General features: G+C 44.6%; 2 protein-coding genes across 2 annotated transcripts; one reads left to right on the forward strand and one right to left on the reverse strand.

Moving 5' to 3' along the window:
• Window positions 1-274: 274 nt before the first annotated feature.
• LOC141557699 (uncharacterized) lies at window positions 275-3,463 on the forward strand. The gene is made up of 4 exons (XM_074293749.1): window positions 275-905; window positions 1,578-1,681; window positions 2,593-2,802; window positions 2,900-3,463. The coding sequence occupies exons 1-4, from the start codon at window positions 544-546 to the stop codon at window positions 3,049-3,051; spliced, it is 828 nt and encodes a 275-aa protein (XP_074149850.1). The 5' UTR covers window positions 275-543; the 3' UTR covers window positions 3,052-3,463.
• Window positions 3,464-4,636: 1,173 nt separating this feature from the next.
• EEIG1 (estrogen-induced osteoclastogenesis regulator 1) lies at window positions 4,637-46,298 on the reverse strand. Its single transcript, XM_074293747.1, has 11 exons — window positions 45,097-46,298; window positions 19,322-19,442; window positions 18,980-19,009; window positions 16,274-16,390; window positions 14,406-14,452; window positions 13,731-13,891; window positions 11,158-11,262; window positions 10,653-10,842; window positions 10,023-10,144; window positions 9,679-9,748; window positions 4,637-8,382 (listed from the first exon to the last, which is right to left on the reverse strand). Exons 1-11 carry the CDS (start codon window positions 45,240-45,242, stop codon window positions 8,337-8,339), a joined length of 1,155 nt encoding a protein of 384 aa, XP_074149848.1. The 5' UTR covers window positions 45,243-46,298; the 3' UTR covers window positions 4,637-8,336.
• Window positions 46,299-63,054: the final 16,756 nt, after the last annotated feature.

Below are 63,054 nucleotides of genomic sequence, written 5' to 3' on the forward strand. Positions count from 1 at the left end.
CAATATCTGTGTGACCCTGGACAAGTCGGGTGACGCTGTTTGCTTCGGTTGCCTCATCTATAAAATGAGCTGGAGAAGGAAATGGGACAATTCCAACATCTTTGCCAAGAAAACCCCAATGGGTTCATGACTGAGCAACTGTTGCATGATTAACACACTTTCTAACAATGTGATCGCAGTCACTTTCACGTGACTATACAAGGACAATAAACGACACTCTAATTGTAGCATTCCCTGGTTTCCAAGGGGTGAAAGCTCAAACTGAGATTTTAACTATTAGAAGTCCGTGGGAGCTAGCTCCCGCATGAATGAGGCTGGGGAGGCTGTTTCGGCAGGGAAGGGACAAGAACTGATCCATGGACCTAGAACTGATGAAGGCCATTCCCCAAACCAGAGCTTGTTTAATGGGTGCTCAGGGAAGAGCTCTGGAGGACTTGGGGGCGGGGAGGTGACTGAGGACCACCTTGAGTGGGTCCGGTTTGCCGAGCTAGGAAAAGGCCCCACCCTCTGAGAGCTCCTGCTGCTTTGGTCTCCTCCCTGGGGATGGGCTCACCCTCACCTACTATTTCTCTCACCCTGGTGGCAGGAGTCAGTTTCCACAGCTCCCTGCTCAGGATGAAGTCCTGGGGAGCCCTGCTGCCGCAGCTTCTGCTGAGCTTCCTGTCCCAGGGCCCGGGGGCTCAGGCCCAGCCCGGGGACTGCTTCCAGGTGCGCCCTTGCACGTGCCTCCTGCGGGGGAGTCGCCAGGCGATCAATCTGGCCGCCGTGGGGGCCCTGACGGTGCCCTTGGCCCCCCACAACGAGTCTGGGGGATACGTTCAGTTCAGCCCTTGCCAGCCTTTCAGCGAACCCGCTGACCTCCCCTCCACTGACTGTGTCCAGGTGGCTGCTTGTGTGAGCCTCAGGTAAGGAATCCCTCACCCTGCCCACCTCCCTGCTGAGGGGGGAGCCACAGGAGTGAAGAAGATTGGCTTATGAATTTAAAAGTTCTGGGTTCGAGTTTCTCTTCTGCCGAGTTCTCCCTTAAACCTCATTAGACCTGAGGGCCTTATCTTTATTATCTCAACAAATGAAGGGAGGTGGGTATGCATGTGAAGGGGTGGGAGTGGGGGATGTGTTTGGAGACGGGAAAACTCTGCCTCGGACCCCGACTCTTTCCTCCCCAGTGAGATGGGAGCACCGAGAGAAATCTCCCAACTTTTACCCTCTACAGCTAGAGTCCCCAAGGTGGGATAGGAGGCACTGAGCAAGGGGGCACGGGGAAACAAACACGTCGATGTGATTTTCAATAGTTTTTCTCCAACAGTCTTCAAAGTGTATCTCATTGTTTTCTTTAAGAAAAAATCCCTTCCATTTTTTTTTTTGTTGTTGTTGTTGTTTAGATGCATGGCAATCTCAAGATTTTCTTTCTTTCATGTTGACAAGGAAGCAGGGAAAGGTTTCCAGGGGCTTGCTGGCCATGTTCACCGTGACTCAAATGCATGACGAGTCTGTTTCCATCCCCAGTCCTGCCCCGATGCAGGGAACCTCCAGCTGAGTCTCACTTGCTAAGGCCCAGCTTTTGTCTCCTTCCTCAGGCAGGCAGGCACAGGGCACCTGCACCACACTGCCTATGGCCGGCACCAGAGGAGCCAATTTCGGTACAACAGCAGCACCCGAGTCTTGACTGTCATGTACCCCGGTAAGGAGGGGATGGGTCAGCAGGGAAAGCCCAGTTCTGGGCCCCAAAGAACCTGTAAGTCATTAAACCAAATCTGAGCCTTAGTTTTCCCTCTCCTCCTCTGCAAAATGGGAATCATGGCATTCTCTGCTTCCTGGGATTTTTGTGAAGAGTTTGTAAAGGTATAAAGTGCTGTATAAATGTGAGCTATTATGATTATTAAAGAGTTGGCTCTGTCATTTTGTGCAATACTGAAGAGAATAGAGCACCGTTTCTTCAAGAGTTAAATGAGGGGAGTAAGGCTCTTAAGCCTTTGGTCCTAATGTGTAGGTAGTGAAGCCTAAGAAACTGAATTTGGGAAATGCTTCTAAGAATGAATGAAAAAGCACAGACCAAGTGCTTAGCTGTATGCATCCAAGTATCTTTTTTAACACCTGATTTGGGAGTGGGAGTCACACGTGGGAGAGGCCTATTTCAGGGGCTGGCAGAAGCCCAAAGTCACATTTCTGGACATAAGGGTGGTTAGCAGGGACTGTCTGGACTTGAGGATCTCTTGTGTGGAGAGTAGATGAGACTGGGAAATCAGGAACCAGCTGGATGGCAAAGTGGATAAAGCAGCAGACCTGCAGCCAGGTAGCCTCAGAAACTAACCTGGCATGTGTCTGCCTCAGTATTTCCATATGAAAATGGGGATAACAACTACCTCACAGGTTTGCTGTGAGGACGAGGGATACTTGAAAAGTGCTTTGCAAATAAAATATTACATAGATACTAGCTATTGCTCTTAGGGAAAGGGTTAGAATCTGTCGCATGGATGATTACTAGAAGAAACCTATCAGCAAGACATGGAGGAGTTAGAGATTGAGGATACTTAGAGGGCAGGAATCTTGAAAGCCCCCCAAGCCCCAACTTGACCCCTTCATCTTTCCTAGCCCGGCCTAGCAGCTCCCTGAACACCTTGGCCCACTTTAACTGCAGCCCCGTGAGGACTGTGGCCTACGTATCCCTCCTGCCCACCCAACTGGAGGTCTTCATCCAGAATCCCTGTGCCTGCCCAGACCACTGCCCACTCTGGAGCCCAGAACCCAGCTCCCTCCTCGCCATCTCCTTCCTTGTAGCCCTTGGCATCTACCTCCTCTGGGGTAAATGCTCGGGACTCTTCAGCTGCTTAGGGGGGACAAAGGGAGGGAGGATAGCTAGGAAGGCCGGGAGAACAGCCATCCTTCTCTGTGACTCCAGGTATCTGTGGGCTGCCTGCGTTCCCCAGCCAGAGAGGAAGCCAGCTCATCTCTCCAGACCAGTTCTGGTGCAGCCCCTGTTCCTCTTGTCTTGGGAAGCCAGAAGATGACAAAGAAAACATCCCCCTTCGGGGTCTCTGTTCTGGAACTTAGACCTCATCGGGACCTCCATGGTTTGCATCTCCACTGTTGGTCAGGAGCCAGGTGTGTGGGCTGTGGTTGAAGGGAGGGGATGGGCAACTAGATGTGCCTGACTTTCAATTGGATTCCTTTTTGTGTCCCCTTTCTGGGGTTACTGAACTTGAAAAGGGAGGGGCTTCAAGGACTGTCAGAAGCGAGATGAGAATGGGGGTGGGAGGAGCAAAGAGTGCAAACCAGGGCCAAAGGATCTCACTGTGGCAGAGTGGTAAGTCATGTCTGGAAGGACTTCCAGCCCTGACAAAGAAGGGACCCATACATCTCAAACCCAGGAGGACAGCTTGCAAGCTGCTTATTAAACTTGCCTTTGGCTCTGATTTCTGGTCATGTGTTCTGGCTACCTCACTCTTGGCCACTGACTTGTCCCCTCCAGCATGGTGTGCCTCCACATGGGCCAGACCCTGGGCCACAAGGCAGAACCTGGCCCTGAGGTGAGCATCTTCCTCTTATTCCTTCTAGGGACAGACCTCCAAAGCAGATATTCCCTCCTTCTACTGATGCAAGGAATATCCTTAAGGACCACCTTGCATCTGCTACCTAGCAACAGGGGGAGGAGCAAGTAAGCTCCAGGAGCAGGAAACCAGAGAGAGGGAAGTGAATGAGAAGGCAAAGCAATCCTGCTAGGAGGGCAAGGGGATACAGAACAAGGGCAACAGAACTGAGGGAGGAGAGCAGAGATCAACCTTTCAGTCAGGCTCTTCCTGACCCCTTTGGGGTTCTCTTGGCAAAGATACAGGACTGGCTCGCCATTTCTTTCTCTAGAAAATTTTACAGATGAGGAAATTGAGGCAAACAGGGTTAAGGGACTTGCCCAGGGTCACACAATTAGTGTCTGTGGGCAAATTTGAACTCTGGTCTTCCTGACTCCAGACCCAGTGCTTTATCCACTGAGCCACACAACAAAAGTAGAATTAGAGGAAGAAGAGCAGTTAAACTTAAATGACTGATATTTATTGACATCAGAGGATTCAAACATCTGAGATAAGTGTGAGGCAAGGGGAAGGAAGGACTTGATGATCTTTGGAGGTTCCTTCGGCCCTTGACCAGCTTTTAAGTGTCTACCTTGAAAACTGTTAGCACATGGGAAGGAGAGGAAAAGTTCAACCAGAGCCAAGTCAGCCTAAAACCTACTCCTCAGTACTTACATGGCCTGTAAGACAGAAAAAAAACATAATACAGAAGCCAGATTCCCTGCAGACCCAGGACCAAGACAGAGAAGGAACAGGAGGCAGAAGGTTCATCACAGAACAACTGCCTCTGAATGTGAATTCACCTCTAAGACATATCTGGACAACAGGACTGGTTCTTTCCCAAGCCTAGAGATGATGTTTGGATGGAGAGGCAAGGCTGAACAGGTTCTGGAGGAGTCCAGTCTTCTGTCATTCCAGAATGGTTGAATCTTGGGTCAGCCCACTCACCCCTCTCCCATGGCTCTCTTCCTACTGGAAGGACACCCAGATCAGCCAAAGCCAAACATCTCCTTAATGTCTTTAACACCACGCTCTAAAATTCAGTATCCCCAATAATACACCAAAAAACAAAACCCCGTCACTTTTAATTGGCCCCAAATCATAATGCCAAGTTGACAAAAGACTGAATTTCCTCTTACAATGTAGTTTTCTACGATAGGAACAAGATACAGAAATACAAATACCGTCAGTTGAATCAAAGATGGCAATGATATTCCACAAGAGGAGGGGGGAAAATAGAGGAAAAAGAATTTAGCTCCCTGCCCCCCTCCCTCCTCCCACCCCATTTAAAAAAGATGGAGATCACTCCATCCCAGGAAACTGAGAATCACTGAAACCCAACTATACACCTGCCCCATGGTACTTACTCATGGGATGGAACTCATGATTGAAAGGGGGTGGGGTGGGGTAAGGACCTAGAACTTTATTAACTCTTTTTTTAGATCTCTGAATAAAAAAAGATAGAACTCTCTCACGGATTTCCAAACTTTTGCATAGACCTATCTTCTTTCCAAAAATATCTCTAATATAATCTCTCTATATATAGAATTTGAATCTAAAGCTTTGACAGCACTAGTTAGAACCACTGAGGTCCAGGTATCAGAAAGGGCACTACCCTAAGAGGAAAAATAAGGATAGGAAGTTGGGGAGGAAGGAATGAAATTACTTCACTAAAAACCTGAAGAGGATCAGTGCAGTTTTCACCTAATTTCCTTTTCCCTAACAACCAAATTCCCTCAAGTCCTCCTGGGGTCTGAAACTTTTGTGTTTCTGTTTTCTCTTTTGTGGCAGTCTGGGCTCGCTCTTTTCCCAGAAGAGTCATTAGCAGGAGGTCCAGCCCCAGACTGCTATGAGTTTAAGGGACCTTTCCTATTGGACTCCTTTCATTCCACAGCTTTGGGGCCAACAGCAGTAACCCCTGCTAGATGACCAGGGGGTGGGAAGAAAGGAAGAGGGGCCCCGTCTGGAAGCTGCCAACTGAGAGAGGTAGAGGCGGGAGAGGCTGTTGGGGACGACAGATTTTAAGGGAGTTCTCCCAAAGGAATTGGCGTGCTCCCATCTCACAGGACCCCTGGGCTTTCCCAGGAAGTGTGGAGGCCAGCTGCACACGCAAAAAACCAAACCAAAACATCAGAAGACCACAAATGCCTCCGCCCTCTTGATTAAGTTTTTTTGTTTTTTTAAGATCTTAGACCAAACTGTTGAAAGAAGAAAGGAATGTGAGGAGAAATATGGCACTCCCCCCCCCCCCCTTAGGGACCCCGCAGTGACGGCTCCAAGTTAAAGTGCTAGTCATTCACAAGAGGGAGAGACAGATCCTTCTGGTACCTTTCTGAACCTAGGACAATTCTGTTCAACAAATTTTCAGTTCTAACTTGGTAGGCAAGGTCCAATTTTTCTAAACAGTAAAAAAACAAAAAGGAAAAATGAAAGAAATCAACCTGGACCCATACTCTTCACCCCTCCCCCCCAAGCCCACCCCAACAGGGTTCCAGAAACAAGGATATAGGACAAAAGAGGGCAACTGGGTCCTCCTGGGACCAGGGGAAAGTAGGGTGGAGACTAGAGCCCAGCTCCATTCTCACTGCTCAGAAAAACCGTTCTCCTCATATTCCCCACCTAAGAGAGGGCCAGCTCTCTGCAAACCCAGTCTTGACCAGACAGCCCTCCTGGGGAGCTGATCAGAATGCTGGGGGCAAGGAAGAGAAGGAAGGAAATCAGGGAAATGATCTCTCTCTTTCCGGGAATAAAATACCAAAAAAAAAAAAATATATATATATATCAACTTAAAAAACCAAAACCCTCTCATCCCTCCCAAATTTAAACACCAGCCTGCTGGGTTTATTAAAAATTACAACTTGGCAACTGAAAATTTTCTTTAAAAAAAAAAAAAGTTAAACCAGTGGTTTGAGTGAGGTCAAAGGCTCTGTATCTCCTGACCTGGGCCTTTGCCATAGGGAGAGAAAAGTGCTAAGAACAGAAGCTTTGGCAGTGACGAGAGGTGACCCCCCCCAGACACCGAAGGCATGGGCTGATGAAGGGGTTCTGTCCTGCGGGGAGCACGGCTCCAGGCCGACCCGGAGCACACCACTCTCATCCTGCCCATCCCTGCTGAGGCTGGGGAAGGCAGAGCCTCCCTGATCACTGAGGAGGTGGGGTTATCTATGGTTACCCCAAAGGCTTTAGGGACCACCAGGCCGGCCTTGCTGAAAGGAGATAAATCCTTTTCTCCTGTTCCTGAAGAAAGAGATGTACACCCTTCCTCCAACACCTCCAACCTCCAGGAGCTAGTGCACACTTCTCCCTCTCTCCCTATGCAACTTTTTTTCCCCCTTAATTTCTGTTATCTCAACTGCCTAAGACCCAGCCCCAAGCAGAGAGTACACCAGAACTTACAAGGTCAAACAAGGTCGAGAGGGAACAGACCCTGAACTTCACCCAATTGGAGACATGAACCTGTCACAGGCCTACCCAGCAGGGCTGAAACAAAGTTAAAGTAGGTAGGAAGTCTAGGGGCAGTTGGCTCTCCTGCCATGGGTGGTCCTCCCTACTCTGGACAAATTGGGGGGGGGGGGGAGTTGGGGGGGGAAGGGGCTTAGCTGACCTGGCCAGCAGGCAGAAGCACAGGTTTCAGAAAGGGGAGGCTCAAGGCAATGGAGGAGGAGGGGTCTGGCAGAAGGATGTGTGCGCATTGTTGGGGTGGGGAGAGGGATGGCCAACAGCCAACCCCCCTGAGGCTCTGCTAGGGAAATATGTGCAAAGTGCAGAGAGCCACTGTGAGAAACAGAGGCAGGCAAATTCAAAAGGAAAGGAGGAGACTAAAGGGATAGCTTATAAGCTGAAAGTATGTGGTACAGGCCAGGACAAGCCAGGGATGGGGAAAGCAGGTCTACCAAAGGCCACCTAGCAAATCCATCTGCAGGGCCCCGAAGTCAGGGCTCGAGAGCTCCACAAAGATGAGCCAGGTACAAATGGAAGGAGGGCTGCAGGGGAAAGCAGTCAAGCTCAGAACCACAGGAGAGCAGCAAAGTATTGCAGCTAGCTGCAGGAGTCTCCAGTTTCTCTGGGAGGCCTGACTCTTCTCCCTGGTGACAGGGGCAGGGGCAGGGGCAGAGATGCCTCCAAGGTGCAGCCAGAACCAGGGTGGCCAGGCCAGAGGGAGGAAGACGGGGGCAGGAGATCCTTGCCTCCCCAGGAGTCAGAAGCACCAGCACTGCAGGACAGGACGAGGAGGTAGGCTGCTTTTGGGGAAGTGTACCCGCCCAATTCCATCCTCCTAAAGGCCACAAACCTGCCCAGCAGTGGGCCTAAGTCCTGCAGTAGAAGTTAGCTTCCTAACCAGACTCTAGCTCTAGCACCCAGGCCAATAGTTTCCTATGATGAGGAAGGATCTGTTTATGGGGTGCTGTGGACTATACAAGCACAGTTCCCCTGAAGGTTGGGCTGCTTTGGGGCTCTCGTCTGGACATCCGCTCTTTAGTGGTTTGGAGAATATTCACAGTGGTACAATCAGACTGTAGCCAGAATCCTGGGAAATATTCTTAAGAACCCCACGTGATGAGATGGGTCAGCTCTAGGCAGAAGAATAGAGAAAGGCAGATGGAGAGTAGATGAGGAGACACCCCAATGCCAGCTTGGGGCAGCCCGGCCTCGGGACTGGTCCGGAGTGCAAAAATCAGAGAGTTGACAGATGAGAAATGGGTGGAGAGGTGGTCCCTGGAAAAAGGGACCCTCCTTTCTGGAATGACTCGGGTCAGAAGATCATGGTGGTCAATGGCTTTCAATCACTACAGGCTCAAAAACTCCAGAGGAGACTCTGTGGGAGAGAAGTAGAGAAAAATTGTTTAGAAACTCATCAGATCCAAAGGTTGTGTCAGGGACATCTAAGAAAGGCTGATCTGGGTAGGCAGTCATCAAGAGGATGTGATGATTAGGACAAGACTCTGGAAGGCAGGGACAAGCTTGTGTCCCTCGCACCAGGGCCTCCCACAACCCAGAGGCCTCATCAGTGTTGGCCCATTGACAAGGGACTTCTTTTCTCTGAGTTTCTCTTTTCTTGGTTTCCCCATGGGTAAAAATGAGGGATGTCAGACTATATGATCTCCAAGGTGTTTCCTGCCCTAAAGCCCGAGAGGCAAACAGTACAGGGGACAGATCCCTGGTTTAAAGCTGGGAGAACCTGGTTCGAGATCCAAATTAAATGCCTGCCCTGGCAGCTTTTCCTCAAAGTCCATAAAATGAGGCCATAATATTTGCACTACTTGACCTCGGGGTTTTTATGAGGAAAGCCCTTTGTAAGCCTTAAAATCCTACAGCTTGGCTCTCCATTCCTGTTTCTAAGAACTTAAGTCAGCTTAGAGGATTGCAGTTCCAGCTCTGACCAGCAGAGGATAACCGGGGCCTTCCCAGACCCATCACAACCCTCCCACCATCTATGGTGGCTGGCCCTGATCAGAGCTGCCTGGGACCTTGAAATGCCATCCAGTACAACTCCCTAATTTTACAAGTGGGGAAACTGAGTCAAGATTGAAACCAGGCTTTTTTGACCCTAAATCTAGCTTGTGTTTTCTTTTGACTCCAAAACACTACTTATTATACAGCAAATAGTTTTGTTCATCTGGAGAAATAAATGTCAATAACCTGTTATTGGTCTCATCTCATTTCTATTTCCACGTCCCTAAGATCCATTCTCCAGAATTATTCTTAAACCACAAAAAAGATTTTAGAATCTACTCTGGTGACTTCTCTCATACTGCCACTGAGTCCTTCCTGCAGTCTAACCTCAAGTCCTTCCACTGTCAGCCTAGTGCTTTTTTTCATTTAGCCTAAGGCAGTAGTCCCCCACTCTCTCCCCCCACTCGACCTTTGGACTACTGGTTTATATGCCTCTGGAAGGCCTTTTACTGTAGGGCCAGCCCAAACCAAGCACCTGAAAGCTTATTAACGGATTTTGCCCCATGGATCCATAGCTTTTACAATTAATCAATTTCTCTGGCAGTTCCTTTCACCCCAGTTACCTCACTCTCCCTTCCCCGGTGAAGGAAACTATTACTGGTCTGCCTAACTGATTACTACTTGGCACAAAGCCTGGGGGAGTAAGAAGCCACAGTACCTGGTTGCCAGCTGAATACCACTCAAGGTGGTGGTCCCGTCTCTGCTCACAAACAACCTCAGGTTACTGTCTGTGGGGGGGAAAGGGCAGGTCAGTGTGAGAGGACCCTTTCTAAAGGGAGCCTGCCTACCCATGCCATCACAGCTCTCCCATTCCTCCCATCCCGTCCTGTCCCACCAAAGAGAAAGTGCTCAGGCAGTAACCCTAGCAGTTGTTAGGCAGCCAGGAGCTGCTGTTTCTCACCCTCCAGGCCCCCCCCCCCCACCATCACCACCGTAGGTGCTGACCCAGACCAGGGCGAAGGCCAAAGTTGGATGGGGCGAGCCCCGTGGAGGATAACTCACCCTCGTTGTTGCTGACATCCGTAAAGTCCTGGCTCTGCATGATCTTCTCCACTATGTCGTCTGCATCGATTCTCGTGTCATCTACCCACGTAGGGTGGCTTTCCACTGAATCCTTCTTCCTCCTTGGGGGGAAATCATGGAACAAAACACCAGTAAGGCCAGCTGGGAGAGCTTGGCAAGCCCTGCCAATGCCCATCTCTTTTAAGAGAAGCACAGAGGGGGGATTAATGGGGCTGGGGCATCCCCTCCGGTACCCTGAGTCCTTCCCAGGAGACAGACGCAGATCCTGGGTGGGGGGAGGTTCTTGCCTGACATCACGAAGCACATCTAGGCTTCAGATGGGGTCCTTTGGGCTCAAGCCCAATTTTCCCTCCCTCCCCCCTGGGCAGCAGGAGGCCTCCACCAGGTGCTAACCACCTCTGGCCACGATCCTCAGGCAATCCGTGATGGTACTGCCCTAAATAACTCCAGGTGGCTCTTTCAGCACCAACTACCAGGCTCCCCCGTGGGTCAGCTCCTGCTGCTCCTGCGTGTGTGACCAGGGGGGCTCCCGCTTCAGTGGGGCTGAGACCCATCCGGGCACAAACCTGGATCCCCTCCCTACTCTCCCCCTGGGTCAGGGTTCCCTACCTGAAGGAGCGCTCGGACAGATGCAGAGGTCTGGGCGGCCTTGGGGGCTTTTCTGGTTTGTGCTCCCTCTCGCCCTCGGGGCACTCCACCGTCATGCTGAGGCCGCCTGAGGCACTGCTGCTGGTGGATGTGTTTCTTCGGTGAGTCAGGTCGGACAGGCTGGAGGAGCGGGAGTGCTCCGTGCTGTAGCCTGGGAGAAGGCAGAGAGGTCGTGGGGGGGGGAGGGCAGGACAGGGTCCCCCATGGCCACACCAAGGAGGGGATGCCGTGGCTGGCGGCAGACAGACAGGAAATCATCAGGTCTCCCCTAAACTTAAGGAAGTGGGTAGAAGGGCTGGGTGCCAGCTTTGAATCTAATTCTTGAGTCCCTGTGTGTGACACAGGAGAATAAAAGCAGCACAGGATGGCGGGCCAGGAGCGCCAGGCTTCCAGCGCCATAGGCCCAGAGCAGGCACCCCACAGGGAAGCACATGCGCTCAGAGTCCTGGGGACTAGGATTACTTACCAGAGATCTTGGACTGCTGGCTGGCATAGCTGGAGTTACGGGAATGGCCAGAGTGGAACACTTCCTCTGGGCTCGACAAGTTCTGGTCTGGCTCTTCAGGGACCCCTGGGAAAAAAGCATTGCACTTCATCAAGAGAGAAAGTGAGAGACAAACAGATAGAGTGTATATGTGTTTCTCTATCTGTTTCTCCATTCTTGTTTTTATTTCTGTCTTTTCTGTCTCCATTCCTGTGTCTATCTCTGTCCTCTCTATCTTTCTATCTTCCTGTCTCTGTCTCTCTTTATCTCTCTATCTTTCTCTCTCTATGTCTGTCTGTCTGTCTCTATTTTTCCCTCTCTCAGAAGAAGGGTCCTGCTCCCTACTACCACATGTTCAAGGGTCCATATTCAACAGTCAGAGGAAGGAAAATGCAGTCCCAAGGGGAGATCTGGGGAGGAAGCAGTGAGAGGACATTAGAAGGAATTTTCTATGGGAAAAAAGTCAGGGGTTTATTTTAGGGGAAAAGAACAGAAGAGAGTTAATAGAATGGCTAAAACAAGGAAGAAAAACAAGTCTAGAAAGGAAGGAACAGATAAGTCTAAGCAAATGGCCTCTCTGGCCAGGGTGTGTGTTGTAATACTAAAAGCAGCTCATATTTAGATAGTATTTTTACATATAATGCCATCATTTATTTTGCATTTTGAGGATTGCAAAGCACTATACATGTTTTCTCATTCAATCTCCAACATCCCTCCATTTTACAGCTAAGGACACTAAGTACACACCTGCCTAGGATCACAGAGCTAGGATGACTCAGAGCCCATTATAACCTTGGTCTTCTTGGCTCCCCACTGAATCTCACATTTATGGGGGGGGGGCTGCCAGAGCGCCTCATGGCTGTTTCCTCTCTCCAAACCCCGCACCTCTTCATTCCCCTCCTAAGATCAAGAGACAATCTTCCTGCAATGTCTCTTTCCCCAGCCCAATTGTAACCAGCTCCAACTAGCTCAAGACTGATTAGCCAGAGGGATACACCGTAGCTTTGCTCTGGGAACTTCAGCTCCTGAAAACCTCAGAATAAGGGTGGAGGAACTGCATACTTGAACAGGCCAGTTCCTTACAAACTTATGAACTGGCTTCCAAGTTGAACCAGGCCTGACCAACAGTAAGGGCAGGAATAACCCAGTGGGTCTACTGAGGGAGCTCTGGCTGAGCAGCAGTTTCAGTTCCTAGAGCTTTAGGCACTGAATGGATAAGAACATGAAGGATCTGATATCTCGATTCTTAAAGGCAGCATCTGCAAAGTTTTATCAAAGGACAAAGGGGGAGATCAGCAACCACTTCACATATTCTTAAACTGTTGAAATGGATTCACTCTGGGAGGCCTATAGCTCCAGAGCCCAAATATCAATAGGGGCCAAACGAACAGGGTCAGGCCAGAACAACTCCCCCCTACTGCAGACTAGCTCTTAAATGTTTATTGTCTTCTCCAGTCACTGTCATATTATCAACATTCTAATCATTTGCTTTGGTCTTACATATGCTAACACTCCAAGGAATGTATTTTATTTATTCATTCCCTACATTTTAAACAAAACTCAGATAAGATTAGTTCCCTTCTCTCATAGACCTCAATCTAACAGACATTTCCATCTATGATATTTATTTGCAAAACTAAGTGCTGTATGGGGTGGAAGCAGGGAAGGTAATTACACTCCTGGGAAATCAGGAAAGATTTCATGGATTTTAAGTCAGGTTTGAAAGGTTGGGTATGTTTTTTTTTTGGTTTGGTTTGGTTTTTGCAGAGGTGAGAGGCTACAGCTGTTGAATACACTGTCAAACAGGTTGGTTTTGCCAAGTTGCTTTTCTTTTCTACTTTTTTTGTATTTGGGCTTTTGTTGTTGTTGTTATAAAAGATGGCGTACTAGATAAGAGATGGGAATAAAAATTTCAGAATAAAAATGATATAAAAATTTTTTTTAAGTAAACCTGAGACTGGAAGTCAACAAATAAGAGAAGAAGTCATTATAGAAACAAGAAATAGTCTGAACAAGAACACAGAGGAGTGAATAAAGCCTGTTGGGCCAAAGAGTAAGTCAGATTGGCTAGAGAATTCTACAGCACCTAGAAAAGAAGAATATAAGACTGGAAAAGCAGGGTGGCACCATGCTGTTGAAAGCCTTGAATGTTAGGTAAAGATGATATCTGAACTTTAAGCAGGTAAAAAACCAGCAAAGGAACAGAGAAATTTCACATTCTCAACTGCACACTATTTTGATAGCCCAGTGTTTACCTATCTTTGTATCTCACCCTAACACAAGGCTCTGGGCAGAGAAATCATTTAATGTTTGTGAAACTGAATTAACACAGTGTCAGGTATATAATACAGTAGGAATTGATTAAATTTTTCTTCCAATAACCCAACCCAATACATGTCCGAAATCCCCAGCTTTCCTCTGGAGAACAAGGGTTCTCCTCTTCTACAAAGCACATGACAAGTATCTCATCAGACACTTGAGAAAGCCAGTAGGTCAATTGCTTGCCAGAGGTCTCACAGCCTTTGCTCACAAAAAGGAGAGGGCTAGATTTGTACCTGATCCTAGGATGGTGGGTCTTGCCTTGGTCTGCCGGGACCCTGTGAGGGTGGCAGAGCCGCTGGCCGAACTGCTGCTGCACGTACCCTCACCCTTACAGGTCAACTGCAGAGCTGTGTCCTGGCTGGGGATGATGATGGACTTGGCTGTGGAAGGGGGCCTATAAAGCAAGAGTTGGTAAGCATCAGTGCCCCTCTGCCACTTCAGCTAACCCATAGCTCCATAAATCTTAACTTGAAGGCATTCCCCCAGGGAACATTTAAACTAGAAAACAGTCAAAAGACAAGTAGAAAGAAACATCTAATTTCTAGTTTCTCTGTTGAATCCCAGATTTTTATAAGCCATGGTGGCTAATCAAAACTGAGAGAATATATAATCTCTTCTCAGGTCTGTTTTCTAATTCTTCCAAAAAGAAGTCGAATAAATGAATGAATGCATAAAAAAGCATTCGTTAAGCCTTCACTACAGGCCAAGCACTGTGTTAAACACTAGAGATACAAACAGAAAAATAAAACCATCCAGGCTCTTATCTTTTAATCTAAGCCTCTAAGACTTTCCCCCTTTCTCCTTTTCCCAGTCTGACCATTCTCAAAAGTCAACACCTTGGCCACTGACCAGATTCTTCCATCCCTCACGTCAACATTTTATCCACCAGAAAAGGGTTAAAAACTCACGTCTTAAAGCAAGGGTCTCCGGAGAGCAAGGACATTCCGATGGTGACCTGTTAGGGGAAAATGAGAAAATATCAAAATCAGAGAGAGGGAAGAGAGACATGATGAAAAACGTACTAGACCAAGTCTCAAGACCTTGAAGTGAATCCTTATTCAGACAGTTACTAGTTGAATGCTATGGATAAATTTATTTCACTGAAGTAGTGAAGTGATACAATAAGTGTTCAAATACCATCTCAGTCAATTACTGGTTGTGTGAGCATGGTAAAGTCACTTCATCTCTCATCCTTGGTTTGCTCATCTGTAAAATGGTGGGTAATAATAGCAGCTATATCATGGAAGGGTTGGTTGGGAGAATCAATTCTAGCAACATGCACTGTGCCCTAAAGGCACTATATGTGAATACTAGCTATAGTTAGTATTTCCTTCTGAGATCTAGTTTCTCCATCTTAAAGAAGACCTAACATTTCAAATATTAATTTGATCATAATCCTGTGGTGGTTATGTAACATTTTCCTAATGATTAGCCTCATAAGCTTATTAATCAATTTATTAAGTACTACTAACAATAATTTGAATCTCTTCTTATTAACTTAAAGTACTACTAATCAATAATAATAATTTAGGCAAAGACCTATAAATTATACTCTAAACCAAGAGTTCTTAATCTGATGTCTAAAAAATATTTTGATAAATATTTCATTATGATTGGTTTCCTTTGTCATAAATACTTTAGAGTTTGTGCATTTAAAGACACTGATATGAGAAAGGTTCAGCAGAAGGCCTCAATATACTTTTAAAGGATTCCATAGAAAAAGGGCTAGGAGCCCCTGCTTTAGACCATGAGCTAGAACGCTGCAGCTGCCATCCCTCATCTCATCACTGAAATGTTCCACTAAAGCAGTTCTGTTTGCCAGGTTTAGTTTCTCTAGTCCTGAAATACATGAGCTCTGTTTCTGTCTAAAGTCCTAAGCACACAGCACACTGAAAGTCTGGTTCTCTATTTTCGGATTTCTTTTACTATCTACTTTTTCCTTCCTCTTAATACAAATTTCCTCAGTTCAAAACAAAAATCAAACCTCCCTCCTCACATCAGGTTTTCTGAACCCAAATGCTGACAGCAGGACCCGAATTGTAGATAGGCCCCAACACTGAGAATTCTTCTTTTCCTGGTAGGCTCGTAGCTGTCTAATGTTGGCAGCCAGCGCTGCCAGCAAGATCCCTACTCCTACACATCCCCCAGACTCTCCCAGAGATAAACATGCTCATATTTTATCTGTTCAAGGAGGATGTTGTTGGGACCAGATTGTTTTCTTAAGCAGATGGATGGGTGTGGATAGCAAGGAGGAACTGGGCTCCTCTGGAGGAGGAAGCCCTTCATGTCCCTCTCTCCTGGGAGAGGCAGCAAAGACAACAGAGTTCAGAGGAAACTGCCTCCCCTAAAAACCTGGCACGTGGCTGGGCCAGGGAGAGATGAGTGTGTGGATAAAGACCGGGGACTGCCAGCCTTCAAAACCATCACTCACTGTGGGAGGGAGGGAGTGTATCACAGTTTATGGCAGATAAATGGAAAAGTCAGATTTCTCTTTCATTTTATCCCTAAGATACCACCCAAGGAAGTAAAAGGGTTAGGGAAGAGTCCTTTGAAAGGCTAACTCTATGGTGCTCCCCCATATGTGAAATAATGGAAGATAAATCTGCTCATCTCCAAAGGTTCCTTCTAGCTCCAAATCTATGCTCTCTGAGGTACTTTGTGGCTCCCATGTTATGTGGCTCCAGTCTGGCTTTTCCATCTCCGTATCAGCTGCTGGAAGTGAGGGAGGGAGGCAGGCAGAAGGGGAAGAACCTGGCCTTCCTGTCTCTGGAGATACCTTTAAGATGGAGTTGTCCTGCCGGGTGTTCTTGGTATCATATCCTTCTAACAAACAGCATCGGACAGTGGAACCAGAGCCAGCGAATTCAGCGAGATTCAGGTCAGCAAATCCTAGCTGAAAAGGAGGAAGGGGGTGGGGAGGGGAGAAGGGGGAGATATGGGGGTGGGGGGAAGAATAAAATGGTTAGTTAATGAGGGAAGAGGCAGGCCTCAAGGGAAAAGATAAGGAAGGAGCAGACTGACACTGTGGACAGTGAGTGGGAAGCACACTATCTGGCCACCTGGGTTCTGGACACTTAAGCTAACCTGGAAGGAGGAAGGAGAAATGCCAATTCTGAGCCAGTCAGGAAAGTGTTAAACTGCCCTGGAGCTGTTGCATAACCAAGGACAGGGAAGGTACTAGGTCAATGATGTGAAAAAAACAGAATCACACATCCACATCACATAATAAGGCTCTTTGTCCTCAGTCTTCCCAGCATGCACCCTGGCCTTCAACGCCAAGAGATGAAAGGCTATTGTTGTCGATGAAACTGACACATTGTTCCCTGGAAACAAGGATTCGGGTCTGTCAGAAACTACCAGTAGGAGCAGAAGCAGCTACTGGGTTTGGGAGCAGGGGACTGAGGCAACGAAAGACTCAGCTTTAAGCCTGAAGGCCCCGTAGATTTCTGGTGGACACACCTGGGGACTCAATACCTCTCCCATATATATATACCCCCCCTGAAAGAAATGAGAGTCCGAGGGGAAAAAGTATTCACTGGAGAAGAGGCAGGGGAGAAAGTAAGTTTAAATGTTTCCAAATCCTCACAATCAATGGCACAACCAGGCAAGAGTTCATTAGTAAAGGACAAGTGGCTACAGCAGGAAAGATCAGAGTGCTGATACCCAGAGTCCTATGCTGATCTTCAAGGCCTTTCTTAGACCTCTGGGGGAAATTCTACCGTGTCTGAGGAAACAAAAGTGGGGGGGAAAGAGCACAACTTCTCCCTGGAGCAGCCACTGAGAGATGGCATCTCAAGATAAATCCAACCAATTAAGAGATTAAAGAAAAAGGGAGTTAAAGGGGGCTGGCAGTGCCTGTAGAAGCATGGGAAAAGCCGGAGCTGAAAAAAAAAATCTCCTTGAGTCAAAACAATGTAATTTCCCTTCACCAAGCAGCTCAATGATGGGCATTCTGAATTAGTGCCCATCTGTGCTGAGGCAGGGTGGTACCAGCTGAATCTATACTCTCTTAGGGAGGAATCTGGAGAATGGCTTTTATATGGATGCCCAATTTCCCATTTTAGTCAGGAGATGGTGAGTGAATTCTGGAGTTTCAAAAGGCTTAGTCAAGTAGCACCTTGGATTGCTTTGAACACTAAGGTTTTTTTAGAGCCCACACACATTCTGAGTTAGGTAGAGAGAGAGAGAGTAGGTGGGGTCTCCAAATTGAAAGGCTCTCTAGAAGCTAGACACATTTAAGTGAATTAACTCAGTACCATAAAGACAAAAATGCAAATGGCCCAGTATTTGAAGCATTTTTCATCAATTCCTGAGAATAATTTGTTCCGATTAAAGGACCACATGGGGAAGAGTTTATCAGAATGCCAAAGGTGGCACTCACCTTGACTACTGCCAGTGAGTATGGATCCTCAATCTAAGGCACTGGAGATCCTGTATCCTCCCTGCCCCCCTATCCTGATCAAGCACTGTTCTCTTTAGGGGTTCAGATGCCAATGCTATTTCAGGTACCAATGCTATGCTGAGCCACTTCCCAAAGGAGAAAGCCTGGTTGTAGGGACTGTCAGAGAGGTGTCAGGAAGAAGTGTCCATTGTGAACACATTTTCACCTGACCAGGTTTCAAGGACAGCAGAGATCAGGCAGAGAGTTGGCCCCCGCCCCACTATTCCTCCTGACCTCGGGCTGGGAATCAGTAGAACGGGCTGCCTATCCAGATGAAGGATGTACCCTGGCCAGCACCATCCCAACTCAGAGTCCAGAAGAGAGGATCAAAGTCAGAGCTGTTCCCCTCTCTCTCCCCTGCCAATTCCCCTCAGTTAAGATACAGATAACTCAAATAGAGACTGGAATGATGGGGATATCAGATATGGTCCTATCTGGCACTTCCAGAAAGTGTCATCCATGTTGCCTCTCTAGAGTCACAAGGAGTAGAATAAAGATATCCCCCTCTGTCAGGAGAGAGAGTCTCCATCTTTACTGAGGAGAGGCAGCAGGATTTATGTACACCAAGGAGAATTTAAGTTCTCACACATAAAGGGGCAGCTAGAGGTAACCATGATGCACTGAGTGCCAGTTGGGAGTCAGATGACTCAATCCTGGGTTAAAGTCTGGCCTGAGACCTAACTGTGTGATCCTGGGTATGTCACTTGACCTGGCTTGCCTCAGTTTCTTCATCTGTAAAAATTATCTGGCGAAGGAAATGGCGAACCACTCCAGTAATTTGCTAAGAAAATCCCAAATGGGGTCACAAGGAGTTAGACATGACTGAAAACTACTGAACAACAACAATAAATTAAAAAGTAGGGAAACTGAGAAACTTCTAATGCTATTCCAAAAGAAATGAGGAGGGAAGAGAGGGGTTTAGGAAAACCCAGCGTTAATCTGGGATGTTCAGGGACAAGAAAGCTGGATATCTTTTTCTTTCTCCCTAGTATTTCTTTCTCTGGGAAGCCATACCCTGGGGTACTGTTTTATGACTCTTACCTTGGAATAGGCTTTCCCACCTTTCAGCTCCTGTAGAAAGAGGAGAAGTTATATCAGCAGGATTATTCAGGCAACTGAAAGTACCTGTCACTCACTCCTGTCTCCCAGACCCCCACCCAGAGGCTTACCACCCCAACTGGATTGTCCTCAGAAACATCTAAGATCAATAAAGGAAGGCCTGAGCTGGGCTTCCTGGATCAATCTAGAAATCTAAGGTGCAGAATCACAGTGGATTAAGGGCATAACTTCAGCCAGAACCTACAAACTTTAACTTTTTAAAAACTTAACAATTGGCTGCCCTTTCACAGGCACTGTCCCTGCCTCCTATAAAAACCAGCTTACCTTTCGGACAGACACTCTGCAGATGCAGGGATCCAGAAGCCCAGTGGCAGGATTAGCACTCATTTTACACACAAATGTAAACTTTTTCCTCCATCGGACACAGTTCTCTTGCACTTCCTCCCTAAGGGTGAAAAGAACATGAGTAAATTTAGCCTGGTCTAGGAACAGAACATTTTATTAATTTATTAATTCAAGATATTTATCAATTCAAGGAAATAACAATAGCTCATATTCAAAGAGCATTCTAAGTTTTACAAAGTGTTTTACAACAACCCAGGAAGATAGATACTATTATTATTCCCATTTTACAGACGAGGAAACTTCAGCTAAGACAGATAAAGTGACTTTACTCAGGGTCACCCAGGCGATGAGTGTCTGAGATAGCAGCAGACTTCAGGTCTGAGTCCAAGACCCGTTGGGCAGGTCTGAAAGCCGAGCCCCATCTTCTCATTTGTCCATCACAACTCTCCAGCAGGGTGGGGTGATAGCTTAGGAAGCCAAAGGCAGAGAAAATCAGCTCCATTTTAGCTGTCAGGGAGTTTATTTCCTGACTGCTGGAAACTCTGAGAGGGTGTGTGGGGAGATGGCAGGGGAGGCTGATGGAATAATCTTTAGAACAGTCTCTGAGCAGAATGCAGTGGGATCCGGGGGTGGGCTACATGCAGGGAGAAAGCTAGGTGGGTGGACTGAAGGGGGGTGGGGGTGGCAACATGAGAACAAGTACGTGCCCAGGCCTGGGAAGCATCGTGCAGGGTGCACGTGCTGGATCTGCCAAGAGGCAGGAGCAAGCACGCCTAGCCCAAATACACTCACTTCACCCACCCATGAAAAGAGAAGGTTCTCATCTTGGTGGAGCTCCACGTGGCCCTGACTGGCCATGCTCAGGGAGGGACGGCCCATGCATCCCAATAGCCATGGGCTAGGGGATGGTTATCTCTAGGATCATCCAACACAAGAGGAAAGGGAAGAGAAGGTAGGATGGAGAGGCAGAGGGCAGTTGAGAAAATGACCATCTCCATCCCAGACAGGGAGTCCAGGTTACCAGCCAGGTCACAGGGAGGGAAGAAGATAAGCCTCCTCTGTAGGATGATCTTGTAGATAACTGAATCAAATGATTCATCAGAACCTTTTTTTCCAGCAGCTTGTTTTTAGGTTAGGAGATGCCTGGGATGGAAAATCCAATGATCCTTAGGGAGCCTGTGGGAATCCTAGGAAACACTCAGAAACCAGTACTTCTCAAGTCATACCAGCTTAAATAAAGTAAAGGATAAAAGGACCCTCAGCAGAATGCCATCTTAGAAAACAATCCTAGAGGAGCATACCTGGGAGGCAATGTAGCTCAAGGACATTTCCAGAGAGGGCTCAAGAAGTACCCCAAGCTTTTAAGATTCATTTTATGACCTCATCCTCTCTGGGCTGTAAGGTCCCTTTTGGGGATTTGTGTGTAATATCCTCCATTCCCATCCATTTTTCCATTTCTTTAAGTTGGTATTGTAGAAAGAGGCAGTTTTGAAAGCACTTCAGGGCTCTGGAAAACTCCAGGGCATAGTAATTAGTTTCATAGCTATAGCCCTTGGGCCAGTATGGAGAAAGGCCTACAAGGCCTAATCCTCCAGAACCAGATGCTAATCCTCACTCCATCTCTGACTATGAGCCTGGAAACTCTCTGTGCCTCTACTTCTCGGGGAAACTGGCATGTAGAATCCCCGATTATAAACCAGTCAGGGAGTGACTCAGAACTTCTCATCCCCTGATGAGTCACACTGACACCAGCCCATCCAAATCTCCCATTTCCAGTGTTTTCCTTCTGAGATGGTCCCCCACCTACCACAGGGCATCCATCTTTTATGTAAGTGATCGTTTGCCCATGGCCTCCTCCATGGCAGGACCGTATTTTTGTCTTTCTTTATCCCCCCCAGCATCTAATGCAGGGCCTGGCATATGGTAAATGTTTAACACATACTTGCTGATTAATTGGGGACTGTCTTTTTCAACTATTCTGCACAAATGATGGCTTAGCTCTCAAAATCAGACAGAGCTAGAAGAGACTCAAGAGGCAATTAAGTTCAATCCTCTTATTTTTTACAGGTGAAGAAACTGAAGCTGTGAGAATAACCGGCTTGCTTGTTCAGCCAGGATGATGGAACTCGAACCTGGTTCTTCCTGATTCCAAGCTCAATACTTCTATCCACAATTCTGGGTCAATCCATAATCACCACTTCCTTTCCGCAGCTTTCTCTGATCAACTCCACCCACAGAGAGCACCCCACCCACCCCTCCCTTACTTTGTCTCCGGCTCTGGCAGGGTTTCCCAGAGTTTCACTATCACATACGAACCCACTTTTTGTTTCCTGGAAAATGGCCTGCCTGCTAAACTAAGTCAGCTATTAACAGACACTGAAGCTCAGGCTGAATTCCCTAGCAAAGGGAGGGTCTTCAATAGAGTGGGAGGGGAGGCAAGGGAGGCCTTCTTCTCACCGAATCATCACAGGGTCAAGACATGAAAGAAATCTCTCGGTCGTGGAGTAATTTTACAAACGAGAAAATGAGGCCTGAGGAAGCTTACCCAGGGCAGCGCTGGACTGGTCTCCTCATAATCGCCTTTGTCCAACAGAGCTACACAGTCACCCATATAAGGAAGCAAATGGCAGATTCAAACTCAGAATCCCTCACTCCAAATTCAGTGCTCTTTCCATATGTCTACTTTCTTAGAACATGTAGGTGGCATGGTGGATAGTGCACTGGGCTGACCTGAATTAAAATTTAGGCTCAGATGCTGATTAGCTGTGTGACCCTGGGCAAGTCACTTAACCCTGATTATCTCAGTTTTCTCATCTGTAAAATAAGAGAAAGAAATGGCAAATAGCTTTGCCACCAAAATCCCCAAAGGGGTCACAAAGAGTAGGTCACAACTGAACAACACTTTATCTTAGCATTGCATGTCTATATAATTTGGCCTCTTTATTTTCTTATCACACAGTATCTTGAACTTCATTATCAATGTCTTTTCAAGCGGCCTCCAACAACCTGTTCTTTCTAATCTCTCGAATTTTTCCCCATCTCCTCCAGTCTCCCACTTTTGATTCCCAAGATACACTTTTCAGAATTTGAGAACCTTTCAGTGAATCATGGACAGCACAGAGGTTGGGGAGAAAGGCTATATATCATACACGGATCGTACCTCGGAGAGGCAGAAACTGGACTCTAGAAAACAATGATTTTAAGAACAATCCATGGAGACCCATAGCTCAGCTCTGCGCGAATTATATAATCGGTAAGGAGTTTGGAAGCCATCAGATACTGTTCCAAGGCTGCAGATGGATTCTCCTGTTGAGACTGGAACCTGAGACTATTCAAAATCTAGCTGTCCCACCTGCCCCTCCCCTATTCCCCACCCTACCAACCTGGGCCTCCCTACTGGAGAGTCAGATGACAGACTCCAAAAGACTTAAATGGATCCTTAAGTAAGACATGCAGGAACACCCAAAAGAGATTAGTCACTTGGAACAAAAGACTTAACAGAGTTGTGTTTTTTTTTCTTCTTTGTGAAGGACTAGCTTTGGGTTGAATGCAGGTAAGGTGGTGACCTAGGCGTGATTCAAATCTCTCCAGCCAGGGCTGATCCGATTAAAGCACATTAATTCAAGGCATGAGGGTCCCCCAGGCTCAGGTAACAGTCTCTTTCTTTCTCTCTCTTTCCTTTATGGGAAAATGAACCCAAATCATTGTACAGATTTAGCCCATTATACAACAAGCAGGTTGTTTGTTGGCTTAGCACTGTAACTTCCTTCCCATTTCCACCAAGCTTATAAACACTCATTTATCATCACTCCCCAGGGAAAGAGATAGCATACCATCTCTATTTTTCCAAAAGGTCACGGGAGCTAGGCCACATAGCAGGAGCACAATTACCAACTATGCTCAGGAGAATGAGCTCTAATCCTGGGTGGGCCTTGCCAAACCTCCGTGTTCCTCAGGGACCTGACCAGTGCAGGGCAGGAGGCTCACCCAGTCAATGTTTATTCAATAAATATTTGTTGGACTGAGCAAACTAGGTCTTAAGTAATGAAAGGAGGCCTATTTCTGACTTGTCATGAGGCTCTGGACAAACCTCTCTTGATGTCTCAGCCTCAGTTTCTCCACCTATAAAAATGAAAGAGGAAATGTGGGCACTCCCATCACAAGATATGAGATGCTATTTGTCAGCAGCTCAGGGATGCAAGGTAGACAAAAAGAGTTGTTACTGTTGATATTAATACTGGGGTGAGGAAAAGTAATGGAGGCTGGTGATGAGGTTAATGAGAGACAAGGAAAAACCCTCCCAAGCCCCAGAACAGAGGAATCCTGGAGAGCTGAGATCTCCTTAAGCCCAAAGATTCCTTCCTTTTTTGGTAGAGGTAGCAGCCGCTATGGGTGTAGAATACTGAATAGATTCCTTTTTTTTACTCTGTTACAAGGAAGGGTTATTTGGATGAGGAGGAAAGGGAAACTATATTAGGAAACAGACTATATAACAGTCTAAAATTGATACAAATGGTCTCAGTAAAAAAAGAATATGCTATAAGCTTACATAGAAGAACTAAGGGATATAGGAAGGAGGAAAATAAATTCAAGTGCATAATTAGTAAATCAGAGATATTTAAGAGTGAAAGGGGACCAGAATGTAGATTAGAGTATTAGAAAAGCTCTGATTCTAGAGATAGAGGACCCAGATTCAAATTCTTTTTTCCCCTCCATCCAATTTAACTTTAATAAAACTAGAGGGTGACTCATGAAGTATGAAAGAGGTAAACTTCAAATAATTGCAATAATACCATACTTAACTAGTCAGATCCAAATTCTACTTCAAACATTACTGATGTGGGGCAAGTCAGGCCCCCTTTTAGGGCTCCATTTCCTTATCTAGAAAAGAAAGAAGCTGGACATAATGGCATCTGGGGTCCCTTTCAATTCTAGAGCTGTCATCCTAAAAACTGAAGAGAGAATTGGATATTTAGTGAAACAGCAGTGAATATGGAGGACAACAGTTTTGAGAGTGTATCTATGAAACAGCATAAAAATAAAAAGGGGGTTCATTTGCAGAACTTGTAGAGGGGTAAAAGTAATCACCCAGCCAAATGTCAGATGTTATTTTATTCAGTTGATACTACAGTTGAGCTAGGAAACCATCTTTTGAGAAGATAATTTAATTATTTTTTAGATTTCAATATACTAAATTTTAAGTATTTTAAATCTCTTTTCTCTTAACAGTCTAAAAGTCTCTCCCATTCTACATGGGCACAGATGAATATAAATAACATAGAAAAGAAAGATCTTCTGTGAGCTTGCGAGAGGTGGTTTTAGCTATCCCAACAGTCTGATATTTTGGGTGCCTAAACGTCCTGTCTGTTGTCTCAGGGCAGGTAATTATAGGGACGGTCTTTCAAAAGTGACTTCAGAAGAGTTTCATTTTCAGCTCTGAGATTCTGCGGATATACAATTAGATCCAACCCCAGGGAGGTGAGGACTGCAAATGCAAGGATGACTGAGGCCCAGAATCATGCAGGGGACCACCCCCAGCCTACCTCAATAATCACAGGTCTCCTGCCGCAATGGGCCTGACCCAAACCAGAGAGGCAGGGACAAACCCAGCTCTATTTCTGGGTCCTCTCAAAATAGAAAAGTTATACCAAGCTGGGTGAATGGACTGCTGTCCAACAAAGCTTTCCATAACACTTTGAAGATATTTAGGAAAACCCATCTTCACTGCCACATGTTTAGGTTCTTTGATAGGATCACCCTAGTGAAAGAGGGGACAAGGGAATCTTGCAATTCTTTGTGTTTCAAGAGACTCCAGGCCAGAAATATTACTGTCCCTGACCCCTGACACCCCCAGCTGGGGAATACAGGACCCACATCTGCCACTCATCGACCCCCTGCTCCTAATCACACCTTCTTGGATGCTACAACTAGAGACAAGGAGGATTACAAGACAAGAATACCTCTTTTACCTTATTGAGGAACTTTCAGGAAAATAATCACTCCAAGAATCACAAGCAAGGGCTCCACTTAAAAATGTAAGCCTATGTAGCTTTTTGGCCACTCGACCCCATCCCCTTACAATGTGCTCTCCAGCAGGTGAAAGAAAGACATTAGTTAAAGCCAGGGAAGCTGGAGGCAGGCAGGAAGGAGAGAAGAGCCATTTTCCTAACTACAGAATCTTATAATTTAAAATGCTTCAAGTTTCACACCCTGAGCTAGGTTGATAGACTACAACTAAAATTAGGGTTGCTTCAAATGGGTTAATTCAAATACAACCAAGTCTCCAATTTCTTATATTTATCCTTCTCCACTCTAGGAAGAACTTAGGGAACACAATTCACTGGGTCAGGAGCAAAGAACAAACCATATTTTAATCCCAAATTCTTTAGCTGTGCTTGGCAAAAAAATAATCTCAGGCCTTCGATCATAAAATGTCCAAGCTGGAAGGAATCTTAGTGCTGGGGTCTGTCATTCCCTCTCCTCCCCCCTCCCTCCCTCCCACCACACACACACCTTACAGATGGGGAAACTGAGGCTCAGAGAGGAAAAGGAACTTGATGCCCAAGTTTATATAAGTTAAGTAGCAGAAAGTAGGTTCTCCAATTCCAGTTTTTTCTCAGGAGTCTCCTGGATTAAAGACTGGAAAAAAAATGCCACAGTCACTAAAAATCTGAGAAAACTTTTCATCCACTCAAAGACCCAGGTTAAAACTTCTATTCTCCAGCCCCCAAGTGCCTGTGTGAATGCACGTGTGCGCGCGCGCACACACACACACACACACACACACACACACACATGTATGCTCACACACACACCCAGCAACAACCCCAATTGAATTCTCCCAAGAGCAGGGAGCTGGCCAGCTGATTCCCTGGCAAAGCCAGCACAGCAATGATGATGCAATAGGAGTTTCCAACTGATGAAAGCCAGATCAGCCCAGAGATGCAAATGTCTAATAAGAAAACAATTTAAATCTAGAACATCTGCTACCAGAGGGGTCCCAAGGAAGGGGCTCACTCAAACTTGGGTGGAGAAACCGCTGGGCTCCAGCATTAATGCTTCCTCATCTGCTTCCTCTTGGCTATAGACTGTCAGGAAGGGGACAGGAATGTAGGTTGCTCTGAACCTGACATTATCAGTTCCCTCCTCCACGGACAATCCTCCAAAACATAAATGATGTCAACTGGAAAATGTTCAGTGAGTAGATTCTCTGGAAGTCACTCTGTTCTCTGATAAGCATGGCATTCAGAGATTCATGCAGATAAATGTTTCCAGAAAGAATTTATTCTTCTGCACTCCCAGACACAAGCAGTTCTTACCACTCCAGACATAAATACTTTCTTCAGTCCTCAAATCAAGCTATGGAGAAACCTAAAAAATCTTTCGCTGGAGGTAGAGGCTGGTGGAGGGCAGGGGAGATGAAAGGTGATGTAAAATTCAGAGAGCTCTGATGAGAAAGATAACAATTCACATTTGTAGAGGGTGCTTTCATCTAGGAAAGATCACAGGTGGTAGGACAGATTGTTCAAACAGTTCTTTGACACTGGGCAGAAAGCCATCCATAAAACATTTTTACAGCTAAAGGTTCTGATAAAGGCCTCATTTCCAAAATGTATAAGGAATTTACTCTAATTTATAAGAAATCGATCCATTCTCCAATTGATAAATGGTCAAAGGATATGAACAGACAATTTTTGGATGAAGAAATTGAAATTATTTCTAGTCATATGAAAAGGTGCTCTAAATCCCTATTGATCAGAGAAATACAAACTAAGATAACTGAGATACCACTACACACCTGTCAGATTGGCAAGGATGACAGGAAAAGATAATGGTGAATGTTGGAGGGGATGTGGGAAAACTGGGACTCTGATACATTGTTGGTGGAATTGTGAAAGAATCCAACCATTCTGGAGAGCAATTTGGAACTATGCTCAAAAAGTTATCAAACTGTGCATACCCTTTGACCCAGCAGTGTTATTACTGGGCTTTTATCCCAAAGAAATACTAAAGAGGGGAAAGGGACCTGTATGTGCCAAAATGTTTGTGGCAGCTCTTTTCGTAGTGGCTAGAAACTGGAAACTGTGTGGAAGCCCATCAATTGGAGAATGGCTGAATAAATTGTGGTATATATAGATGTTATGGAATATTATTGTTCTGTAAGAAACAACCAGCAGGATGATTTCAGAGAGGCCTGGAGAGACTTTCATGAACTGATATAAAGTGAAGTGAGCAGAACCAGGAGATCATTGTACACTTTAACAATAATACTATATGATGATCAATTCTGAGGGACATGGCTCTTTTCAACAATGAGAGGAACCAAATAAATTCCAATTGATCTGTAATGAACATAACCAGCTACACCCAAAGAAAGAACACTGGGAAATGAGTGTGGACTACAACATAGCATTTCTACTTTCTATTATTGTTTGCTTGCATTTTTGTTTTTTCTTCCCAGGTTATTTTTTTCTTTCTTTCTAAATCCAATCCTTCTTGTGCAACAAGATAACTGTATAAATATGCATACATATGTTGCATTTAACATATACTTTAACATATTTAACATGTATGGGACTATCTGCCATCTAAGGGAGAGGGTGGAGGGAAGGAGGGAAAAGTATGAACAGAAGTTTTTGCAAGTGTCAATGTTGAAAAATTATCCATGCATATGTTTTGTATGTAAAAAGCTATAATTTAAAAAAAGAAAGAAAGAAAGCCATCCATACCTAGAATGGAAAGCAACACGTTCCTACAATGTAGCTGCCATGTTAGACACTCTGTTAAGTGCAAGTGGGGTCTATAGTGGGTAACTATCTTTAGGAGAAACAGAAGTAGGCAATATTAGCTCCTATACTTTCCTCCCAGCAACGCAGATTGGCTTGACATCCTTGGATGGTGGTATACATAAATGTCATTCACATGAGGACCAATGATTCATTCTTCCTAACTCTATAGATGGCAAAATAAGATTTTATGGGTCCAAGAGAAATGAATATCTTTGTAAAAATCTAGGCTTCACTTATCCTGATCAGGTCTGGATATTCAGGGCTCAGACCCATTTAAATTCCACAGAAAGCTACAAATTCCAACAACTTGGAAAAGAGCATTAATTTAGTCATAAAAATGGGAGTATTTCTCCTTTGAGAGTCTAGCATTTGTGTAAATATTTGTAGTCTGCATAAAAAAAGCCACTCTGCAATATAGTTAAATTTACTTAACAAAGAATCTTTCAGTCTGAGTCCAAATCCAGAATGTCTTATGATGACTTCTAAACACACCAGATCCTGGAATGGAAATATGAATTTAGGGAATCCAATCTTAGAGCAAGGAGGTAGAGTCATCACAGATGGAAGACCAAGGTCAAATTGTTATGACTTTGGACTTCAATGGGAAGTGTTAAATACAGTATCAGGGATAAGGAGGGAGAAAAATCTACATTCCCTCCTATTTCTAGCTCATTCCTAGCTAGATCAACTGTCAAGTGGACTTTAGAGAGGCACCAAATCCAGAGGGAACTGTCTTGGACAGAGGGACCAACGAGGAAAATAAACATTTCAAGTCAAAATCAAGAGATTCTGCCCTTCTGGAGACCACATAAATGTAAGAAAATGAGTATCTGGCCTGCTATTACTAAGGAGGAGCAGAGGTATTAACTCTGGCTCCTTAGAATATTACCTTTTTGGACCTGACTGCCTGGTGCTCCCTGAAGGCCCCTTTTCTAATGCCAGAATAACTGTGGACAAGCACTGACTGCTTTCCATGTACAGTGGGACAGTGGAGTCCAGGCTCAGCTTTATTAGTTTCTGCAAACCTCATCCTTCCAGGCTTGGTCTTCCTCATAGGACCAAGGCTATGTGTCATTGAAAGGAATGGCGCTGGACTTCAGAACTATAGTCACTGCATGTCCAACCATGACTTTGATGGAATAGCATGTCTTTTTTCCACTTGGAAGAGAAGAGGGGGGCCAGCAGTGCAGAATGACGCATACATTTTCAATCCCTGACAATGTGCTGATTTGTTTGTTTCTGAGTGGACCGATTTGTTGCAAAGAAGGGTTCTATAACAGAGGCAAATCACTGGGAAATAATAAAAGATTATCAATAAAATATTTTACAAGATTAAAAAAAAAAACTGCCTGAAAAGTTTCTAAGACCTTACAATATGACCTTATGGAATCAAGCAACAAGCTTTTTGAAGCACCTACTGTGTGTCAGACTAGACTGCTACTTGCAAGGAGCTAGCTGCTGAGTTTATACTTCCACTGTCCCCAGGCCAATTCTGGGCTCCATCACTGCCACTAAGGTAAGGAGAGAGACTTTGTCTGGTATTGCTGAAACAGGTACAGCGATTAACGCAGAAAGCCGAAACCTGAAAGTCCTCCAGATCATATTTGGACATAGTTAGAAATGTGTTTCCAAGGCCAGAGGTTAGACATACAGGTATAGGGAACACAGTAGTGTTCATGTCCCACCCCTCACTGTCAGAAGCTTTAGGAGCCCTTAGCTTGAAGGGGAAGCAAGGAGCTCAACCCACAGGCCCAGGCAGGCTTCTTCCTGAGTCACTCCCAGGTGCTGCCCCAGTCAGAGGCAGGCACAGCACCTGGAAGGAGTACCAGCCAAATACCAGGCCACCCATGGAGGAAAAGGGGAGGGGGAGGGTAAAGAAGAAAAAAAGGCAAGATCCTGAAGCACTTACAATAGCTAGGCTTGGCAGTCCAAGAAGAAACTGGAGAAAAGACATTTTTAGGTCCTTAATTTATTCCTCTCTCTCCTTTACCAGAGCAGGAACAGAAAGGAGAGACTCAGGTCCTTGTCTCAAGAAAAATACCTTTCTTTCTCTACAAAGACATCTGGGAAAAGATTCTACAACTTGCCTTCAAGTCAGATAATCTCTTAGAAATGCAGTTGCTCCCCAAATCTAAAGCTGATTCCTCCCCACACAATCTAATCCTGGTTTCACTAGCCCTCTTCCTGAGATCTCCCTTTGGAGACCAGGTGGCCATCATCATATTGATGAGTGTTTTTCCCCCATAGAAATGGAAAAATACATTTTGAGTCTCCTTCCAAACATGCACTCCACAGAAAGGCTAACTTACTGAGATCCCTATCATCTAGCCTCAGGTCCTAGCCAAAAGGTCTCTGAGCCACTGATATAACCCTTCCAGGTGCTGATCAAAGATTCATATGATTTCCCTATTTCTTCTTGCAACTCCCTCATTTTCCAGGCACAAAGGAGACAGGAAGAGGCAGTGGTCTGCAGTGGAGAGCCTGCCCTCAGGCTCAGGAAAACTTCAGTTCAAGTCTTGCTTTTGAAACCCCCTGGCTTCACACCCTAAGTCAGGTAACCCTCATATGCGGGCTTGCATTGGTCACTGGAATACGGAAACACTTCGTATCAGTGAAAAACAAAGGTCTGGATCCTAATGCTATGAAGACAAGATCAGTCAGCTGAGCGTCACACCACAGAAGGCCCTGTTCCACTGCTGACTTACTATGATCTTGGACAAATCCCTTTCATTCTCAGATCCTCAGTGTTCCCTCCATTAGAGTGCAAAATTGTAAAAAATGAATATTAAAATTTTAAAGATATTTAATGAAATAAAAAAAAAAAACATTAAAGACAGGCAGAAAGAGAGAGGAGACAGAGAAAAAGAGACAGAGAGAGAGAGAGAGAGAAAGAGACAGAGAATGATAACCTTCCTTGACTTTCCCATAACCTGCAAACATGTGGGACTCTTTGGGAAACAGCTGGTAAGATTTCTAAGCACCCAAGAGGTGTTAGGCCTCCTTAGGGTAAAATCCCCCAAAGCAATAGCTTTTTCTCTCTAGCTTTCTAAGACAAGCCCAGCCCTAAGAGAAGACAGATGAGGGAGGGCTCAGAGGAGAGATAAGAAATCTGAGGAACAAGGCAAACAAGCAACCAGCAGCAGAGAGCTAGCCCGTGCAGAGGGCCAGCTCCTCCTGGCTCAGAGTGGTTTGTACAAAGGGTTTTCCTCACAACCATCCAGTCAGTCAACTAGCACCTATTAAGCACCTACTCTTGCGCAGGGCACTGTACAACCCTGCAAAGTTGGAAGCACAAAGGGAGGTAAGTATTCCTATCCCCGTTTTAAGTAACCCGGCAGCAGCAGAGCAGGCCCGAGTCTTTCTGCTTCTGGGACCGACTATCACATTCTACTCTAGGCCTCACAAGCACTAGAAGTTACATTCAGGACTAACCAAGGACAGATGGGATTCAGGGTAGACTGCAGAGAGATTCTGTAGGTGGACCTGTAGGTCAGATCCTGAGATGGGATCTTAAACAACTGTTTAAAAAAACAACTGTCAAGTACCATCTTGCCGGAGAACACGTAGGTGAACTCATAACCTGGTTAAGGGTTTATGATGTTTTAAGGACTTTATCAAAAGGATTTGAGGTTTAACAGCCTCTGTTTTTAAGCATTTTTTAAAATGATACAAGACAAGGGTTGATAGAAATGTATCTATACAAACAGATTTTTCTCCAGCACCTCCAGAAAGAACTTTCTTTTCAACATAGCTCTGGAGCCAGAGAAACCAGATTCAAATCCTACCAGATATACTTTGTGACCACATCTATAAAAGGTAGGGGCGGGATTAGACGGCCTCTGAAGCCCCTTGTGGCTGTCAATCTCAAATCCTTTCTTGCCATGGCTTCTGTTTGACCCGGATCTCCCATTCAAACATCAACTTGGGGTCAAATGATAAGAGAAAGGACCCCAAGGCTATCCAATACACTGTTTACATTTTAGAGATGAGTACCCTAAGGCCCAGAGGAGTGACAAGCAGAGTCAGGATCTGAACCTAAGTCCTCAGCCAGCCACACTATGTGCTCACTTCAGAGTAATGGGGATATCACCCAAAGGGTTCCAGGACATCCCACCCTGACTGATTTGCAAAAGTAATTGCATTAGAGGTCTAAGATCCCTTGGCCAATAAACACTGACTTCTCAAGGAGTTTTTAAAAGCTCCTAGACTTGCACAGTACCTGCATTTCCTGTTGTTCACAAAGAGGGTGGAAGAGGAAGTAGCAGCTAAGTCAGATTTGTTTTTCATGCAGTAAAGCACAGACATCCCGGAACATCCTCTCCTGCAACAGGAGGTGATAAGGCCCTGAAGACCAGAGATGTGCAGATCTCAGATCCCCAATGAAGACAAACCCCAGTTCTTCTAATAGAACCAATCCCCTGCCTCTATCCCACCTCCCACTTACAAGAGAACCCCAGCTCAAAGTCATTCTCTCACCCAAAGGATGCTTGGAAAGTGATCAAACTCCTGCCTTAGAAGAACAGAGTACATAGTCTTATATAGCAGGCAGCTGGGCAGCACAGTGGATGGAGTGGCAGGCCACACTTAACTGCAGGACACTGGGCAAGTCACCTAACTGTTTGCCTCAGTTTTCTCACTTGTAAAATGAGCTGGAGGAAAAAAAATAGCAAACCATTCCAGTATCTTTGCCAAAAAAAATCCAACAAAACCCTAAATGAGGTCTGACACAACTTAAATGACTGAACGATAATAAGTGCTTTCCTATGTATAAAAGCAGTGAAAAATTGGTGAAAGTAATGCTTGAACAGACTGTGTGTGTGTGTGTGTGTGTGTGTGTGTGTGTGTGTGTGTGTGAGAGAGAGAGAGAGAGAGAGAGAGAGAGAGAGAGAGAGAGAGAGAGAGAGAGAATACTGTTATGAAATAAACAGAACTTAGAGAAAATTTTACACAAGACCCACAATCAGGGAAAGGAAAACAATGAGGTGAACAACACTCCAGAATTCAGAACCAATCAATCAAAAAAGCATTCATTCGGGGCTCATTATGTGCCAGGATCTGGAGTTACAAGGACAAAACACTCTCTAGTCTCAAGGAGCCACGGAGAACAACTGAGAGCAAACCTTTGGCCTCTCAGCAGAAAGGGACAGACAAGTGCAGAATGAGGCATCCATTTTCAAACATGGTCAATAGAGGAATCTGTTTTACTTGACAGTATATATTTGTTAGAGGAGAGGCTTCAAAGTGGCTTGGGGGAAGAGAGATGGAGCGATAATATTTTTTAAAAACATCACCAACAAAACTTTTCTAAAAGATGCTCCCAAGTGGCCTCCCATCCCCCTCCTTATTTATATGACCTTGGCCACGCCAGACCTCCTAAGACCTTCACAATCTGCATTATCTGGCTCCCTGGGTTGTAGGGTGAGGCTCCAGAGAGAAAATCCTTGTACTGCTTGTAGCCATACAGCATTTCACTCTTGAAAGTCAAAACCTATCAGTGTTGTAAATCAAAACCCATGCATACCTTTTTCAACCTGGACTTCCATATACTCCAGAATAAACCTTCACAGGGACCCACTCAATGTCCTAAGCACCTTCCTGTGACCTTCCTCTTAACACTATATAGGAATTATGTAAGACACAGGCTGTCCCACCATTAGCTCTCCTCCTCTCTGATGATCTCTCTTAACGTTGAGATCTCCCCATGCAAGCCTGCATCAGTCATGAGCCACAGCCCATCTATACCTACCATAATAAGCCTTTCCCCTGCCCTGATCCACAATTCTTTTGTCAGATAACAGTGTTCTATAATTCACAGCCATGTAGCACACCAAGATAAATGGTGACATTAGAAACTATGGAGAAGGTAAGTTTGCTGAAAGTGACAGGGAGTTTCCCAAAACGATCCAACTCACCCTCTTCCTCCTCTCCAAGTAAAGATGGCTCTGTTCACTGGTCGACCCACAGTATATGCCCAGATATACATGATACCAAACACAATGGAGAGAAGAGACCAATGGGCCATCTGTCCATTCTAATTCCTATCAATCAGTGTCTTGACAATAAAACTGCTACAGAAACATAAGACACACGGGTTTAGCTCCATTCTCACTTAACTGCCCAGACCCATTTCCTCTCCCTTGTGACAAAGTCCTCGCACAGATGCTCAGGATGAAGAGGTCTAGAATTGGGATATCTAAATGAAATTAGGGTTTAATTGAGATCTAGTGGCTGGTTCGGGGCACAGGGAGTTAGAGGTCCCCTGCAACCGCTTTGGATTCAGCACAAGAATAAAGAGTTAAATGAGGTCTAGTAGTGGTGCAAGAGTGCTCTGTAAAGTAATTTACAGACCCGAAAATCTAGATTGATACAAGAGGTTTATTTTGGGGTTTGGAAGTGAAGTTAAAGTCTAGTTAGTAAAAGGTGTGTAGGTAAAGAGAAGCGGGCACCGGAACCAGTGTTCCAGTGGGCAGAGACCCTTGGCATGCCAGGCGTCAGGCTGCCATGTTAGGAACCTCTGCAAAGAGAGGACTCCAGCTTGGCTCTTTTATAAAAAGATTTAGCTAAAGGGGCTGTGGGTGGAGTCCCAGATCTGGGTGGGAGTTGTGAGAGCTAGGATCTCCTATTAGAATTCAATTTTTGACAGGATTTGTGAATCAAAGGTCCTAGTTTTCTGATTGATAACATCAATCAGAAATAGCATCAGCTAGGAAGGGCTGGGAATCAGAAAAGAATAACTCAATCTGAAAGGATTAGTTTCTTAAAGGGAGAACAATCCATATCAAGGGCAATCTCTTGGGTGTCAAAGCAGGCAGTTTCCTAACTGACAAATAGAAAGGGAAACTGCCCACAGGGTTACAAGCCTCCTTCAAAGTCCATCTTGGGGATTATTGATTATCCAGTGCTCCCTGGAGGCAATCTGATTCAGGAAGGCCTGGAAGAGGGAGAGGAGTAGGCAAGTTTGGCATAGGTGAAGCCCAGGAAGAACAATCCACATCTCATCTCCTCCGGGCTCCATGCAGCCAGCAGGGAGAGGCAGTCACAGCTCTTGGCTGCAGAACACAAACTTGCCTGTGTCAGGGGCTCAGAGACGGAGCTGGGATGGGAGTGGGAGCCCAGCTGCCTGGGACAAGGGGAAGAGCTGTTCCTGACACTGACTGATAATGGTGGGAGGCGGGTAATACCCTGCAACAGATGTGGGAAGTAGAGCTGGGGACCAAGAAGAACAGCAAAAGGGAAGGAAGAAGACCAGATCACAACACCTGCTTCATTACCAAGAAATCACAAGCAGCGGCTGTTCCACCATGTCTCTGGGGGCCAATATCTCCCTTTTTCCTGGAGTAAGTTAGGACTAACTTCAGGAAATAGGGTCCTAAGAGCACCAATACTCTTTTTTTTTTTTTTTTCCCCCTGAGGCTGGGGTTAAGTGACTTGCCCAGGGTCACACAGCTAGGAAGTGTTAAGTGTCTGAGACCAGATTTGAACTCGGGTCTTCCTGAATTCAGGGCTGGTGCTCTATCCACTGCGCCATCTAGCTGTCCGTTCGTCCGTGTCTGTCTGTCTGTCTCTCTCTCGCTTTTTTTTTTTTTTTTTGAGGGTGGTGTGTGTGATTTTATAAAACATTCATTTTTTAAAATTCCAAAATCTCTCCCTCCCAATTGTCCCCTCCTACCCTTTGATTAGATAAGCAACATGATGTCAGTTCTACATGGCCCACTAATACTACAGAGTTTTTTTTGGGGGGGAAAGGGACAACATTCCATTAGTAAGCAATTAAGTGCCTGCTATGTAAGAATACAAAGACAGAAAGGAGACCATCCCCTCTCTCAAGCGACATATCCTATCCAGAAAGATAGCATTTATGCATCTAGGTACATATATAAAATAGTAAAAGGAGATTCCAGAAAAAGCACTAGTAGCTGGCTAGAGGCAGCCCTTGAGCTGTGTTGTGATATAAATTAGGATTCCAACATGCAGAGGTGAGGAGAGAATATCCAGGGCATGGGGGAGGGAGGTCATCTAAGGAAAGATAGGAGAAGGAAGAGTGTGTTTGTCTGTGTGTGTGTGTATGTGTAGAACAGCAAAGCCATTTGGGGATGGTCAAGAATGCAAGATGGGAAGAAATATTACAAGCCTGAAAAAGTAGGCCTGAGCCAGACTCTGAAGGCCTTTCGTTTTCACTGGACCCTAGCGGTCCCAGAGAGATAGGAGTTTATTAAGCAGGGGTTAACAGAGGCAGTGCTATGCCTTAGGCAGCTGGGTGGAAGATGGATTGGAGACAGGAGAGGTGGGAGACAAGGAGATCCTTGAGCAGACTACTGCAAGAGCCCAGAAATCTCATTCTATAATTTTCTTTAACGTCTATACACATAGAGATGATTAACTCTAAATCCTTATAACATGAGGGGATAATCGAGGCTGATAACCATGTAAGTGGAGAGGAGAAGGTGGATATAGAAGATGTTGTTTGGCTCATCAGCTAACTGACTGCTGAGGGAAAAGTCAGAACGGCTCTGAGGAGATGAACATGGTGATGGGAAGGATGCCCTGGGCAGAAACAGGCAGTCCAGAAGAGGAGGGAGCTTCTGAGGAGGAGCTCACAAGCCTTGTCTCGGACCTGTGGAACTAGAGATGCCTAAGGGGCATCCAATGAGAAGCCTTTGCTAGGCTGTTACTAATGTGAGCCTGGAACTCAGGAGAGAGTGGGGCCGGCTAGATGGAGATGATAGGCAGCCTTGGCATTCTCCAGGTGCCCAGTCATTTGCATAGAGTGAACTCATGGGAGCTGATGAGGTCACAAGAGAAAGAGGAGACCCAGGTCAGAGTGCACATTAGGGTCCACCCACGTCAGGGAGCAGCATAAGGGACAACAAAGGCTATAGAGAAGTGGTCAAGCGAGTAGGAGAGTCAAGGGGAGCAGGATCATAAAAACTCAGAAAGAGAATCCAAGAAAAGGAGGTGAGCAAGTGCTAAATGCTGAGGAAGAGGTCAAGACGGAGGTCAAGATGGATGAGGACTGGAAAAAAAATCAGAGTTGGCATTATTCCAGGGCAGCTAGGTGGTGCAGTGGATAGAACACCTGCCCTGAAGTTAAAAGGGCCTGAGTTCAAATCTGACCTCAGACAAGCCTTGACACTTACTGTTTGATCCTGTACAAGTCACTTAACCCTGCTTGCCTCAGTTTCCTCATCTGTAAAATGAGCTACAGAAGGAAATGGCAAATTATTCTAATATCTCTGCCAAGAAAATGCAGATGAGGTCAGGAAAAGTTGGACCCAACAAGTCCAGCACCCCCTCATCTTCAAGATGAAGGGACTTGGAGGTTAAAAAGTCTTGTTTCAAGTCACATGGGTGCTTGGTGGCAGAAATGGGATCTGACCCTGAGCAGCAGCTATTACTGACCCCAAATCCAGCACTTTACCCACTCCACCATTTTGAGAAGTGTGAAGAGAAGAAATAAAGATAAGGAGACACAGCTTTTTCTAGGGGATTGGCTATGAAATGAAGAGACAGAAGAGAATAGGAGCTTAAAGTGACAGTATGGTCAAGGGGAAGAGAAATTTTTGTTTTTTTGCTTTTTTAAGGCTGAGGAGAACTGGGTATTTTATGCCCAGCAAGTCACGAAGGAGGAAGTATTTAAAACAAATTTCAATGAGCCACTGACCTGGTTTTTACAAGATGCCACATATAAAACAAAAACACATATGTGGAAACCCAACCCAGGACTGTAAATACAGGACAATGGGACAATGGTGGGACTGGGAGACAGGCAAGCCTGAAATATCAGGGTGAGCCCCTCTAATCTAGTTCTCACATTTGGAGTGATTCAATCTTTCTATAGCAGTTAAAAAAAAAAAATGTTTCCACATTGGCCAACTAGAGCCTCAACCCCCTTTCCACCTCCCTTTGGAATCTCAGCTAAGAATCTCCTTTTTTCTCTCTTTTCTGTCTCCATCTCATTATTTTACCTCTCTAAGAGGGTTGGGGAAGCCCATTTGCTGAGGTAACAACCAAAGGAAGCAAGAGTATAAAGCACGTTCCAACAGACAGCATGAAAATGCCTCTTCTCTCTGCTCCGTCCCCCGCCCTGGCACCCCCTAGTCTATAGTGGAGAACTCCAGTTCTCACCCTCTTGGAGCTGAGCACCACGATCACAACACAAAGGACCCTCTGTCTGGCTCACTCAACATGGGGCAGGCCTTTTTTTCTAGCCTTTCACAAGCTAGAGTGTAAGAGAGTTCTCTGTGCTACCCACTCCCTGGAGGTCCCAGGCTGAGAGGTGGATGGGTCCCTCTTACTCTGACCCAGATGAAGCTCAGGTCCCAGAAATTAAACCTGTCCCCAGCAAGAGATCGTTTCTCCTCTTTGCCCCAGTACTCAGACAGTCCAGGGGAGAAAATGCCCTTTCCTTCTCCCAGAACTTTTTTTTTTTTTTTAAATCACAAGACGGAGAGTCAGCAACTTAGTCAGTTGCAGCCTGAAAGAACTAGACGAAGCCAACAGGAGAGTCAGACTGTCTCAGAGGGTCTTAGCTGCTGCCAGCCGTGACCAACTTTTGCCCACAGTCAGTGACTCAGACCCACGGCAATACTCTAAACCCACGTAGGGCCACCTTCTATTATACCCAACTCCTTTGCTGCCTCCCCCTTTGCCTGCAGTCATTTATTAAACAATGTGCCAGGCACTGTGCTGAATGCTTGGGGATAAAAAGGGAAAATCAGTCCATGTCCTTAGGGAGCTTCCATTCTACTGAGGGAGATGACGGATAATTAAAAGTGCACAGGACACATTCAGAACTGACCGAAAGTAGCAGCAGGCACAAACCAGGACAAACCCTTCCCTCTAGAAAGGGCATCCATCCCTCCAGAAGGCTTCCAGCCTCACCCTGAGCCCCCGGACAGTCTAATCTGACTGTCCTGTGGTTCCCCACTGTATGAGAACATTATTGTCTTCATGTCAATGATCAGGCATCTGGAGAAGATCTAAATTAGACTCAGAACACAAAGTTTTGCTGCCATTCTCCACAAGAAAGAAGTTCAGAGGAGGAGGTAGGGAGGCAAAAATAGCACCTTAAAAGGACTAATCTGTTGTACACAGACCCCAGTGTCCTTCATCTACTTGTCTATTCACTATATAGTTGCAGGGAGTTGTTAACAAAGGACTGAACTGGACGCACCAAGGAAAGCTGTCAAACCAGTCCTAGCTATGGCCAGAAGGAAGAAAGCCTCACATGAAGGCGGATCTGTTTAACTCTGGTATTATTTCCCTTAAGGAGAACAAATTTAAATTCTCTGTCTCCTAGAGTTCTCAAGATAGATCATAGTGGAATCATCCTGTAGAGTTTCTTCTCTCTAAAATTCATTATCTAACCAGTAACCAGGCTTTGTCAAACCTATCTAGAAGACTGGGTCGGGAGTTAGGAAGAGCTGAAAGTAAATCTAGCCTCAGGGCCTAGCTGGGTGACCTTAGGCAAGTCAATTCACCTCTAATCTATCTCAGTTTCCTCAATTGTAAAATAAGGATAATAGCACCTAACTCACCGGGGTGTCCGGAAGATCAAATGAGAATCTCCTATTGATCTCAAATTCCATGCTCTCCAGTATCCAAAATCCATCCTCCATAGAGCTGTATAAATGATCACATTATATAATACAAAGCCCTGACAATGTCATTTCTGCTCAAAAATCCTCAATGGGATTGCCTCTGGGATAAAAAGAATCCTTCCCCTGGCATTTAAAACTTTCCACAGTCTGATTGCCATCTACCTGCTCTAAACTTGTCTCAATCACTCTCCTTCATACACTCTTTATTCTAGTCTAGCTGATCAGCTGTTTCCCATCCATGACATCCCACCTCTCACTTTCATACCTTTGTACCAGTGGTCCAAGGTCTCCTTTGTCTGGTATGTACTCTATTCCCTTTTGCTGAATTCTTAGCTTTCTTCAAAGCAAAAAGCCTATGTTCTTCTACTCAGATCTTTCCAGATCATACCAGTTTTTAGAACTATGTATTTATTTAGTAGGTAAAACTTTACAATTTAGTTGAATGATAGAGGGCTTTATCACAATAGACCAGCTAGAGAAAGCACATAGTTCCTTTTCCCTATGATTCCACTGGCAGGAGGTGGAGATGCTCTAAAGGCCCAGAGCTCAGGAACCTAACCAAACAGTAATCCCTCCCAGAAAACCAGAGAGGAATAACCTAAAGGGATGAGGACTTGCCTGAAGGTACTATACCTCAATTAGGATTTATACTAAGAAAACCTACATAAAAGCTTTGCCAACCTAAATCATTAGGTAGGCATAAGGATAGGGACTGGGCCTGTGATTTCACTGACTTGGGAAGCTCTTATTACAAGGAGGCTCCCCTGCCAATGCAGCTTAGCCCCTTCTCTACATTTTTTAATCTTAGAAGAGCTGCCTACAACCTTGACAAGTTAAAATGACTTACAGAGAGGCACCCAGCCAGTAAATATCATGAGTAGGTCTCCTCACAAAACCCCTCCGGCTCTGAGGTCAACTCTCTACTATGCTACACTGTCACTTATTATCTGCTCACATTGACAAATCCCTGGTGAGATGAAATATCCTAATTACTACAAAAAGGTCTCAGTCCTGTGTTCCAAGAGTACTGTGGGGTGAGAGGCATTTGGCACCTCTGGGTTGGGTTATTTTAAGGCCAGGTCAATGGTCTGAGCTGAGGGGAGTCAGGGATGCTGCTGGCTCCGGGTAGGGTGGGGTGTGCATGTGTCAGACAAACATTAAGTTCAGTGACCTAAGCAGACACTGAACTAGATCAAAATGATGGGCACTATTTTCGGACTGGACAGCTAGGGAGCACAGTGGATTGAGAACTGGGCCTGGAGTCAGGAAAACTGGAGTTCAAATCCAGACTCACACTTACTAGTCATCTTAAGTTACTGAACCCTATTCCCTCAGTTTCCTCATTTGTAAAAGGAATCGAGAAAGGAAATGGCAAACCACTCCAATATCTTTGCCAAGAAAACTCCAGAAAGGGTCATGAAGAGTCAGACAAGACTGAAGACAACAACACAAAAAATTATCATCAGGTTCCGGAAATGAGCCAGAAAGAACCCAGGCAACCTGTTCCCAGAGATGCAGAAAATGATCATTAGAAACCTGCTCAGGAGTCAAAACTGGAGGGGAAAAAAAAAAAAAAAAAATCAAGAATGACCTGTCCCTTTAAACTATCAGCATATTTCAGAACCAGATCTCCACACCTTACCACTCACCTGGCATCCAAGGTTTGTCTCTCACCTGGGTGAGGTACCTCAGCTACAGGAAATGCTTCAAGCCAGCAGGGTCTGCTCTCCAGCCTGGCTGAGAGAGCAAGAACCTAGTCCAGGACATGTGGGATAGATGGTCTATGCATTAAAGAGCTTTTAAAGGTTTGGATGGCTTTCCTCTGAGGCCCAGGAACTTGGTTTTTGCTAAGTCAGCTGGGGAAGCTGCTGACTGACCCACTCTTTTCAAAATGCTCCAAAGCCCTAGAAACTTGATGGTTAAGCAGCCAGCAGCCAATCATTTCTTCAAAGCCCTCAGCTCCTTGAGGACAGGGACGCTCTTTGGTGTTTGCCTTGCTTGTCTAGAATTTAGCCCAGTGCCTTAGCTAAATGAATGACTGCTGGCTGAGGGTAACCTTCCCAACTTAATTTAGAGCCCTAGACCCTTGGGAGGGGCAGGGCAAGATACATCTTTGGTTCAGAGATTTGGAGCTGAGAGGGGCCTTAGAGACTGTCTAATCTATCTCCTCCCTTCACAGATGAGGAAGTGGAGACCAGGTCACACAAGTGACAAAGTCAGGATTCAAAGCCAGATCTGAGTCCAACTCTAGAGTTCTATTTGGTCCCACAGCTGCCTCTCATCCTAAGGGAAGGTCTCTTATAACCCTCCAAACTCCTTCCCTCTCCTAATCTTGGTTATTTATTCTAAACTCTGGACTAGTTCTGACCAAACCCAAACATGGGATTCCATGCACATCTCAAAGCCCCTGCAGAGTAGAGAAGGAAGGCAGTCTTGTTTTCATGTCCCTCTGACATCTCTACCTTTCCTCCCAAGACCAACAGGCTTACATTACAACAAACAAGTCAGCCTCCATCCCATGAGAACAACACCACCTGTTCTACCTGTTCAAATTGGATCAGGCAAGAAAGCTGTTCAGCCAGGGACTTGCTGTGGGGCTGAGTGGACTAAAATCGAGGGAAGGAGCCAGGCCTTGCAGAGGTGTGGCTCTGAATCTGCCTCCTAAGAACAAATGGGGCCGGTTGCAACATCACCTATCACACTGAATGACTTGGAGTGTTCAGGGGTATTAGTAGGCTGCCTAAGGAGGAGAGGTGGCTTAATCATTCCCTTTTTTAAATAACTCACTTATCACTTGCTGCTCCTCACTCCCAACTGGTCCAAGAGCAGGCCTTTTCAGATTATCCCTCACCCTCGGGAACAATCGAGGGGAGGGGCCACCACAATCCGTCTCTCCCATGGATAAGGCCCAGGACTCTGGCATTAGCAAGACCCTAGACTGCCTCCTAACAAGTCCCAGCTCTGCTCTGGGCCCAGGCAAGCCTGCTTCAGCCAAGCAAGGAAACTCTGAAGCAGCTCCCCAGGCTTTCTTCAACCTTCTGTTCCCCTCAAGGTGACCAAAAAAAAAAAAAAGAAAAGAAAAGATGCATCAGAGATCACACAAAAGATTCTGATACAGAGCTGTTAAAATTCAGCCAATTTCTGGGAAGGCCCAGAGCCTTGCCAGGAGAAGAAAGGTTAGGGAAAGGTGAAATCCAGGTAACTCTAGCCAAGACCAGTAACTTTCCAGATGCAGATTGGAGGTTTACACCCGTCTAGAAAAGCCAGACAGGTAAGAGGGCTGAAGCAATCTTTAGCAGCCAGCCAGCTACCCCCTGTTCCAGAGGCTTCTTTATGACTGGCCTGGACAACTGAAAAACTACTGCCCTGGACCTGGTTTAAATTATAGCAAGTCTTCTTCTAGGGCCCAGCTGCCATCAGCACCCCATGGCCTGCTGAGCCACTGCCTGAAGCTGGGCCAACCAGACCCCAGGACTGGCAAGCAAAGCAAGTGATTGCTGTCTGCCTTGCAACCTGCCTGGAAGGAGGAGGAGAGGGGATGGGAAGACACAGCTTAGCTAGCCAGGCCTAGGTGGTCCTCACATGGCTTCTAAGACTCTAAACTCCCCTTGCAGCCCCCCACCCTGGCAGCACAGGCAAATAGCAATTATTCCTCAGATAAGCCGCTTCTACAAATCTTCAAATCTTCAGGGAAGGAGAGTGGAAGGAAAAGTTGTTATGATGTGACTCTTCCCAGAGCAATTTCTATTTGAGCAATAGCTCTGTTAGAAGGATGGGAGGAGGGGAGGAGGGAGAGAGATAGAGAGAAAAAAAAAGGGAAAGATACACAGAGACAGAAAGAGAGGAGAAAGAGAGAGAGAGAGAGAGAGAGAGAGAGAGAGAGAGAGAGAGAGAGAGAGAGAGAGAGAGACAGAGACAGAGACAGACAGAGACAGAGAGAGGCGGAGAGAGACAGAGACAGACAGAGACAGAGACAGAGAAAAAACTCATACATTCCTCTCCGGATTTGCAAATCTACTCCACCTAGTAACTCAGAAACAAGGCCCCTTACCACTCTCCCCTAACAGTAAAGGGCTGCTCTGAGATTTGCCCGAAAGCAGAGGGGCCCCCAGGGATCTAAGGGGGATAAATTGTCCTCTGAGAAAACTGAGCAACAGGTTTCAAGGCCACCCTGTCCGTCCAGTTCTTCCCACAAGGCTTTAAGTAGGCAAGCAAAGATCAGGAATTCAGGGGATTATCTGGGGCAGGTTCCACAGTTACAGAGAACAGCAGGAAGAAGATGTCAAAAACACTTGGGGGGCAGGGCCATCCTGTTGGGGCCCAGCACCAATTAACAACGCGCAGCAAGGTGCAGCATTGAGACTGCCCATCTATTTTCAAAAGGCCTCAGCACCATTTGCGTGGTGTTCCCAGCCGGCGGTTAGTCAGCTGGATCAGTACAGGTGGGGAGCATAACTCACCAAGCTAATCCGAGACTCCCAGAACCCTGCCAACAAGCAGTCCTTTTTTACAAGGCCATTTGCAATGCAAAGCAACTCCTGCAGCCCTAAGAGCACAGCAATGCCAGCGAGGAGGGGCACAGCAGTGGTCTGGGCACCTTACCCTCTCTGGGGCAGGGGAGCACCGAGCAAAATTATTTCAGTCAGCAAATCAATTAACATTCAGTAAGCCCCTACTACGTTCTAACTTCAAACCAGCTACGGGGAACTTGTACCTGCTTCTGAAAATAGCAGTCTGGACATTCAGAAAGGGGAAGATGAGATGAATGAGGGCAAGATGGAGGAGCTGGGGCCTTCCCTCCTCTTCTGAACCAGCTGAACCATTTATGTCTACTAGAAAAGTGCTTTTAGATGTCTCAAGGGAAGAAAAAAAGTAGAAATAAATAACTGGCACTACTACTGCCAATCGATGAGTGCTAGACACTGGCTCCTGTTAGAGGCTGCTTCAGAAGGCCCTGGAATGGACGGAAATCATCTAGAAGCGTGGCGTGACCCCGGAGCTTGAGACGGCTTCTGACCCTTACCCTGAGTGACAGCCTCACAACCCTCATCTGCAATGACAGAATTCTTGCAACCACCCATCTTCGGAGGGCTGCCTGAGCAAAGATTCTTAAGGCACCGAGGAAACTTTCCCATTAAGCACCTCGAAGGCATTTTAAAATCTGCCCCTGGCTGCAAGGGGAGTAGTACAAAATCATTGTGGAAGTCCCTGACCCACTTACCCGAAGCTCGCCCGCGCGCGCTGGGGCTTTCCAGCTGTGCCCTCTCCATCTGCCTGACAGACGGAGCTGCGGGGCCCCAGACTGTGCCCCCGCCCCGCACGAGCACGTGCAGCCCGGACCCCGGTTAAAGAGCACGGTTCCTACCTGGACGAGAGGCTGGCGAAGTCCCCGCCGTCCAGCAGCCGGATTTTGCAGAACAGCACGCCATTCACGAAGGGGACCGCCGTGAGCTCCTCCAGAGTAAAAGTGGTTTGAAATTTAAATTTCTTCTTCTTCATCAAGAAAGCCATGGGCAAGTTCCCTGAGACTGAAGCCCGCACCGCGGGTCCAAAGCAAACAACTACCACAGTCTCCTTCCCACCCTCTCTTCTCAACCGGGAGGGCGGCGAACCACAGGCCCCGGGGCCGTCCAACTCTCAGAGAAGCGGGTGCCGGCGGAGGGGGGCGGGGAGTCTCAGTCGGAATAAGCACAAAGTCTCAAGTTCAGACGCCTGGGTCTCCTCACGCGGGGGAAGCTGGCCCGGGATGGAAGCTCACTGCCCCCAAAGGCTTCGCAGGAGCAGCAGCGGCAGCGAGGGAACAGTCCGAGCATCTCCAAGGGGAGAAGAAACAAAACTCCAGAAGGCTTCCCAGGTCACAGGCTCCGCGGTGCTCCCCCGAGGGGCGCCCCCCCGGCCAAGCGCGGCCAGCTCCGCTGAGGGGCGTCCCGCGCGCTCAGCTCGTCTATCAGGAGAGGCTTCAGGAGGGCTTCTGGGTCCCAGCGAGGGAGGAATCGGAGACTCGGGGTCCGGTCCGCTGGGAGCCTCCTCCCGCCCCCGCCCCCAAACCTGTTAGGATGGAAGGAGCGAGGCCCGGCTCGCTCCGGCGCGCGGCGACGGCACCTCCAGCACTCACTCGTCCTCCAGGAATTTCAAAACCGCCCGGGGAGCGAGCCCCGGCTGCGGGGGAGTCCTGGGGGGGGAACGGAGGCACCGAGGTTCCAGTCCGCCTCCCGGGGGGCGGAGGCTTCGTCTGCTCGCACAGCTGGGTCCAGCCTCAGCACAGTCCCCTTCTCAGACCCGGACCTCTGGAGCCGAGCGACGCGGAAGAGCTCAAGGGCTTCCCGCACCCTCCAGCCCGCGCAGCAGCCCACCCCTCGTGCCCCCGGGCCTTGGCCGGGACCCTCTGCGGGCTCGCTCCCCAGCAACTCTCGGCGCTGGCCCAGCCGCTGAGCGCCGCGCAGCAGCGCCCCCACGCAGCAGTCCCACGCAGCCGGGCCCCGCCGCCCGCTCCGCTCCCTACGCAGCGCCGGCACCCGCGGGAGAAGCGAAGAGGCGGACGGCTCCCCACCAGAAAGCCGTCCCCGCAGCCGCCCGCGTAGCAGAGGGAAAGTGGAGGAGGGAGGGGAGGGCGGGGACCAGGTCCGATATCAGCCCCACGATTGGTCCGGTCAGAGGGGGAGGGAGCGGAGGAGAAGCGCTGCGAGGATTGGGGAGATGGAACCGGGGGGGCGGGCCCGGGTGAGGAATAGGTTGATTGGATTTGAGTGATTGTTTGGAGGAGGAGATTGAGCCCGCCTTCTTCCCTTGAGCTCAGGGGGAGGGAAAGGGAGTCGGGCTTCGGAGGGAGAGGAGGGATGTGGGAGGTCGGTGGGGGGAGGTGGGCACGCGGGGCAGCGGGAGACGGGACAATGGGGGAGAAAGTGAAGTGGCGGCTGGAAAAAAAGGCCCACACTTTGGGGTGCACTCAGTGCGTGCAGTGCTTAATAAATGCCTACTAATAAGAGCTCGGGAAGCCAAAATCAGTAACAAGGCACAAAGCCCTCACTCAGTGTCCTCACACCGTCCGGGGATACGGGAACAACCTCGCCAGCCTCTGCGGCCCCCTTCCCCCGGCTCTTGGAGAACTTTGGTGATTCATCAGGACTTCTTGGGGAGGGTCTTCTAGCGCCGCGGGGAATGCTCCGGGAAGTTCAGGAGTTTGGCCCGCATGCCGTGCTCCCCAGCGCCGGGTTACAGACGCTCTGCCTTCTTCAGGCCCTGCGCCCTTTCCCCGCTGTAGATGCAGCTAATTCGGTACAGTTGTTTCCACAAGACGCGGGCCCCGTGGGCAGAACCGTTCCTCAGACGCGATGTCTGTGCCCTCATCACTTGCGAGACCCGAATCGCCGGTGGACATCCCTCTCCCACAACCACCCTCACAGTCACAGCTCTCCCCCTCCCTCCGCCGCCCCCCTTGCAGGTCCAGCTCTGCCTGGCTGAAGGGAAAGGACCTGCAGCTCTGGGTCCCGGAGTGAGATCTGCAGGGAGATAAGTGGCCAAAGCCCACCCCTGGCTCACGGCTCCACCAGCCTGGGAGCACTGGGATTGTACACGTAACCACGGTAACAGCGCAGGCTGATCTGACCGCCTGATATCCCTCTGTGGCATGTGGGCTGGGCTCTCGGATGCTTTCCCGGCCCTCCCCAGCCCCTCCCCCAGCCCCTTCCTTTGGGGGCTCCGAGCAGGGCCGGCAGGTTTCACCCGGGTGTCTGATCCTGCCCGCCTGGAGGAACGAGGGAGCAGCTTTCTGTAGCTGCTCTCTATCTGAATGTGTAACAGGACTGGTTCGGGGAGGGGTTCTGTGAATGACCCCGAGGCTTTTCATCAGTGCAGCCCAGCACCAGCTGGGACCACCCCTAACGATCCAAAGCATCCCAGCCGGAAGGGCTCTGCGGCCCCCTCTGCCTTCCCCTCCCCCTAAAGAAGGCCCCCCTGATTCTGTATGCTGTTGTCCTCCGCTCCTTGAAACTGAGCTGCTGGAGGCATTGCTGAGGAGTGTGGACAGTACGGCTGGGGCCTTAGGCAAAGCGTGGACTAGAAACTCGCATCTTCTCCGAAGGTGTTTCAAATACACAAGGAGAATGAATAATGTGAAGTCATAAGATCATAAGGTTGATTCGTCAATTCTGTCTCAGAAGTCAAATGGCAATGTTCTGGGGAGCAGGTTTCTTGGGGGGCTCCCGGAGGCAGCCTCCCTTTCAGTTCAGTAATCACTAGTGCAGCCAGGGGTTAGAGTTTTATTGTCTCTTTCCAAGTCTAGTCTCCTAACGGCCGTTAGCTTCCTCAGAGGCCCGTCTCTCTCCTTGGTTCCGAGAGCTCCTGCCGCCCGCCCTCTGCCTCAGCCAGCTTCTGTCTCTAGCTCCCTCCCAATGTCTCCCAATCTAAGGTTTGTGCTTGAGCCTCCAGCCACAACGAAGGAGGACGCTGGAACGAATCTGTCTCAGCCTCTCAGAGCTTCTCTTCCTGGCCCTGAGAGCTCCTCCTTAAATGCCCCACACTGAGTATTCACCAGTCATTATATCACAGGGAAACCATTATTTGTTGTAGGATTAAATCAGTGCTAAACTAGATTTAACCATCATCTCCTCAATTCCACTTAGTACCTTGTAAGTAAGAATCCTAACATCAAAGGAACATATTTTTTCGGAGGAGGAATGAAATCAAGTGACTAGGACGTGTTGATAAATTCAGTTCTATTTGACAAATATTTATTAATCACATATTAGGAACTCTGCCAGTTGGATACAAAAGCCAAAAAAGGAAATACTCCTGACCCTCACAGATCTTCCGTTCCACTGGCTGCGTGCAGCATATACATAAATACATCCATAAATGTAAAGTAATTTGAAGCTGGAGTAAACATTAACATTTGGGAGAATCTAGGAAATCTCCCAAGAAAGGGAGTCTAAAAGAAGGTAAGAATTCCAAAAACTAGTGAAGAGCAGGCGGGAAGATAAGTAGGGGGCAAATGCTGACTTCCAGGAATGGTTGGTATTTTAGTTTGGATCACAAAGGAGAGCTGAAATCTGGTCCTCCCATTGATTCAGTAAATAAAATTCTAAGAGTTTTGAGGTAAAAGGACCCTTATCTAATTCACAGAAGACTGAGAGGAAGGAAATGATTTGGTTAAGGTCACTGAGGTTAAAATAGTGATCTTTGGACTCCAAATACGGTGGTCTAGTAATTGTCAAAGTGTGGTCCAGGGACCCCCTTAGGGAATCGGTTGTGGGGGGGGGGAGCCTTTTCAGGGAGTCCATGAAGTCAAAACTATTTTCATAGTAATACCATTATATTTTAATTTCTAATATAATACTTTTTTGTATTTTTAAAATTTAAACAAATACAAAATGAAAAAGAAGCAAATTGCGATGCCCATAGCAGACACTAAGAGAAAATTCAATACAAAATCATAAATTTCCTTTTCAAGAAAACATATATAATAAATTTTACCACATTGTCTTCTAAAAGCTCCCCTGCTCCTCTATGCTTCCTTGTTCATTTTCTTTTGTTCCCTGCTATGTATTTTTTACTTTTATTTTTTTCTCCTCCTTTCTTTTCCCCTACGACTCTAAAAAAGGCTACAATTAAGTGTGGCTATGTTAAACTGTAGTTAGTATACTTATTTTCACCTATCATTTATTTCTCTGAAGGTGTCTAAATTCCTTCACAAGTCCAAGTCTTTTCATATTTTCTCTAAATCAACTCATCATTTCCTACAACATAGCAATATTCTAACACAATCACATATTATCTGAGAGATTGAATATGACTCCCCCCCTCCCAGTTTTCTGCATTCCTTCTATTCTTGGCTCCATTGGTTTTATTTATAAATGAAAATTTTAATTTAAAATAATTTTAAAAATCCTTTTTACAGTTCAACAGTGCTCTCACCTTATGTCTTACGGTCTGATACTGCCGAATCTGTTTCTTTTTTCCCTAGTTTCTTTGAAATTCCTGACCTTTTATTCCACCAAATGAGCTTTGTTATTGATATGATATGAAATATTAATAGACATAACTCACATAAACAAAAGCTCTTGGCAGGGGGGGGGGAGAATTCTCACTGATTTTTAAGAGTATAAAATGGGTCCTGAGACCAAAAAGTTTGAAAACAACTGTTCACAGTTTTTCCACTAAGTACACTAAGCAATCTAGTCTCTCTTCCTGCCCACTCCTCCCCACCCCCCATCAGTGAAGATGGGCTGGGCTTTCCATTGCTGAATCACTGATGGTTATTACTCAGATTATTTACAGAGCTGATGAAGCAGTCAAGTTCAAGATAGATATATCTACCCATAGGCTGAGACATCCATTGATTTGTGGCCTGAACCTTGCTAATATTTGAACTAGCATACAAGGAGATAAAAGGTTTCATATAACTCTGAAAGAGCTATTCTTAATTGAACGGAGGGCTCCCATCTCTGTGTGTACCAGTTCCCATTAATCAGCCATTTGTGCCTCCTGGAGAACAGGCCGGGCCAGTGCCAACATCATTAAGGCTACTTAACCTTTACTCAGCTCACACTAAGCCAGGCAGAGAAAGCTCCCTGCCCCCCACCTCTGCCCCGATGTATAGACGACTTCCCCATTTGGTGGAGGAAAGGTTGAGGCAGTGTGGTTGAGTTGGTTCTGAGGGCTCTACAGGGAGGAATTTCAGAGTACACTTTCCAGTAAATGTCAAACAAAGCTCAAGATCCAGCTAGGCTCAAGTTTCCTGGGGAGCCAAGTTTGTAGATACTCTTATTTGTGATAGCTCAATAATTGCTAACCCCAGTGATTAATTCTAGCCTTGGAATGCCCTGAAGAGAGAACATTTTCAGCTTTGAGATGTCCTTTCTTTCCTCTGCCTTCGAAGATAGATTGTGATAAGAGATTTAGGAAGGAAGGAAACAAGCATTTATTAAGTACCTACTATGTGCCAGGCACTGTGCTGAATACTTTATAAATATTGTCTCATTTGATCTTCTTAAAGGTAGGTATTATTTTACAGTTGAGGAAACTGAGGCAGACAAAACTTAAGTGCCTGTCCCATGGTCACACACCTAACAAGTTGCCATGATCTGAACTCTTTCTAACTCTAGGCCCAGTGCTCTAACCATTTTACTACCTAGATTTAGAAAGAGGAAGGACCAGAAAAATTTATTTTATTTTTGCTGAGGCAACTGGAGTTAAGAGACTTGCCCTGGGTCCTCCCTTTTTATAGATGAAGCCCAGAGAGGTTGTTTTTGCTCATGGTCACATAGGTAGTAAATGTCACAGGCTGGTTTTGAACCCAGCCTGGTGACTCTGTGGGCCAGCTGATTCAAACATGGGAGCTCAGAATCCAAAGCCAAAATTCTTCCCACTCCATCACCCTTCCTCTTCAGACATTAGCATGTTTGGAATAGAACCAGGGAGAATAGTCAGCTGAACTGAACAAACCCTCAGGAGTCTGTTTGTGATATTTCTCAACCACTTTTTAGTCCCTCCATTGACAGTAATGGCTCATGTTGAAATAGCCTTATTAGGTTTTACTTTCATTTCAGTAAGTGTTTCTTACACTATCCCTGTGAGGTAGGTAGTACAGGTATTACTATCAGCATTTTCCCCAAAAAAAGGGAAACTATGGATCAAAGAGGGTCAAGGGATTTACAGCTGAAAAAGACCTTAAAAATAATCTAGGCTAACTCCTCTACTTACATATTTGGAGATCAAAGCCAAAGAAATGACATTACTTGCCCAAGGAAGAAGTAACAGACCAACAAATCCGATTCCTCTGATTCCAAATCAAATGAGTTGCTCAAAGTTAAATAGTTAGGAAGTTTTGGAATGAGGCCTGGTTTTCTGACTTCCAAGTCTAGCACTTAACTACTATACAAACTTTCTAAAGCATTCTTTTTACCCTCATGCTCCCTCATTCTGAAGTCTTCAATGGCTCACTATTTATTGCCCATAAGAGAAAGCCTCAGTCCCTTACTCTGATAATCATTATTCCTCACAGGACCCTAACCCACCCACATGGTCTTGTCTGAGAAGTCCAAGGCTCTATGGAGAAAGTTAGACGAGAGTTTGGTCAGGAAAGATAGTAAGATTCAGAGGGTAGGAAGAAGGAAATTTTCGGCACAAAGGCAACAGTAGTAAGGGAGGAAAATACAAGGAATATAATTGGTCAAGCTTTGAGGAGAATAATACCACTGGGCTTGCATTCAGGAGGACAGGACCTGAACTGCCTCAGAAATTTGATCTCAGATAGTTACTAGCTGTATGACACTGGGCAGATCCTTTAACCTTGCTTGCCTTGGTTTCCTCATCTGGAGAAGGAAATGACTGGAACAAAAATGCCCATCATCATCAATTTTATTTTATTTTATTATTATTTTTTTAGTTTCTACTATTTTCTTTTTTTATTAATTTTATAATTATAACTTTTTTTTATCAGTACATATGCATGGGTAATTTTTTTACAACATTATCCCTTGCACTCCCTTCTATTCTGAATTTTCCCCTCCTTCCTTCCATCCCCTCCCCTAGATGACAGGCATTCCCATACATATTAAATATGTTGTAGTATATCCTAGATACAATATATGCATCATCAATTTTATTCGGTATTACATTAGAAATCCTAGAAATAGCAGTAAGAGAAAATAAAGAAATTGAAGGAATCACAATGGGTAATGAGGTAATTATCACTTTGCAGAAAATGTGATGACATACTTGGAAAATTCTAGAGATGCAACCAAAAAGATAGTAGAAACAATTATTTTTTTAGCAAATTAGCAGGATATAAAATAAACCCACATAAATCATCAGCATTTCTATATATCACCAACAAACCTGCAGGAAGAGGAAAGAGATACCCATTTAAAATAACTGTAGACTGCATAAAATATCTGGGAGTATATCTGCTAAGACAACCCCAGGAATTGTATGAACATAATTATAAAACGCTTTTTATACAAATAAAGTCAGATTTAAATAATTTAAGAAATATCAATTGTTCATGGATGGGGAGAGCCAATATAATAAAAATGACAAGACTACCTAAGCTATTCCTATTTATTTAATGCCATCCCAATAAAAGTACCAAAACTTATTTTATTGAGCTAAGAAAAAAAATAGCAAAATTTTTCTGGAAGTTGGATTTCCTTTTCAATAATATCAAAGGAAAAAATAATAATAATATCAAAGGAAATTTTTTCCCCTGAGGCAATTGGGGTTAAGCTACTTTTCCTAAGGTCACAAAGCTAGGAAGTGTTAAGTGTCTGAGGCCAAATTTGAACTTGGATCCTCCTGACTTCAGGGCTGGTGCTCTATCCACTGCATCCCCTAGCTCCCCTGGAATTTTTTTAATGTAAAGTAAGGAGGCAGTAATTATAAGGCAGTAATTATCAAAACTATTTGGTACTCACTTCATACCTATCCAATTGGCTAAAGTGACAGGAAAAGATAATAATGAATGTTGGAGGGAATGTGGGAAAAAATGGAACATTATTAGTGGAATTGTAAAATGATCAATATGAGCTATAAAACTGTGCATACTCTGATTCAACTGTCTTACTACTGGGTCTGTATCTCAAAGAGATCATAAAAAAGGGAAGACTCCCTGATGCTGAGTGACGTGGGCAGAACAAGGAGAATAGCAAGATTATATTATGGTCAATTATGATAGCCTTAGCTCTTCTCAGCATCCAAGACAATTCCAATAGACTCAGAATAAAAAATGCTATCCCACATCCAGAGAAAGAGGTATGGAGGTTAATTGTGGATCAAATCATATTTTCACCATTTGTTTTGCTTGTTTTTTCTTTCTTGTGTGTTTTCCCACCCCTTTTGGGTTGATTTTTCTTTCACAACATACAATGCACAGTAATAAACGATTATAGTAATCTTGTATTTGACAAATCTAAAGATTTAAGCTAATGAAATAGGAAAATAGGAATTCACTATTGGGTAAAAATAGTTGGGAAAGTTGAAAGTAATCTATCAGAAATTGGATGAAGACCAATATCTCACACCATTTACCAAATATGGTCACAATTGATACATAACCTAGATATAAAAGGAGATATAAGTAAATTAGAAGAATATGAAACACATTGCCTATTAGACTTTTGGATAGTGGAAAATTTTATGAGTAAACAAGAAACAGTATTGTGAGATATAAAATAGATAATTTTGATTATATCAACTCAAAAAGATTTTGTACAAGGGGCAGCTAGGTAGTGCAGTGGATAGAGTAATACCCCTGAAGTCAGGAGGACCTGAGTTCAAATATAATCTCAGATGCTCAATACTTTCTAGCTTGTGACTCTGGGCAAGTCACTTAACGCCAATTTCTTCAGCAAAAAAAAAAAAAAAAAAAAGATTTTGTACAAATGAAAAGTAGCCAAAATTAAAAGGAAAGCAGAAAATTGGAGGGAAATATTTATGACAGATTTTTGGATAAAGGTTTTATATTTTGAATATATAGAAAACTTTATCAAATTAAAAAGAAAATGAGTCCTTTTCCAAATTATAAATAGTCAAAGATATGAATAGGCAATTTTCAGAAGAAGAAATCAAAGCTATATATAATCAAATGAAAAAATGCCCTAAATTATTATTTATTAGAGAAATGCAAATTAAAACAACTTTGAGATGCTATCTTACACCTATCAGATTGGGGAAAATGATAAATGTTGGAAGAAATGTGGTAAAATTGGGACATTAATACACTTGATGGAACTGTGAACTGATTCAACCATTTTGGAGAGCAATCTGGAATTGAGTTATAAAGAGTTATGAAACTTGTATATATCCTTTGATCCAGAAACAACACAAATAGGTCTGTTTCCCAAAATAATCAAGGAAAAGGGAAGAGAATCTATATATTCTAAAATATTTATAGCAGTTTTCTGTAGTGGCAAAGAACTGGAAATTGAGAAAATACTCATCAAATGGAGAATAGCTGGACAAGTGGTATATGATAATGATGGAATACTACTTTGCTATAAGAAGTGATAAGCCTGTTGATTTTATAAAAAGATGGAAAGATTTTCATCAAATAAATGAAGAGTGAAATAAGCAGAACCAAGACTATATGGTATATAATAATACATACTGTATATAATAACAGCAATATTGTTTGAAGAATAACTGAATCACTAAACTATTCTGAATATCATAAATATTCAAATCAACTCTAAAGGACCTTGAAAGGAAGATGTCATCCCCCTCTAGAGAAAGAAATGATAAATAGAAATATTCATAGTATGAATTTATACACATGTACATATCTGTGTCAAATGGTCATCTTTTCTATTGTAGGGTGAAGAATGAGGGAGGAAGATAGCTCAGGACTTAAAATACAACAAATAATAATATAATTTAAAAAAAAAGAAAACCACATATTAAAATTGTATTTTTATTTATTTTGTTAAATAAATCCCAATCACATTTTATTCTGAATCTGTGAAACCAAGGAATGCTGAGCAGGGAATGTTGAGTTGTGTTTTTGACACCTCTGATTTATACTGCTGGGAGTGATTGAATAGGATTCTCAGTGGGAGGGCTAGGGATTGGGCTCAATGTCTATCCTGTTCTTTTCTGAGGATATCTAGTGGGTTCTTAAGGTGCTTTTGTGTTTTTCTTCATCTGTTAATGGACTCCTAGGAGTCCTGTATTTCCTTTGAGTTAAAATTAAAAAGTTCAATGGATAAAGCAATGGGCCTGGAGTCAGGAAGACCAGAGAACTCGCTTCATACACTTACTAGCTGTGTGAGCCTGGGCAAGTCATTTAATCCTGTTTACTTTAATCCATGGGAGAAGAAAATGGCAAACCACTCCAATGTCTTGGCCAAGAAAATCCCAGAGAGTTGCGAAGAGTCAGACATAACCGAATTGATGGAACAACAGCAAAGCAAGATTCTTCTACACAATATTAATTGTGGGATTTGAAGGCACCAAATCCTTTTTTGGAAGCCCGATATGTCTTAAATCACAAAGACCTGACTCCTAATGGGCCTTCCAGCTTTTACTCTCAACCCCTCTCAATTCATCCTTCCTACTATGGCTAGAAAAATCTTTCTCATATATAGATCTAGTTCCTCTGCTTGAAAAATGTTCAAGGAACAGATCCAGCCATTCTGGAGAACAATTTGGAATTATCCTGAAGGGCTATCAAACTGCATTCTCTTTGACCCAGCAGTGTTTCTATTGGGCTTCTATCCCAAAGAGATTCTATTCCCAAAGGAGGGAAAGGGACCTGTATGTGCAAAAATGTTTGTGGCAGCCCTCTTTGTGGTGGTAAGGAATGGATGCCCATCAGTTGGACATTGGTTGGGCAAATTGTGGTATGTGAATGTTATGGAATATTATTGTTCTGTAAGAAATGATCAGGAGGATGATTTCAGAGAGGCCTGGAGAGACTTACATGAACTGATGCTGAGTGAAATGAGTACATTCATTGTATCAGCAATAACAATATTATATGATCATCAATTCTGATTGATGCTTCTTTTCAACAATGAGATGATTCAGGCCAATTCCAAAGATCTTGTAATGAAGAGAGCCATCTACACCCAGAGAAAGGGAACTGGGGGTGGCTCACTGCATAACATTCTCACTCTTTTTGTTGTTGTTTGCTTGCTTTTTTTCTTTCTCATTTTTTCCCTTTTCAATCTGATTTTTCTTGTGCAGCACGACAATTGTAGAAATATATAAAGAATTGCACGTTTAACATATATTTGATTACTTGCCATCTAGAGGAGGGGGTGGAATAAAGAAGGGGAAAATTTGGCACACAAAGTTTTGAAGGGTCAATGTTGAAAAATTATTTATGCATATGTTTTGAAAATAAAAACTTTTAATAAAAAAAAAAGACTGGAAAAAAAAAAAAAAGAGTGTAGCTTTTGCCTGTCATTCAAGGCCCCACATCCTCTGAAACAAGTCTGTCTTTCCAGGCTACTCTCCTCTCACTTCCTTCTGTCCTTGCTATCCTAGAACTGAACTGATTAAATCTATCTCACACACATTCCTCTTCTAGAGGAGTGCTCTTGTTCACGTTGCTCCTGGCCCCTCTTAGGGGCCTGCTGAATGTTTTAAACTATCCTTTAGTACATCTTTTTTTTTTTTTTTTTTTTTTTTGCCGAGGCAATTAGGGTTAAGTGACTTGCCCAGATTCACACAGCTAGGAAGTGTTAAGTGTCTGGGACCATATTTGAACTCAGTTCCTCCTAACTAAAGGACTGAGCCTCTATCCACTGCATCACCTAGCTGCCCCAGGCTATCTTTTTAAACTCCAGCTTATAGGGCAATATGACTTCAGAAACAATATTTATGAGCTGTGTGAGTCTGGATAAGTCACTGCCAATTGTCTGAAAAAAATAAAAACCACTTTAATCTCATCTTACCTTCCTTGGTCCCTCCAGATGAGTAATAATATCCCCTTTTAACTTCAAATAGCCTTAATATACTTAAGGTGGATTTAGAGTTGAGATTTAGATCTTGATTCAAATGCTGACTCCCTCGCCTTCCAAAAGTGTGAACCTCACTGAATTGCTTAACCTCTGGGTCTCACTTTCCTCAACTATAGAACAAAAACTATAAAACTCCATCCTCTCCCCAATTCCCATCTCTTTATCTATGGTGCTCCAGTAGTGTCTAATATCATGAGTGCTCTGTCTTTTCTCCCAATAGACTCTAACCTAAGAAAGTAATATGGCATAACAAAGATCTGACTTAACCTATAGTGGTTGTGTGACCAGAGGCAAATCTCTTAAGCTCTCAGAACCCCTACAATCTCTATCTATAAAATTAAAGATGAGCTGCTGATTCATGTTGGTGAAGGGAGTTTCCACATCTGGATTTCCATCAGCTAGCAAAGTCACAAGTTTGGATTAAAGAAACAAAAAAGTTGTAATTTTCATAGGGCAATGCGGGTCTTACCTAAATGTTGTATCTCCCCAGGACCCCGCACAGGGCTCTTACATAATAGGTTCTTAATTCAAGTGTTGAAAGAATGAACGGAATGATGGCTGGGGCCTTCCTTTTATATGGGTACAGCAGGAAGCAGCCCCTAAGCTGGCTGGAAGCCTTTCACTTTCCTCTCAGAGGTAGGGGCCAAAGGACAAATGGTAGGGGGGCAAACCGGTTTAAGCCTACTCGATCTTTTGGCAGGGAAGGTCTCCCATTCTGGAACACAAAGGGCTGTGGTGAATCTGATGGCACAGGGTGTTCTGAGGCTTGGGACTTTGTCTCCTGAACAGCAATAAACTCCAGACTCGGCCCATGCACTCCAGTTTCCTTAGTCAGAAGGTAATGAGAAGGACTCATTTTTACATAACTCTCTCCTACCAACTGGACCTTTCCCCTAGAAATCCAGACCCAGCTAGATAAATGCCTGGTGAAACTTGTGTGTCTAATCCATGTGCTAATTCTCCCTCTCCTCATTAGTGCTTCTCATTGCCATCATATAATTAGATCTAGTCTAACCCCCTCGTTTTTACAGAAAAAGAAACTGAGGCCCAGGAAAGGTAAATGACTTTTCAAGGAAGTAGGATAGCCACGATTGGCCCTGGGGTTCTCTGATTCCAAATCCAGTGTTCTTTCTGTGACATTATGGAAAGTATAGCAAATTATAGTAAATAGTGTAAAGAGAGTAAACACTTTGTATTTGACATAATTTTGCTTAACCCAAACTTGATCTAAATTTTCTTATTCTTCATCCTTCTCCTCCCCATTTTTATTAGCAATCATCATTCACTTAACTCTGGCTTGGTCCTTTGTATAGGAAATCCAATTCCACAACGTTAGGGGTATCTGCCATCTACAAGATACTTTGCTAGCTGAGCACCCAAAGGCTTGAATGAGACGTAGCTCCTGCCTGACAGTGAGTAGAGAAGTTTACAATTTGGGAGAACACTCACTGTCATTAAGTATTGAAAAGAGCTCAGGGCTCGGAGCTAGGAAGCCTGAATCTCGTCCTGATTCTGCCATTAGCCTGTTGTATGAACTTAGACAAATCATCTCATCTCTCTGGCTCTTAAGTTTCCTTGTCTGTGAAACAAGGGAGTTGGATTGGACTCTAGGTCTCCTTCCAGTTATAAAATGATATTGTAACTCCCCACTGAATGTCTACAACAGAAACCTTGGACCCATGGACCCAGAGAGACTTCAGGAAACCCATAAACTTGGATGGGGGGGGGGGGAATCACATCTTTTCACTAAACACTAACTGAAATTTAGCATTTCTTTTAATTATGGCTGTAAGCAACAAGCCACAATAGCTAACAATTTCACCAGATTGTCAAAGGAGTCCGTGTCAGAAAAAAAAGGTTAAGAACCCTACTCTATGATATATCTTAGTTTTGATTTTTTAGTTTTAATATTTTTATTTTCCCCAGTTTCAGGTAAAGCAATTTTTACATTTGTTTTTTAAAACTTTTAGTTCCAGATTCTCTTGCAAAATATTAGCATACAAGTCACGTAGTAAAAGAAAACATAGATCTCCTCCTTTGCCCCACCCCAAAATCCCTCAAGACAAAAAAAAAAAAAATTAAAGAACAAGTATGTTTCAGTCAGTATTCAGACATAAGTAGTTCTTTCTCTGAGTATGGATAGCATTTTTCACCATAAGTCCCTCAGAATAGTCTTGGATATTGTACTGCTGAGAAGAGCAAAGTCATTCACAATTGATCATAGGAAGATGTTTGTTACCAGGGCCTTCTCATTCTAACCTAGCTGGCAGAGGAAAGAGTTATATTTATTTATATTGTAAGAAAGAATTAAAATAAAGACCTAAAGAGAGGAGTTTTTTCCCTTTTTTCTATTTTTGGTAGTAAGGAAGAAATGGAAAGAAAGCTAATGTCTGTGGATTGGGGAATGATTAAATAAATTACAAGAATATAATAGAATATTACAAGAGACAATGAATATGATGAATCTAGAAAAGCATTAGGAGAATTATATAAATTGATGCAAAGTGAAATAAGTAAAGCCAAAAAAACAATATACACAATGACTACAATAATGGAATTGGAAAGAATCCAAACCAAAACTGAATATGGTCTAATTATAATGATCAAACTTAGTCCTAAAGAGGAAATTAAAAAAAAATACACCTCTTTTCTTTGCAGAAATGAGGAGCTTCTGAGTAAGGAGCATTGCATATATTGCCAGTATTTTTTGATGTGTTAATTTCATTATGCTGAGCTATTTTTCCTATCCTTTATAACAGGGGTGACACTTTGGATAGAGAGGAAGAAATGAAATAAATAAAATAAAAAAGATATTAACCATTTTTGAAAGGAGCAATTCGGGATCTTTTTTTTTTTTTTTTTTTTAATCTAGCCATAATAGTTTCAGACCTCTCTATTTTCATGCCTTCTTCCTCAAGTTTCTAAACCTCTATAGCATTTTAAAAACTGGCCTTTCCTTTGTTCCCAGAGACACCCTGAATATGTGTGAATGACAGAAACTGCATCATCCTGGCTTTCTCCCTGATATAAGGGATTGAGAATCACAAGACCAGGTTCTAGCCCCCATACTTGCCATTCACTAGCTGGTCTCGGAAGAGCCTTCTAGTCCTTCTAAAATTCTGAAATCTGGAATCCTGAGTGTCTCTTTCACTATTATTCTGCTACATCTTGCCTTATACTCATTATATTAAGTCCTTAATAACATATTCTTTCTACCAACATTCTCCTCGAGGCTTCATCACAGTTGGACTAATAAATCCCAAGCTCTGGCAAGTCCTACTAAGCTGGAAAGACTGAATTGCACCCAGGGCATCTCTTTTTTAAAAGCCAGCACATTGAGCAGTACTTGGAATCAGAAGCTCTGGGCCTCAGGAAAGGCCTTTGTTAACCACAGTAACTTTTGTGGACAATTTGTTGGGATAGGAGAGTTTGTGGTCTACATTGGTGGTGTGGCAGCTAGGTGGTTCAGCTGATTAAGTGCTGGGTCTGAAAGACCTGAATTCAAATCAGGCCTCAGACACTTAGAAGCAGTATGACCCTGAAGAAGTCACTCAATGTGTTTGCTTTCACCTGCTGGAGAAGGAAATGACAAGCCATTATGGTATCTTTGTCAAGAAAATCCCCTACAGCTTCATGAAGAGCCAGACATGACTGAACCACAACAACTAGTAGGGAAATTTTCATTCCCAAAAAACTACAGATATTGGAAGTTTTCATTCCCAGTTATTACATATTGCAGAACTATGTCATGGGCTCTTTTTGTACCTCCCTCGGGCCTCTCCTTTTCTCCAAGTCCTCACCATAGTACACACCATAGACACATTATAAGAAAAACGTCCGTCACATTTTCACTCTTTTTGTTGCTGTTTGCTTGCATTTTGTTTTCTTTCTCATTTTTTTTCCTTTTTGATCTGATTTTTCTTGTGCAACCCAATAATTGTATAAATATGTATACATATATTGTATTTAACATATATTTTTCAAAATGTTTAACATATATTGGATTACTTGCCATCTAGGGGAGGAGGTGAGGAAGAGTGGGGAAAATTTGGAACACATGGTTTTACAAGGGTTAATGTTATTCATTGTATGCTTTGAAAATAAAAAGCTTTAATAAAAAAAGAGAAAAAAACAAATACAGATTTAAAAAAAAGGAAAAGAAAAAAGAAAAGCATCCATCATCTACTTCTTGAATTAAATTAAAACCAGTATCTTCATATTTTACAGATATAGAGGAAAGGGTTAGAATTAAACACAATTAAAGGAGATTCACACTCTCCAATGCCTTTACCTCACAATTGTCAAGACAATCTTCCCAAATTGACCAAGTCACTGTCTGCTCAAGGATTTTTCAGGCTTTCTAGGCCTCTAGGATAAAATACAAACTTCTCACCTTAGTTTTTAAAGCCCATCACCAGGGAAAGTTCTATTCTACCTTTCTAGATTTATTTCATAAGACCTTATTCCCTTTATATGTTCCACCTACCAGCTAAACTGGACCACTTGCTATTGCCTAAACTCTATATTCAGTCCTACTTCCCTACTTTTGCATAAATAACATTCTTCATGCCTGGAATCTTCCTCACTTCTACCTCTTAGAATTTCTAGCTTCCTTTAAGATTCCTCTCAGCTGCTACCTCCTGCCCAAAGTCTTTCTTGATCTCCCAAGTTATTGATGATCTCTTCTTAAATCATCTTGCATGTATTTATCCATTTATATATTGTAACCCCCTAATAAAAGTTAAGTTCCCTGAGAGCAGAAAGTTTTTGGTTTTTTTTCCATTTTTGCCTTTATATTCGCTAAGCCTAAGGCCATGTCTTTTACATTTATTAAACTGAATTGAATCATAGGAGGAAATCACCAGAAGATTTGGAATTTGAACTCAGTTCCCCATACCTATATCTCTACTCAAATGGCCAGTTGGCACCCCACCCTTGTCATAGCTTTGTGTCTGCTGAGGGAGGGAGTGACTTCTGTCCTTTGTTTATAGTAACAGTTCTGGCCTTTAGGGTTCAGAGATTAGTTGTTCTCACGAAGGTTCACTCCATCACTGTGACAGAGGCCTCTTGAAAACCTCAATGTTGGCTTTTTAATTCATTTAATAAAGCCAGCATGTTAAAAATAAACTCACTTGGAAGCAAGCCCAGAGAACCTCTGAAATGATAAACAACTGCAGCTCAATATTTAGGGGTTTCATTGCCACGGTCCAGAGAATGAGTTTCAGATCAGCATCTTCATGCATGAATTGTTGGTCAAGTTGAACTCTTTCAGGATCTGACAAGCAATATTTTCCTTCTGAGTCATCATGAGCCCTGAAAAATTGTCACAAAAACAATTTAGTTCTTCAAAGACAATTTAAGCAGCAAAACTTTCTATAGACACAAACTGACAAGCTTGTCTTCACAACTCCCCAAGGGAGAATTGTAAGAACAAATTGGGGGGGAGGTTATAAGATTATCCCTCCTTTCCCATTTTTTAAATGGGAAAATTGACATATTGACAACAAATGTATAAGATCTAGCCATGGTTACATGCATGACTCGATAAAATCTAGTGACTTCCTATTATCTCCAGAATCAAATATAAAAATCTCTTTTAGACATTCAAAACCTTTCTAGTCTTCTTGTGTCTTTTACCTAACACATACTACAAATAATGGGATCAATGCATCAATTCCCAATAATGAGATTGAGGTTCAACATACCAAATGATGAGACTGAGTGAAAACACCAAATGTTGGGGTTTGGCAACACTTTAATTGAATTTAATTCAGCTTTATTTTTTTTTCTGGTTATACATGTACATTCATATTTTTAATACATTTCCTTCTGAATCATGTTAGAAGAGAAAAATCAGAACAAAA

This window comes from Sminthopsis crassicaudata, chromosome 2 (genome assembly GCF_048593235.1).
Source record: "Sminthopsis crassicaudata isolate SCR6 chromosome 2, ASM4859323v1, whole genome shotgun sequence".
Classification (NCBI taxonomy): Eukaryota; Metazoa; Chordata; class Mammalia; order Dasyuromorphia; family Dasyuridae; genus Sminthopsis; species Sminthopsis crassicaudata.

Bases quoted from the DNA above. Each gene is read 5' to 3' on its own strand.
- LOC141557699 (XM_074293749.1), top strand. From the start codon at position 544: ATGGGCTCACCCTCACCTACTATTTCTCTCACCCTGGTGGCAGGAGTC. The intron at 1,682-2,592 runs GTAAGGAGGGGA...CATCTTTCCTAG, and splicing joins CTTGACTGTCATGTACCCCG to CCCGGCCTAGCAGCTCCCTG. The intron at 2,803-2,899 runs GTAAATGCTCGG...CTGTGACTCCAG, and splicing joins TGGCATCTACCTCCTCTGGG to GTATCTGTGGGCTGCCTGCG.
- EEIG1 (XM_074293747.1), bottom strand. From the start codon at position 45,242: ATGGCTTTCTTGATGAAGAAGAAGAAATTTAAATTTCAAACCACTTTT. The intron at 11,263-13,730 runs GTACAAATCTAG...CTTTTTTCCCAG, and splicing joins ACCCACCATCCTAGGATCAG to GGGTCCCTGAAGAGCCAGAC. The intron at 9,749-10,022 runs GTGAGTTATCCT...TCCCCCCCACAG, and splicing joins GGATGTCAGCAACAACGAGG to ACAGTAACCTGAGGTTGTTT.